The following is a 72,089-nucleotide window of genomic DNA, read 5'->3' as shown; positions in this document are numbered from 1 at the left end:
TTGTAAAGCTCCGGAAAGACAGGAAGATGTCTGACTTTATTAGGCACTGTCTTCATAATGCCCAGCACAGTGTGTGACATACCGCAGGTGATTAATAAACATCAGTCTAATGAGAGAAATGACTTGAGCACTTGTACAGGTCTAATTAATTGATGGTTGCCTATTGAATGCTCATATTAATGATTACACTTGTAAAGGGTTCTTTTGTTAAGAAAAAAGATATATATATAGTTTTGGGAATATATTTCTTCCATTATTAACATTTCTTATTATTAAATCCAAATACTTGATTTTTTAGTCTTATGTTTGTTTTAAAAAATCTTGAATGCATATTGACATTTAAATAAATGCTAAGATTTAGTACTTACTGATTTCTTAATTCAATATCTACATTTTTTCCCCCATAAAATAAAACAAAAAATCTTGCCTTCAAGGAATCTCAGATCTCATTGGTATTCTTAGCAAACAGCAAATACATTTATTATATGATATAAAAAAGAGAGATATGGGGATATATGTATATGTATAACTGATTCACTTTTTATAAAGCAGAAACTAACACACCATTGCAAAGCAATTATACTCCAATAAAGATGTTAAAAAAAAAAAGCAAGGGGGTGAGGGGCCGAGACTGAAGCCCATCTGAACTGTTTCTACTACTATTCTTTTTGCCCGTTCCCAGGACAGCAGGGGGGACAGCAGCCCAAGTAATTAATATTAAGTTTACTCTTTCCCCTTCTCTGTCCTTCCTGTCTGTGAGGTTTCCAAAGAGGTGCTGACCATGAAATAGTCTGGCCTCTCATCAGCCTGAGAGGAGTGGGAAGGAATGTATGCTGGCTTAAGAAAAACATCTGACAAAAACCCCAATTTTTGATTATGTAAGGCCTATAAACGTGTATTTAAATAAACACTTTATTTAATTTGAATATTAAAATGTATTGGTAAAGGTAGAGCATGTGTTCCCTTATACTGGATACTGATGTCTTTTATTGTTATGGTTCCCCAAAGATATATGATTTCCCCCAAATATAATCCAGTTTATATAATTCTGTATGGGATTCTGAGTCTTTCCTGTATGTTCCCTTTTCTTTTCCTCCCTCCAACAAGCCTGAGTACACATACATAATAAGGACATATGCAGCAGCATTAGACAATTTAAAAAATTAAGAGTTTTAAAAGCTCCTGCCCAGCTTTTCTCTGAAAAACTTGAAAACTTTATTTTGCTTTAAACTTGGCAAAGCTAAAGACGAAAGTGGCATCTATGATCAGGGGAAGTCTGACTAAGAATTGAAGACTGTTAGAAAGCTGGTAGCACGACACAGGCTTTTTGCTCGTCAAAGGGGATGAAAGATATGCAGATGGGCAAAAGCAAGTAGCATAATGAGGGCGCCATGGAAATGATTTGGTTTTGAGGATTTTGGTGAATTTTAAAGCAAAGTAACATATTTCAAGTTTTTCATAAAACATTGAATTGTAAAATGTAGATGCCATTTGCAAATGTTCAATTTTTAGTTCCTAAAATGTGCATTTATCTGACAAATAAATATAAACCTTAATAAGACATTTGGGAACTACACTTTCATTTATTCTAATTAGTCCTTACACTTCAAAATCGATTGCAAAGTCTTCATTAATGAAATATTAAAAAAAAAAGAAAAAGAAAGAAAACAAATTATTGAGTTCCAAATGTTTTTTTTCTAGAGAATAATTATTAAACACAATAAAAGCCTAGCTGAATCTCATTTCTATGCATCATTAAAGAGTTCTTGAACCACACAAACCATGGTCTTTTTCTGAAGAGATTGTAAGAATGACTAGAGTAGAAAAATGATCTCTTGTTCAGGGAGGATGGTGTCTCACCCTTACCTCCTCCCAACTCTCTGCTCACTTTTTTTCTTTGCAGAGTTGGGGAAAAGGACCATTTAAAAAGCCTCATTTCACCAGCAGAGGTCACAATTTCTCCTTTATCATTCCCAATAAATGGCTTCTTAGCTGTGATTCCTTAGTTCAAGGAAATGCAGGTGGAAATATATGCGTCATTCATACTGGCTGTATCTTCTTAGCTTCTTAGCTGTGATTCCTTAGTTCAAGGAAATGCAGGAGTTTTCAGCGGGAAGCACAGCCAGAGGGGCTGGTGGAAATATATGCGTCATTCATGCTGGCTGTATCTTCTTACGTATGCAACTTTTAAGTATGCGATCTACCTGTACTCTTAAATGGATAACTTGCATTCGTACGATAAGAACCTTTATGTTATATATAACAATAGTCTTTAGTTAATCCACGTCATTAAGTATTATTCAACGCTTACCAGTGCCATCTCAAATTCTGCCCAGTTCTCTGACTCATGGACCAAAGAGTAGCTTGTCATAAACCCCTAGAGGCGAACTGGCACGAACCCTCAGAAAGAAGCCCCTGGTGAGTTCCTTCGGCGGAAAGAGGAAGAATTAAATAGAATGAGGATGTATTGAACGTTGACCAAGCACGGAGCCCAGTGCCAGGTACTGGAAGGTGAGCTGGAGAGGAATAAATCCCAGTCCTGGCTTCTGATGTTGGCTCTGTTTTGGAAACAAAAGCACATGTTTGTAGTTCATTTGAAGACTAACGTTGGATGATAGAATGAAATTCTAAGTGAATTGCTCGTGAGTGTCCAGAGTATGGGTCAGTCAATAAGAATTATCTATAAAAGGTCAGGGGTAGGCGAGTGATGGGATTGGAATTCTCCCGTCCTGTTGCCTTGGGCTGGGGGTGGGGGTGAGGTGGAGGGGAGGTGGACATGGGAACACACTCGGCACACGTCTGGCCAAATCCAAAGATGGATTTCAGGAATTCCTTTTCTCTTCCTCCGTTTATGGAGGAAATAGGCATTTTCTTGGGGTCCCTGGGAAAGTTGGGCTTATTGGTTTCACAGTGTTGGTGAAGACCTTTCCTAAATTGTATTCCCTCCCTTCCTTCCTTTTATTTTCTTTCTTTCTGTAATGCCAACAAAAGTTCTTGTTGGCGTTTCGGAAGTTCCAAAATGCTGTGGGTTTGGGGGTTTCTCTGTGGCTTCTGCTCTTCCCTTGGGCTCTGGGTAGCACGTTTGCAGCGTCCAGGGGCTGAGGAGGTGCACTTGCTCCTTCTGAAAAGAAGCGTGGCCGAATGACCATGACAATGGACCTCCGTTAATGCGCGTGAGGTGACACATCCCAGAGAAAACTGGGCCTGTGTTCTTGACATCATCCTCTGGGTCCTCCTCTTCCTGTTCACTGGGCCTCTGGCCCTCCCAGCTGGTTCTGTGCCCGGTCACCCGCTACCTGCCCGCCCGGCATGCCTTGTAGTTGAAATATACTAGAGCCAACTGGTGCTGGCTTGCCGGAGACCGTGGATAAATAGGCAGGAATTCTGCAAGCTGATTTCTAAACCATTGGTAGCTTGAAGGCAGCCTTGGTGGGAGTATTTACAACACAGCAATTGGCAAACACTCCAAATGAAGCTCTACCTTCTACCAGCTCATCAGTACTCCACAACTTCTATGGATCTCTTAGTACCAACGGAAACACACATCACCTAATTTTGACAGTGACACACTTCGGAGTTTTTTGATGCAAATGTTTACTAGGAAAGAAAAGAAAAATAGACTGACTTCCTTCTCCTCCTTCAAAAACTTTGAAACAAAAGTTTTCTCTTTAATCAAGTACAGATTTCTGGTCTTAATTTTAGCCAGAGTTTGTTCAAAGGACAGGCAAGTTGTCCCAGCTTTCAGGCACAGTCTGATTCCTTTCTTTAAGCCCACACTAGACCAAATTTCCTTTTAAAATCCCCCACTTTCCTCTTTCTGCCCCCTGTGGCTTCCTGAGGGTCACTGTGCTGACGCTGGCCCTAGCCCAAGGCGTCAGATTCTTCACTGGTCCTTTTTGACTCAAGAAGCCGTTCCAGGTCTGCAGGCCCGTCTGGGCCGCCCGGCCTCTTCGGGTTTGTGAGGGACGATGGCTGTTTCCTATTTCTCCACAGCATCGCCCTTTTATTTCCTGACAGATCAGATCTGCACTCGATGGCATCGCACCTGCTGAGGCAACATGCGGGAGGGAGAGGAGAGTCATTCACTCTCTGCCACCCTCACCCAGATGACGAGCACCGCTTCTCCCTGCTCTGAGGAAGGCGCCACTGTGTAGGTCTGGGGGCGGCGTGTTAGGAAAAAGGATGTGGATTCTAAAACCTACCAACTAGAGGTATTGTGAGACGGTTGCCCCGCCCCTGCTGGGAACACTGTCATATTTACTGCCATAAACCCAGTGCCTGGAAAAGGAGTTAATCCCCATTTGTTGAATGATCCAGTTTGTCCCGATCCCTCAGGCAGAAACATATTAGTTACCTGAGCTGCCATAACCAGGGACGACAGACCAGGTGGCTTAAACAATTGACACATATTTTCTCACAGTTCTGGGAGTCTAGAAGTCTAAGATCAAAGTTCTGGAAAATTGGTTTCTGGTGAGACCTTTCTTCCTGGCTTGTAGAGGGCAGCCTTCTCACTGTGTCCTCACACGGCCTCTTTTCTGTGCATGCACAGAAAATCTCTGGTGTTTCCTCCTCTTATAAGGGCATCGTAAGATGGGGCCACGGGCTTCCCTGGTGGCGCAGTGGTTGAGAGTCCACCTGCCGATGCAGGGGACACGGGTTCGTGCCCCGGTCCGGGAAGATCCCACATGCAGCAGAGCGGCTGGGCCCGTGAGCCACGGCCGCTGAGCCTGCACGTCCAGAGCCTGTGCTCCGCAACGGGAGAGGCCACAACAGTGAGAGGCCCGTGTATTGCAAAAAAAAAAAAAAAAAAAAAAAAGATGGGGCCTTACCCTTACAACCTCATTTAACCTTAATTACCTCCTATCTCCAAATATAGTCACATTGAGGGATCAGGGCTTCAACCTATGAATTTTGGGAGGGACACAATTCAGTCCATAACAAGTGGGAATTGATTCTGTTTTAAGAATATTTACAGAAAAAAGAAGCATCCTCACAGTTTCCTTTAATCCCCTCTTTCAGATTTAACAACTCTCTCTTCAGGAAAGTCTTCCACAGGCCTAAATCCTGCTCGATGCAGGACGAGGGCAGTTTTTCTTCTGGCCTCTGTGGGGAGGGCAGAGAGTGAATCCTAATTTTTATATCTGTGGTTTCCATCTGTGTATCTACGCTTATCCCTCAAAACTTATCCACTCAAAATTATTATTTTTTCATTCAAATTTAAATAATAAACATGTGCAATAATCTAAGGAGAGGTACACGGGTCCAAGTCAAACAAACAGTGATGGGGCTTTACGACCCCTCTAAGTGAGAACTTTTATTTCTTAAAAACCCTAATAACATAGTGGTTTTGAAAATCACTCTTACGTGATCCCTTACCCTTTTCTTCTCCTCCAGCTAACTCCTTCTCCAATCCTGTTTCTTTTGCTAGTCGTGGAGGGCATAAAATAAATCAGTGTGGAAGTCAGGCAGAAGGCCTGTTTACTCCTCATTCCTATTTAGTTTTTCCTTCATAAATTTGCATTTCATGCCTCTCTCCTGGTGGGGGAAGTTCTTGTGAGGGCATGGGGAGTGGCAACAAAAGCCGCTGAATGTTAGCGGTGAGGAGGTGGCACTGGGAAAAGAAGCCCAAAGGCCGAGTACACGCTACCCTTTTGTGCATGTTTGCCTTTAACAGGAAACTTCTGGAATCAAGATGCTTGAATGCAAAGAAACAGAGTGCTTATGATGAGGACTTTAGGCAGGTCTGTAGACAAGCATCTGCTTCTCCCTGACTCACTGGAGAGTGTGGCCCAGAGACTGGGGGCTGGGGAGAGCGGAGGGCTGAGACTCAGCTGTGGTGAAGTGTTAGAAGTATGACTATGTTTGTCACACACACACACACACACACACACACACACACACACACACACACACACACACACACACACACACACACACACACACACACACACACGCTCCTTAGTCTCCCAGTGGGTTATAGCTGGATTGGAGGTTACCCTCCCCACGTGTAGCCCCAGGTGCACAGACTTGAAGGGAGTTGGACCCGGGCCATATCAGGGGTGGGGCTGGAAGTTGGCCACTCCAGGCTGGGGCCCCCCTTCCCCCAGTGGAATCCTGGATCTCAGGACTTCGGAGCTGGGAGGCACCTTAGAAGCCCAGCGAGCGTCGTAAGCCTTTCATTTCACAGATGAAGAGTCACTGAGACTCCAGAGGGCTCCACCCTCTTTCTGGGCTTGTCAGATGCACTTAGGAAATACATGTCGACTTGACTGACCCGCTGTGAAATAGGTGTGACAAAACTCCCCACATGGCAGCTGGATTAGGCTGCGGGCAGCTGGGAATGATTCTCCCTCTGCTGGTTAAACCTCAGTGGAGGGGGAGATGCCGAGGGGCATTGTGGGAAGTTGGGAGGGTACAGCCTGAGTAGAGGTCGAAAGCCTCCGTTCACCAAAAACTTCCAGTTTAACAGAACGTCAGAGCTGGAAGGGACCTCATATATAAATAATTAAGCTCAATGCTCTCAGGTCACAGGTGAATAAACTGAGGCCCAGAGAGGGGAAGCGTATTTGCTGGCAGAACTAGGCTTTGAACCCAGACCCCCAGCTTCCCAGTCGATGTTCTTCCTGCTGTGCCACGGAGCCTCTCTTGGCAGCAAGTTGCACAGCTGAGATTGACTTTATTGTCTGCCTTCAGAGACTGCATGAACTGCAGTGGAAGGGAGTCGCATGTAGGGAAGAGTGCAGGCAGAGACGCAGAGCTAGGTCTGGCGAGGCGCAGCCTGGCTTTCTTTTACACCGCTATTTTGTGACTTAAGATGGAGCCAGAGTTATTGCCCCACCAGTGAAACAGAGCCGTATAAATTAAATCTACAGTGAACTGTCTATTGAAGGTGTGAACAAGGCTGATAAATCTCTAGGAGCTTAGGAAACATCTGCTCTTTAACTCGAAGGCAGAAAGTTTGCCGTAAAGCAGCAAAAGCCAGAACTGGAATCTTTCACTTTCTCTGAAGGGATAAAGATTGGGCCCAACATTCAGATAAACTCCGTAGCTGAGGCAGGTTTTGCGAACCATAGGCTAGCTTCTCCCTTTCTCCTTTGCCGGTCTGGAATTCTCCCACTCTGCCATGCCTATCTCCGTTCCTCAGGGATTTTGTGCTGTTGTCATACAGTCGTAGAAGGGAATCTTGACCTGGTCAAGGTACTTTGTGCTGAGCCCCAGTGGGTAGATGGGTAAATTTGAGTCAGTGGAGGAACGATAAGAAGGTTGCCAGAAAGAACAGGAATCAGGAGTTGGGTCAGGTCACCAGGCCCTGGTTAGAATCCCTGATCAGAGGTCAGGGTCTGAGGGTAGGTATTGGGTACTGGGAAGAGGCGGATAGCGATGAAGAGCTGAGGTCGAGAATCCAGGAGATCAGAACTGGATTGCTGATCTGATATCAGGAATCTTGGAACCACAAAAGTATGAGGAAGCACCATGATTTAGTCCTAACATGAAACGTGATTTCCAGCAAGAGGAAATGGTTGTAAACTCAAGGAAAGCAAACAGGTGACACTTTGCTTGCTGATTACAACTGAATGATGGTAGCCACTTGAAGTGTGGTACCTAGGAGGGTTAGAATCACTGGCTGGGTCGGAGGGTGCTGTGTCCGTTGATGATATCTGCTGTGGACAGGTCAAAGAGACTGCCTGGTGCTACATATTTTCCATTCCTACCTTAATTGATGGACTCTTCTAACTTTCCTTATTCCATCTAACCTGGCCTGCAGCTTATACCTATGTGCCCTGTCCACCCATACCCTTTCACTCTTCTAAATAGGGGCTAGGCTGCTGGTCCGAGTCATGGAACTGCCTTAGAGATGAGCAGCCTCCTTCACTTCCCCCCCTGGGGTGTGGTACAAAAGTTGTCTTCTTTATACATTATTATGTGCAGTAGCAAAGGATATTGAATGTATAAAATCCTCCAGATAGAAAATAACAGGTAGTTTCAAAACTTAGAGGCTGTATTTGGATATAGGCCACTGTCTTCTTCCTTGTGGCCATGGATCCTGGTTCTTATGTTCTCTCAGAGGAGAGTCTAGAGCCCGAGAGTCTAGTGGATGTGATTAGTGAGGAAGCAAGGTGGTTCACACCATGCTCCTTGCTCTACCCCAGGATAAACTCTTACCTTTCCAGACTGATAAGGAGCGGACATTTAGTAAATATTTGGTAAGTGAAATGAATTCTACTAGGAAGACCATTCCAAGGCAAGTATGACCCAGTCCTTGCACGCCAGGGGCTTCTACTCTAGGGTGTAATGTGGCAGGGGGTGAGGGAGGATGAACAGCAAGAATTATTTAGTTCCTGGGCCTGTGATCCTCAAGCGGCTGCTGAGAAGGACCAGGGCATTGGGCTATGCTTTTGGTTGTGGTCATATGGACACAGTTGTGTTTGGCCGTGGTGGGGGGTGAGGACAGAGAGGGAAAAGTCACTATTTCTTCTCCTTCCATTTCATCTGCGCACATGAGATTGATCAGAGTTGCAAATTTGAACTTTCTGGTATTTCTCCAGGAACAAGTGTGGAGATCCATTCATCTAGGAAGTAGTGTGTAGAGGGAAGCACCTGGGATTGGACCTGGTGGTTCTCTAATTGCTTCATAGCTTGACTCTGGGCAAATTATTCCATCTCTTTGAGCTTCAGTTTCTTCTTTTTTAATCTGTAAGAGGGGGATAATAATGTCTCCCTTGTCACCTAATAAGATTAAAAAAATATTAACATGTGTGAAAGTATTTTATAAATTGTAAAGCCCTATAACAATGCAAGGGCTTATTATTATGACATTAAACGTGAATAATTGCTAGGTACAAGATGCATATTTATCACATTAAAATATGAAGGGTGGGACCCCTTTTGAATGGGATATTCTCTCTCTGTGTCTCTGTGTCTCTGTCTGTCTCTCTATAGATTTTAATTGAAGTATAGTTGATTTACAGTGTCGTGTTAGTTTCAGGTGTTCAGCACGGAATATATCTGTTCTTTTTCAGATTCTTTTCCCTTATGGGTTATTACAGAATACTGAGTAGAGTTCCCTGTGCTATACAGTAGGTCCTTGTTGATTATCTATTTTATATACAGTAGTGTGTATATGTTAATCCCAACCTCCTAATTTATCTCTCCCCAACCCCTTTCCCCTTTGGTAACCATAAGTTTGTTGTCTATGTCTGTGAGTCTATTTCTGTCTCGTAAATAAGTTCATTTGCATTGTTTTGGGTTTCACCCCATATGTATTTTTAAAATTTATTCGTTTTATTTATTTTTAAAATTTTTGACTGTGTTGGGTCTTCGTTGCTGCGTGCGGGCTTTCTCTAGTTGTGGCAAGCAGGGGCCACTATTTGTTGTGGTGCGTGGGCTTCTCATTGCGGTGGTTTCTCTTGCTGCGGAGCATGGGCTGTAGGCGTGCAGGCTTCAGCAGTTGCGGCACATGGGCTCAGTAGTTGTGGCGCACGGGCTTAGTTGCTCCGTGGCATGTGGGATCTTCCTGGACCAGGGCTCGAACCTGTGTCCCCTGCATTGGCAGGCAGATTCTTAACCACTGCACCACCAGGGAAGCCCCTCACTCCATATTTTACTCACCAATATAGAAGCCAAAGTAGCATTCTCTTCTTCCACTCTTAGATGATGCTGGGCTCCCAATCAATAGTGAAAACTTTGATTTGAGCTGTTTTAGCAAAGGCGGAGAGTTTTCCTCCTTCCCTCTGATGGGCTGGTTGCTCCATGAAGAGAAGAGGCTTGCATTTTAAGGAGGATGACCAAGTGAGAGGTGCAATCCTGGACTGAAAACTTGAGCAGAACTAGCTGGTCCACAGAGGCCTTGGTCTCTGTGTTAGTTGTTGTTAACTAACTGGGAAAACTGGACTAAGGAATGACAGGTGAAACTAGGACAAGAACTGAGGTTGGTTGTTGAGAGCTTACTTTACTCCGGCACCTGACCCCTTTCCCTGTAGCTTGGCCAGTACTCAGTTTTTGTTGCTACAGACAATAGATTAGGGAGTTTCACTGCAAATTCTGTTTAGTTAATTTGGGCAGAGGAAGGTATTGCCCCATTTGAGTTCAAGGCTCTGCAGTTTGGAACAAGGGCACTTTGAGCTCAGAAGATTAAATGCTGTGCCGGCAACTTGTTTTAACTTTCAATTCCTATAGTTAGGAAAAGAAAAAAGGTTTCAGATGTCATTTGTTGTAATGATTAGCTCCAGTGAGTGAGTCTATCTATGGTTATTTGCTTCAAAGCTTTAATGGGCTGAAGCCTGTGTATTCGATCATTAACAAAATGATCTCCTCGTTCTACCATGCTGATAATCTTGTTTAATAGAAATGCAGCTTTGATTTCTTCCTGGGCTAGGTTGCTAGTTTTCTGGCATTGAGAAGTGTTGGTTTAAGATGTTGCCACATATGAGACATGGCAAAATTCCATCTTGGAAATCTCTAAGCTAGGGACTGCTCAAAAAGATGAGAGTGGAAGGAATATTCTTGGCCCAGCTGTGGGAAGCAGTTTGTTTAGATCAGAACTAACCAAAAATGTTGGCTTATGTGGAAACTTTATACCTGTCCCACGTGTTTTAGACATTTCTGAAAAAACAAACAGGTCCATATTTGCAATTACAAGGTCAAAAATTCGCATGTCGGTCCCAGCGCCAATTTAGCTAACTGGGTCCTCAAGCAGTCGGCACTGATGTTGTTAAGTAAGAGTACGTTGTGGTCGCTTAACCAATCTCTGCACCTGGGAAAAATAAAAAAATACAACAAGAAATCAAAGTGAATTTGAAACCAGAGTGGGCTATCGTGACAGTGTTCAGATTCTGAGCTCCTATGCTGTCTCTGCATCCCAGACTTGGAGGGTTGTTTGTAAAGCATGCATCTGTACATGCAGAATCTCCTTAATCCATATCTTAGGGGCAGGATGAGCACTGTGCAGCACCCCGTACAGACCTGGATTTCTGGAACTACATTCTCATGAAAGGTGTCCCATTGACCATGTCATCTTGTTCTTCCTCCTCTGTCTTAAGCCAGCTGGTTCATCTCCTGAAATTCAATATGCTCCCCCTCTTTTTTTCAGATATGCCACTGCACAAAAGAGGCTCATGAAAAGAAACAGCTATGCCGATACCAGTAGGAGCTGCTGCAGCTACAGATTCAAATCTGTGCACCTGCATGGAGCTGGGTGACTGGAGATCTGTCAGGGGAGGGAATACCCTGGAACATCAGGACTCTAAAGCCAGAGGGATGGATGGCTCTGGGGGTGGCAAATTGGATACCCCACTGCTCACCTGGAGGTCACGGGATCACACTTGACTTGAATTAGTGAAAACGATTCCAGGATGGAGGGTTAGTTGGTTGTTTATGAATGAAATGATTAGCTGGTTGTAACAGTTCCTAATAAACAGATTGTCCATATCAATGACATCTATTCAGTGAGCCTCCAGCAAGTGGCATCTCTGTAGCATCATGGAAGGGGCACGATTGATGAGACTTAGGAGAATCCTTTAAGGTGGTGTCTTCATGTAGTAGTGAGTGAGCTGGGAGTCACTGGGCGGGGCGGGGTGTGGGGGGGAATTAAGCAGAGGAATCACGTGATCTGACGTATGGTTTAATAGACTCACTCTGATTGCTGTGTTGGGGCTGGGTAGTAAGGGGGCAGGAAAAGTAGCCAAGATAAAAAGTGTTGGTGGTTTGGAGGATGAGGGTCTTGCTGCAAGTGGTGAGAAGCCGGTGGATTCTTGGGTATATTTTGGAGGTAGAGTCATAGTGTGAAAGAAAGGGAGTCAAGGATGCCTCGGAGGTTTTTGGTCTGAACAACTGGAAGGGCTGAGTTTCCCAGCCACTGGGATGGGAAAGACTTTATGGAAGAACAGAGTTTGGGGTGGGAGCGTATCAGGATATCAGTGTTGGTGTGTCTATTAGACTTCCAGATGGGGAGGATGAGTAGGCATTTGGCTCCATGAGTCTGGAGTCCAGAGACAGGTTCTAGCTGGAGATAAAAACTTGGGAATCATCAGTGGAGGACTGAGATCAGCTGGGACTGAGTGAGATCGCCAGGGGAGTGGGGCACGTGGAGAAGAGAAGTGACACAAATGCTGGGCCCTGGGACCTCCAGCAGAAGAAGGTGGTGGAGATTGAGAGGAGCACATGAAGAAAAATGAGAAGGAATGGCGACAGGGTGGGAGGAGAACCGCAAGAGTGTGGTGCCCTGGAAACCAAGTGAGCCAAGTGTTCTAAGGAGAGGAAGAGAGCAGCCATGGCCGGGAATACGCAGGACGAGCGCTGAGCATTGACGATCGGATTCAGCTGCGTGGAGGTACTGGTGACTTGGAAAAGAGCAGTTTTGGTGGAGTGATGGGGTCATCCTTGGATTGGAAGGAGTATACGAGAGAAAGGAGAGAGGATTTGACAAAGGAGCACCGACAACTCTTACAAGTTTTGTTCAGTGGAGGGAAAGTAGAGTGAAGAAAGGTTTTTAAATTAAATTAAATTAAATTTATTTTTTATTTTTTTTGCAGTACGTGGGCCTCTCGATGCTGTGGCCTCTCCCGTTGCGGAGCACAGGCTCCGGACGCGCAGGCTCAGCAGCCATGGCTCACGGGCCCAGCCGCTCCGCGGCATGTGGGATCCTCCTGGACCGGGGCACGAACCTGTGTCCCTTGCATCAGCAGGCGGACTCTCAACCACTGCGCCACCAGGGAAGCCCCTAATTTAATTTTTTAATTAAAATTTATTTATTTATTTATTTTTTAAGATGGGAGAAATAACATGCCAGTGGGAATAAACCAGTAGAGAAGGCGACTTTTGATAACAAAGGAGAGAGAGGGGAGAGCTGGTGGAGCCATGTCCCTGAGTGGGATCCAGGGTACAGGTGGAGAAGCTGGTCTTCTACAGGGACAAGGATGGTCCATCCATAGAAAGGCAGGGAAGGCAGAGTCTATGGGAGCAGATGCCAGTGGGTGGGTAGAAGTGGAGGTGGGCAGCTGTGGCAGTTCTTTTCTGAGAGCTTCGGTTTTCTGAGGGAGGCAGGAGGCGAGGTTAGCAGCTGAGAGCAGAGATGGGAGAGGAGGTGCTGGAGGCTGAGGAGAGAGGATGGTCATCTCTAGAAGGGTGGCAGGGTGAGTGGCCAGGGAATGAAGTGCGATGGCCAGGTAGCAGGAGGACCCAGAGGAGGTAATGAAGATGAATTACATGAAGACTGTGAGTGTTGGTTGTATGCTTTTCTCTAGCTGAGGGGTACAGTACAGAGGTGGATTTCAGGGTTTGCTAATGGAGCTCTACAAAGCAGGTGAGGGGCACCCTGAGGATTTCTCTTTATTTTCATTAAAAAATATTACTGGTTACAGACTTGCTAAACTGACTTAACAAACTAGTAATGGGTTGTGACCCAGAGGTTGAAAAATCACTGATCTAAATGGCATACCATTTTTTTTCCTACTTGGCTTCTTAAGGAAGAGACACAACCGCGGCCGGGATTTCTCTGAAAGTCCACCAGGCGTTTGTTGAGTGTCCTCTCGGAGCTTAGCACACATTTCAGTGCTGTTGGGGAGACAGAAGAGAGATGAGACATAGTTCCTGCCTTCAGGGTGAAGAGTTGGTGAGGATGCAGGTCAGTGGCCCCTCCCTCACCAAGCACCTGGGTCAGGTTTTACTACTCAAAGATGGTGCCCCCCTGTGGCGCACCTACCACCTAAAGTGTTAGATGGATACCAAGCGACCAAACGTCACAGATGTCCATCATAATGTCAGTCTAAGAACACTTATTCTCCACATGTAGTCAGATCACCTGACTCCAAGACCGTCACCTCCTTTAACCCAAGCAGTAAACTCTATTAATGCATCCTAAGACACTATCAACCTTTCAGGCAACCTTGGAAAATTGTTGGCTCACACTGACCTTATGGTCAAACCTCACCCTCTGAGACTTAAAAAAAAATCTTAGTTCTCATCAAGTCTTTATTATCTATTTGATTTTTTAGGGGGGTGTGTGGTAAACGAAATGTTCTTTCTGTTGGAGATTGGGGGCTATGTGTTTTGGAGCTGTAGATACACACCTACTGAGTGGGGATAAAGTCTGGGTGGTGGTTCGCTCGAATTTTGGTTCGTCTTAGAACATATGGCCCTGCAGAAAACAGTCTGTGGGAGTCTTTGATACAAAGGGAAAAATAACTAATTTCTTCACCTTTTTATTCTATTTTTGGTCTTAGATTCAAAGGGAAAGTGAGTTAGGACCAAGGTGTTGTATTCAACCCCATCTTCCCATCATATTTTAATTCAATATAAAAGGAGTTCCCCTCTCTCTGTGGCGTTCCAGGTTTATGGTCCCAGACATGGCATTTGCATGCTATTTACAGTTTGGGTGCTTTGTGCTGACACACTTGCCACTGATGCAGTTGGGCTTGCCTTTCCAGGCAACAGTTAAACCAGCAGGAGACCACTTGTGTGTAATTTGTTGGAATGAAATCTACATTTGGGGATTAGATTACTTAGTAGTGTCATTTTGCATTGAGTGGACTTTGTGGGTGGTCTCCAATAAACCCTGCATGTAGAGCAAGTGTCAGCCCTGATTATCTCCAAGCAAGCTTGTAATGAGGGCACGGCTTGGTATTTACAAGAAAAAAACAGCTTCCCTTAACTTTTAATTCAGGGAATGTGGGGGTGTGGATGAACCCCCCCCAAACGGTGGCAAAAGGCCCAGTGGGGGCATTCTTGAAGGGGTGCAACTTAACTTTCTGTTCTTTCTGGAGATCCGGGTAATAGCCACAAATGTCACTTGGGGCTCACCAGTTGGGACATTTGTCTTTACTGATGCCTAAAGGAACCGTTTTATCTTGGAATATAGTAGGACTAAGAGATTAGTTGAGGAGAACAGATGAGGGGAGTGAACTATATGGTTGGCTGAAGCATGAATATATACAGTAAATAACAACGTTCCAGACCACCCTTGTGTCATCCTGGTGGTAAGAATTTTCTAGGGCAACGGTTCTCAACCAAGGGTGATTTGGCCCTCCAGGGGATGTTTGGCAATGTCTGGAGACATTTTTGTTGTCACAGCTGCGAGGGTGCCACTGCATCTCGTGGGTAAAGGCCAGGGATGCTCTTAACCATCCTACAATGCACAGACCACTCCCCCCTCCTCCTACAACAAAGAATTATTGTGCCCAAACATCAGTAGTGCTGAGTTGAGATCCTGCTACAGAGTGCCAGTGAATCCTTACCCCGGAGCAGTGGGGTCACACAGTTTTGCCCTTCCCATCTTCTTCTTTTTTACCCTACCCTCAACATCCTGTGGTCCACTTTGATTCCTTGTGCATCCCTGCTTCCTTGGAACCCTCGGGATACTGGAACTAAAATATTACAGATGTACGTCGTGGAGAATGTCAGCTTTGGAGCTAGGCAGGTCTGGATTAAATCCCAGCCTAACGCCTTCAATTTGGGTGGTTTTGGGGACAAATTACTTAATCTCTCTGAGCCTGAATTTAAAAAAATCTGAAACAGTGGGGACTGTAGTCCTTACCTTGCTGGATGGGAGTGAGGATTAAATTTATGTAAATTTATCGGTACTTGGTCTGCTACGTAGTAGATACTTCATAGCACTTTTATCATTGCACGTCCTTGCTCGCAATGACTAAAGTTCAGTTTCCCCCTCTTTAAACGTTATCCAGGCAATTTATTTTTATTGTGGAAAATGTATAAAAAGGGCAAGCAAGCCGGAAGAAAAAAGTAAATCACCTGTAATCTTATGCCTCAGAGATAATCACTGTTACTGCTTTTTGTATATGTATTTTAGACTCCCCCCCTCCCCTCTTTCTCTCCCTGTGTCTGTGTGTTCTTGCTGTGTATACTGTTTAGTGACTTGCTTTTCAGACCTAACGATGTATTAGGGACATCTCTTCATGTTGATAAATATAGATTTACATCATCTACATCATCATTTTAAAAAGCTGCCTAGTATTTTATTGTATTGATGAACCATGATTTAGTCAATCGGTCCCTTATATCCTTGGACATTTAGATCATTAGAGTTATTCTTCAAAGCCCGGAGAAGGTCTTGTCTAGGTTGTCCAAAGTTCATGGTTTGTAGTTCTAGAAAGCTAGCTCTTTCTGTGCCCACTTGCTGCCGTATAAACTTCTGCAGGTAGTTCATTCAGGAGGGCAGCTCTCTGCACAAGGTACATGTCCTCTGCTCCCACTCTTCCTGGGCTGCCCGCTCCCCTGTGTGTGTGGGGATAGCTGAGTCAGGGCTCTTTTCTTCTTATGACACAGCATAATATAGTGCTTCAGAGCTCAGGCTCTGGAGTCAGGCTGCCCAGGTTCAAATCCCAGCTCCCTTGCTTGGGTATGTACCCTCACCTCCCTGAGCCTCAGTTTCCACATCTGTAAAATGGTGATACCAACTGTTCCTGCACCACAGAGTTGTTCTTAGAAGTAAATGAGGTAGGATACATCAGGCATATATGCAAGATCTGATATATAATAAGCACTCAATACCTTTTAAGTCCCATCAGGCAGGAACGAATGCCTGACAAGCTGAGTGCTTCCTGGAAGTCTTTCTCCTGTTACTCTGTGTACATCACTGTTTAACACTATCAGGCGTCCCCCATCCCTCCACCCCAAGGAGCAGCAGCAGCTGGAGTTTAAAGATCTCTACTTGCTGCTTCTCTGGGGGCTTTTGATTTTAACCACTGTGTATTTGTTTCCTATTGCCGCTGTAACAAATAACCACAAGCAAAGTGGCTTAACATAACACAAACTTATCTTACAGTTCTGCAGGTTAGAAGTCCAAAATCCGTTTCACTGTGCTAAAGTCAATACGTTGATGGGGCTGCATTCCTTCTGGAATGGGAGAAGGAAGGTTCTATGACAGAACCCATTTCTTTGCCTTCTCCAGCTTATAGACGCTGCCCATGTTCCTTGGCTTGTGGCCTCGCAACACTCTGACGTATGCTTTTGCTGTCACGTTGCTTCTGCCCCTGACCCCTGTGCCTCACTCTTATAAGGACACCTGTGATGACATTGGGCCCACCAGATAATCCAGGATAATCTCCCCATTTCAATGTCCATAACTTTAATCACCTCTGTGAAGTCCCCCTGGCCAAGAAAGGTGGCATATTCACAGATTCCAGGGATTAGGGGGAGGACATCTTTGGGAGGCCATTAATTCAGCTTACCACATGCCTCATGTACCACGTTCATGGCTTGCCCTTTTGACCTCAGACACTGCTGGTAGCTCAGGCTCTGGGGATACCTCACAAGTATGCAGCACACCTGATAGGTATCTGAGTGCTGGGATCCTTGCCTTGGACCAAGTTTAGCATCTGAGCAGTGCCTCTGCTGCAGGCGGCGGGTGAGCACGAAAGAACACTGCCCAGCAAATGCTCAGATGTCTGGGTGTCCCTCAGCTTCTCTCCTTGACCCCTATGGTGCCTGGTTGCTCCAGAGTCTCGCCGTTTCGTGCTCTGCTGGCTGTCACACAATTCGTTTTCCTAGGGTCTGTCCCCCTGGCAGACTCCCACTGGCCTGAGACAAGCCCTCCTTCCTTTTCTTTCCCTTCACACTGCCTGGCTTGGAGCACGTCACACTCCCACTCCCCAGGATGGATTCCTGGCTGCGTTCCTTCAGGTGGTTTTGTTCTCCAGAGTGTAGTTAGAGGATCCCCGCTCACTGTCACAAGTTCGCCTCGCCTCCCCAACCGGAAGTGCCCTAAGAGTCATTCTTCCTCTACCTCGTCCAGCCTGTGCTGTCCTCTGCCCAGCTCCCAGAGGTCTCCATGCTCAGTGTGGCTCTAGGAGCTCCCTGTGCCTTTCTAGTCCACAGGAAGACCCAAGGCTCGGGCAGGGCCCTGTGGTACTCAGGCCACCACTGGACCACCAGAGGTGGGCACTCTGAGGGCAGGTGTACAAGTGTCCCCCAACACCAAGCTGGGGTGGTCAGCCGGTGAGATCCCCTGGGCCTGTGGCTGGTGCAGACCTTCTATCAGCATCTCCCTGCTAAATCCCTCTTAGATGACCTTCCGGGATGTGACCATGGGAAAGTGGGCTCCTTTCAGGGTCCTTCTTGCTTGCCTTTCTCCCCATTTCTCTCAGACTCCACCCACACCCAGCAGAAAGCTCTATTCTTTTCGTGTTGTTTTCCTGCCTCAATGACCTTCAAGACCCAATTAGGGAGGATGGAATCACCCTTTAGATGACAGCCCCAAATCATTAGTAACATAAAGCACGGCTTTCCCAAGCAGGGCCTGGTTAATTGCCTAGAAGCGTGAGGCTCTGTTTTTTAAGCAGCGAGAAAATAAGTTGCATTTTGATATAAAAACCAGGTCAACGATTCCTATCCTATAGAGATCCGACTTTCTCACCCTCAGGCAAATGAGAATGACTGAGTAGCCTCTCCCACTTCCACACATTCTTAAGTCTGTTTTTTCTTTTAGTTTTTCAAAATTTGCTCAGCGTTATAGAACCACTAGCTGAATATAAAGACAGGAAAAATGCACCCATGATGGGACTGTCATCCCCAACAAATTAAACTATTTTTATTTTTTTTCCATGTGCCCTTCCAGTTTTTGTCCCCATGGACATATAATTGAAATAGTCGTAATCATAGTGTAGCAATCATTTTGTGTTCTGCATTTTTCCACTTAGCATTAATTATATCATAAGCATTTTTTCCATGTTGCTGCAAAGTCATTGTAATTATCATTTTTAATGACTGTATAAGAATTCATCAAGAGGGGAGTAGATTACTTAACCCTTGTTCTGTTGTGGGACCTCCTGCCATGGTGTTCTGTTCCTCCTTCGGGGTTGCCCTTGGCATCCTGTCCCTCTGCCATCCTCTGGGTGAGGGAGGGAGTGCTGATGGAGTGGACAGGAGGAGAAGTGGAGTGAGTTATAAGAAGCCTACTTTACACACATTCACAGTTAAGGGTCATGAAGGCGAGAGCTGGAGGGAAACCTGGCCTCTACCTCCTTCAGACCTTCACTAATGGCTAGTTTCGAGAACGACTTTGTCACTTCCATTCTGGAATGCCTTTCAATGCCCAGAGGAAAGGTGGCTGTAGGAAACTGATTGAGAAAACAAACATAAGCTATCAGTTTTAACTTCACTAGTCATCAAAATCAACTCCCAAATGCTATTCTAAATTCTGAAAGTAGAGATAAAATTGTTATCAATCACATATTTAGTGCTGATTAGAGCTAACTTGATAACTTGAGAGGATTTCAACTATGATGGGGTTTCTTAAAGTTCCACGAGTTCTAGGTGCACAAGATGCTTTAAAAAACAAGGGAACCTCGAAAAAAATGTTTGGAAAACAGTGATGTTGCATGCTGCATCCCCTTCTAGGGTACAACGCCTATTAACATATTCAATGCTCTGAGAAAGCCTGGAGGGAGGAAAACTCCTTGACTTTTATTGGCCCAGTGTCCCCCAAGGCCATGGGACACTTTTGTCATATGGTACCTCCACCAGTCAGTGTCTCTGCTCAGGAAAATGAAATCAGCTAGGTAATCCAGAGAGCATTTGTTACTAAGACCTCATTGAAAAAGTGTTGGGAGAGCTGAAAGAGCCACAAGATGTTGTGACTCAAAGATTCCGAACTGCAGGGAACGGCTGCAATCCAAAGGGTGAGTGTGGTGTTCCCAGAACATGGGACACACTTGTTTCTGCAACACGAGAGGTAACCCAGAGGGTGCAGAGACCAGAAAGGGGGACACAGAACCTGGAGGCCCGCAGCAAGTGGTGAGACTACTGGGGAGATGAAAAGCCCTGTTTCTGGGAGGACAGAAGTGGCTTGAGCTGTGAGTGCTGGATCTGTGGAAGGACCCTGGAGTCCACAGCTATTTCCTGGAGAAAGTGTTGTCCTCTGTAATAAGCAGAATTCTGGTCCTGATGGTCTCTGCCACCTGGTGTCATGTCCACGAATATGGTGAAAGGGACTTTGCCTATGTAATTAAGGTTACTAATCAGCTGACCTTATGACAGGGAGCTTATCCTGGATTACCTGGTACGGACCCAATGTCACCTCATGAGCCTTTAAAAGTAGAAGAGGAAGCCAGAATGGGAAGTCAGAGAAATTCAAAGCATGAGAGCATTCAGCGTGCCATTGCTGGTTTTGAGCATGGAAGAGGCCACGAGGCAAGGAATGCAGGCAGCCTGTGGAAGCTGAGAACGACCGTCAGCCTACAGCCGGCACAGAACCCTCAGGGATCTCAGCCCTAAACCTCATAAAACTGAATTCTGCTAACAACCCAGATTTGCCTGGAAGTAGATTCTCCCACAGAGCCTCCAGAGAAGAGTTCAAGCTGGCCAGCACCCTGATCTTAGCCTTATGAGACCCTAAGCAGAGAACCCAGCCAAGTCCACTGGATTTCTGACCTACAGAACTGTGATATAATAAATGAGTGTTGCTTTAAACCACTAAATTTGTGGCAAATTGTTACGGCAGCAATAGAAAACTAATACACCCTCCCAACTTCAAATCACCTGCCATTCCCTCACATTGGCAGAATCTAACTGGAAGCCCCTTGGCAAGGAGGAAATGTACTTTGTATGGTCCCAGCTCCTCCGTAATTCAGCACAGAAGGACGGGAGTGAAAGCGAAAAGCACATGGGTGGGTAAGTCTCTGGCATCTGTTAATGTTTGGTGGGATGAATATTAGGAAAACCACTTTGGGGAATTCTGATTATGACACAGTAGAGTTGGACTTTTGAAATGGGTACTTCGAGACTTCCCCCAAAATGAATGAAGATGATATATTCACGCTAATTTTGTAAGTTTGCTAAAGGGGCACAGTGGGGTGTCGTGGAGAGAACCCCACAAGCTGGAGGTCAAGTCCCAGCTCTGCACTCACTCCTTGGTGACTGTGGGTGCCTCGCCTTCCCAGGGCCTCAGCTTCTGCTCTTGTGGAGTGAAGGAAATTGACGAAAGCACCAGTCAGGTCCTTGCAAGAATTTTATCTCTACCTGGAGAACGATTTTACTCTCGTTTAAATGATTGTGGATTCTCTATAAATGATTGTCATCATGATTTGATGCTGAACTCTTGATTAGCACCAGAACCCCCAATCGTGAGATTGTCACTCAGAGAAATTATGATCCAGCTTGTAGTTACCTGCTCACCAATATGGGACAAATGGGTTGATTCAATAATGATAATCCTTGGCCCCAAGTAAAGTAAGGGGCCTCCAATGTGGGCATAAAATTGATTTTCATTGTTATAACAAGTGGTGGCCATGCTGTATTACCTCTGCACTGTGAGGGGAAGTTAGAGCAATGAATCGTAGAACTACCTGGCTTCAGGGAGCTTTCTGATCTAGTTGAGGAGACAAGATGGACACGGGGAAATGATTGGATGGTGACAGGAATGAATAGAAGCGTGTCTTAAATCACATAGCAGGTTTATGTCAACTTGGTGTCATTGCACCGGGCGTTTTGGAAAGGAGGCGTTTCCCTTTATCTTTCTAGATTGTAGAGAGAGACACAAATCTCTGAGCAGCAGTGGCTCAGAGCTGGCTTTTGTTGGACGGTGCATTCTTCCCTGGCTCTCACTGGGAACTGCTCCATTAAGCCGTGAGCGTCTTTCGTGACAGTTTCTTGCAGGGTATGAAAGGTAGCTTGCCACCCACCTTGAGCAGGTTGTTTCTTGAGATATTTGAAAGTAAAACAAAGTACCCTGCCATTAATGGAAAGCTAGAATTTTCTGTCTGCTTGTACTTCTGACAGGTTGGTTGGTGCTTTCACTGGCTGTGTGTGCCTTTTAAAAATGCATGTTTTTAACCTGTTACCCCCGGGTGGATTAATTCCTAATGCTCCTCTTTGATATGCAATGATGTCATGCTCTTTATACAGTCCTCTTCTGTGGGGGTGTTGCCTACAGTGTGGAAGCAGCAGCCCTGCCTTCCAAGAACCTGCATATCTTCACAGGTAGCTGAAGTTTTCATTTTTCACCTGGATGTTCAGGGATCATGGAGATACAGCTTCTGAGCTTTCAGCCTCTTTGATATTAGAAGCAGCTTTATGTGTTGTATGTACAATGTTTCTTTTTCTTCCCTAGGGGACTGTGTGGTTTTGGAAACTTTCAAAGTGGGGCATGGAACCAACGTTGCCTTTTCAGTCATAGAGTCACTGTTTCTCTGTGATAGTAAGAAGCAAGAGTGCGGCACTGGGAGCGCTGCCTGGGATTGAGTTCTGATTCCAACATTTCTTTGGACAAGTTTCTTAACCTTTCCGAAACTCAGTTTTCTCATATGTGAAGTGAGGGAAAAACAACCTGATAGGGTTGCTTTGAGGATTAATAAGTGCTTAATACATGTTAGTTAACATTATCATCATCTTTATGATCATGACCATCATCACCATTGCATTAGTGCCATTGTAATCCTCACCATGACCATCAACAGCATCATCAAGATCATCATTGTTGTTTTTTTTTAACATCTTTATTGGAGTATAATTGCTTTACAATGGTGTGTTAGTTTCTGCTTTATAACAAAGTGAATCTGTTATGCATATACATATGTCCCCATATCTCTTCCCTCTCGCGGCTCCCTCCCTCCCGCCCTCCCTATCCCACCCCTCTAGGTGGTCACAAAGCACCGAGCTAAGATCATCATTATTATTATCACCATCACCACCACCATTGTCATTATCATCATCATCATCACCATCACCATCACCATCATCATCATTACCATCAGTAGCAGCAGCAACAGCAGCAGCATCCTGGCCTCCCAAAGACTCTCACTAGGTCCCTGATGTGTAGCAGTGCCTGTCAAGGAAGCAGGTCTCAGGTTCCTGCTCTGCCCTAGCCTTGGCTGTAGCTACTGTACCTCTGAGGAAGAGTGTGAGCCCCGCCTCCCCCCAACCATTATGCATAACCTCTTCTTTGCTTTCCTTCCTTGCCTAGTTCTCTACTTGGCTGGAGTCCTGAAGTCCAGCCTGGCATTGGACAGCCCTCTCTTAAGGGAGGTTGGAACTTCCCATGGTCCAGCCACCGGTAAGGATCTGGCTGTGGATTAGTTTTCTAAGCCTTGTGGCTGCTTCCTGATGGACTCTGGGAATTCTCTGCTTCCTAGACTCACGTCACTGTGAGGGTTTCAGTCATACCTGTACTGATTTCACTTCTTTAGCCACTAGGGATTGTAGGGATTTCAAGGGATCAAGGAAAAAGATACGACCACAAGGTGGCAGTAGTACACTCAGGCTTTAGTTGGGTGATGCTTTGACAGGTTTGCATGTGGGGGAAGTCCCTCTCAGCATGAGACAATCTGGAGGCTGTACCATGGGGGTCACTACTCAGAAAGGGTGGGGGGCAAAGGAGCTCCTGGGAGAGAGGTGGATTGAGAGGGGTTTAGGTGTCTAGATGTTGCTCAGCAGCGTGGCCTGGGTCAGAGAGCCCAAAGGCAGCAGTGGCAGGGGGTCTTATCATCTATGGCTAGCAAATGTTGGGTATGCAAAGCAGGCAGGCTCTAAATGGCTAAAAATCTGCTTATTTGGTCAAAATCAATTTGATGTGTTAAAATTGGAGTTTGGCACTAGTGGGCTTTTCAGCTATCACAGACTGGGTGGCTTAAACAACAAACATTAATTTCTTGCAGTTCTACTGTCTGGAAGTCCAAGATCAGGCTGTCAGCAAGGTCAAGCTCTTGGTAAGGGCTCTCTTCTTGGCTTGCAGATGGCTGCCTTCCTGCTGTATCCTCATGCGGTGGAGAGTGAGAGAGGAGAGGGAGAGAGAGAGGGAGAGGGAGAGGGAGAGAGAGAGGAAGAGGGAGGGAGAGAGGGAGAGCTCTGGTCTCTTCATGTAAGGGCAATAATCCCAGCATCAGGACCCCACCCTCATAACCTCATCTAAACCTAATCACCTCCCAAAGGCTGCACCTCTAAATATTGATATAACACCAACACATATATTTAACATATAAAGTTTGGGCGGGGGTAGGGGACACAAACATTCAGTCCATAACACTTCTAATATAGAACTTTCTTTTCCCCACCAAAGACAATAAATGGAAATAATACTTTGAAAAGTGAAGAGCATTATACCAATGGAAGAAATCTTTTTTTTTTTTTTTTTTTTACTTCTTGAAAGGTTAACTTCCAGCTAATCACAAATGGTATCTGATATTATGTTTCTGACAATGCAGCCAAATGATGACTTTACCCTGTCTTTCTTCCAGCCTCTCCACCGAACAATGTCAAAGAACACCAGTCGCCACAATAAAACCCACACCTTCTGTCCCCTCCCCTTCTGTCTGGCAAGAAGAAGGGTGAAATCACAGTGTGTCAAGCAGGCTGTAAACATTTGAGCTGCTTTCCCTCAGCTTTTGGGAGGGCTTCTTTAGGATGACCTGGGGACAAAGGGTTGCAGTGTAAATTACCATGCAAATTGCCACAGCGTTTGAACTTAAGACACCTTTGCCTGCCGCAGCTCAATGAACTTGAGCTTCTGCGACTCCCACGGAAGCGGAGATGTGTGGTACCTTCCAGAGCTGAGATACTGAACCACCTAAACAGCCCCATATGCTTGACTCCAACGAGCTCCTATAAATACACTTGAGCAGCTGCTAAAATATGACAACCAAACAGAGGTTGGTCTTAAGGTGTTTCCTTGTTGACCTTTGAGCAGGTTTCCTCTTTAAAGGCCAGTCCTCGTAGGACAACTCTGAACAGTTTTGTAGGGTGATGCTCTGAGTGTGTCTTGGAGATGCAAGGATTGCCAACCACATTTTAGGTAGGGAACACAGATGCTGTATTTTTCTTTCTTTTTCCTGGTCCCCCTCTTCCCTCCTTGTGCCTCATTCACTAGGTCAGTGAGGAAATAGCTTGCTCACGTGGGAGCTCTCCCTTCTCTCCGAGCCTGGCATGCTTGATACGTTAGTCCTGCCTGAGCCTGTGACCGAAAGGTGTGACTGGGCAGTCGCGGGCAGTCGTCTCTGACTTTGTTTGTTGGCTTCTTGCCTCCATTCCCATGGCTACATCCACAGTGATGAAGGATGAGGCCACATTCAGAGGCGGTGGTTTGTTCGAAGCTCTCAACTCATCTTTTATTTGTAGGAAACAACTCCATGTGGCACAACCCTCATTTAGGGCAAATAGGGGACCATAGGAAATGCCCTGAGGAATTTCTATAGCAGATTGTAGGGCAGTTTCTAAAGAGCCGGTAGAGCTGGTCTTGGTCCTACTCTTTCCCCCGGTCCATTGTGGTTTAATAATAACTCATATTCAGAGGCATATTTTTTTGTGTTCTAAAAACACAACCACCACAGTTAATGTCTATTAAATTTTTTTCTTTTATTTCAGGTGTACAACATAATGATTTGATATTTTTATACATCATGAAATAATCACCACAATAAGTCTAGTTACCACCTGTCACTGTACCAAGTTGTTACAATATTATTGACTATGTTCCTATGTGTACATTGCATCCTTGGGACATTTATTTTGCAGCTGGAAGTTTGTACCTCGTCATTACCTTTACCTATTTTGTCCATTCGCTCAATCTCCTCCCCTCTGCCAACCATCAGTTTGTTTTCTGTATCTATGAGTCTGTTTGTTTTGTTTTGTTTAGATTCCACATATAAATAACATACAGTATTTGACTTTCTCTGTCTGACTTATTTCACTTAGCATAATACCCTCTAGGTCCATCCATGTTGCTACAAATGGCAAGATTTCATTCTTTTTTTATGGTCAAAGAGTATCCCATTGTATATGGATACCACCTCTTCTTTATTCATCTTTCTGTGGGCACTTATGTTGCTTCCGTATCTTGTCTATTGTAAATAGAGCTACAATATCTTTTCAAATTAGTGTTTTCATTTTCTTCAGATGAGTACCCAGAAGTGGCACTGCTGGATTACATGGCCATCCTTTTTCTGGTTTTTTGAGGAACCTCCGTACCATTCTCCATAGTGGCTGCACCAATTTACTTCCGCACTAAAAGAACAGGAGGGTTCCCTTTTCTCCACATCCTTGCCAACACTTGTTTCTTGTCTTTTTGAGAATAGCCATTCTGACAGGTGTGAGGTGGTATCTCATTGTGGTTTTGATAATGTTTCTTAACCTTTATGTGCCGCACCTCATTGTGCTCGACACTGGGTATGTTTTATCTCATTTAAACTGCTTTAAAGGTAGGTATATTTGCCAGGGTTCTCCAGAGTAACAGAACCAATAGGATGTGTATACACACACACACACACACACACACACACACACACACACCCCTATATCTATCTATCTATATTTGGTAATATTTTATTTTTTAATTAAAAAATTTTAATTGGCTCATGTGATGGTAGGGCTAGTAAGTCCAGAATCTTCAGGACAGGCTGGAAGGCTAGAGACCCAGGGAATTATTGATGCTATGGTTAGAGTCCAAAGGTAACCTAGAAGCAGAATTCCTTCTTTCTCGGATGATGTCAGTCATTTTTCTCTCAGGCCTTTGACTGATTGGATGAGGCCCACCCACATTAGGGAGGGTAATCTGCTTTACTCAGAGTCTACTGATTCAAATGTTAATCTCATTGAAAAAAATACCTTCACAGTGACGTTTAGACTGGTATTTGACCAAATATCTGAGTACCATGGCCTAGGCAAGTTGACACACAAAAATAACCATCACAGTAGATATCATTTCCATTTTACAGGTGAAGAAAACAAGTCTCAGAGAAATTAATTCACTTGCAATGGGCTCCAAATATGTCCATGTCCCTAGAACCTGTGAATGTAACTTATGTGGCAGAAGAGACTTTGTAGATGTGATTGAATTAAGGGTCTTGAGCTGGGGGGGATCATCCTGGATCGTCCAGGTGGGCCCAACGTCATCACAAGGGTCCTTATAAGAGGGAGGCTGGAGGGTTGGAGCCAGAGAAGGTAATGTGATGACAGATGCAGAGATTGGAATGATGCTCTTGGAAGATGGTGGAAGGGGCCACAGCCAAGGAATACAGTTGACCACTAGAAGCTGGGAAAGATGAGGAAATGGCCCCCTAGAGCCTTCAGAGGGAACGACCCTGCTGACACCTTGATTTTGGCCAGTGACACTGAGTTTGGACTTCTTACTTCCAGAACTGTGAGAGAATACATTTCTGTTGTGTAAATCCACTGAGTTTGTGGTGATTTGCTATAGCAGTCACAGGAAACTAACACACTTGCCACACAGTAAGCATAGTAAACAGCAGAGGTGGGATTTGAAACCAGGTCAGGCTGAGCCTCAGACATTGAACTCCGTGATCATCATTGGTCCTCTTGATCTCTCCCAAACAATAGTTCTTGGGTCCCTCCTCCCGTCTCCCAAAATCCTTGTTCAGACGTTAACCACCCTGCCCTTGAACTTATAATAATAGGGGGAAATTAGTCATACAGGAGAGAGGGACTGTGGATAGGAGGAGGAAGTGTAGAAACACAAGACTCTGCATTATTACTATTATTATTACTATGTGGCAGGCACTTTATAAATATTAGGTGTTTGTTTCTCCCAACCTCCCTGGACAGCAGGTACTATTATTTTCCATATTTCAGAGTTAGGGAAACTGAGACCAAGAGAGGTTAAGTGACTTGGTTAAGTCACTTAACCAAGAGAGGTTAAGTGACTCGGGTCACACAGCCAGGAGGGGGCACAGCTGGGGTTGAAGCCTAGATCTGTCTGATGCCGTCGTTTTCCCACACTCTCTTCACCACATTTGCTTCCTGAGACTCTTCATCACAAGAGCAGCGGCAGCGGGAGAGGAAAATGTTGGCAAAAACTGTTGAAAACTGAAGACAGGCTCCCCGTGTTCTTGCTTTTCTTCCCAGAAACCTCCATCTCAGGCATACAGGCTGCAAATCCAGGGGTCCCAACCGTGTCCTCTGCACCCTAAGGCAGGTCATGCTCCTCCGGTCCTGGAGGAGCCGTCTGTCTGTCTGGATTTCCTTCCTCTCTGCCTTCTTGCCTTTTCCTTTTCCACCTTGGCTCTATGGTTGTCCATAGCATCTGCTAACGTAGCATTTGGGCACCCTTCCCCCCACTTCTTTTCCATTCCCATTGCTGCCCTTTCCCTTTTACTCTTTGATTTTGGCCACCCACAGAGGGAGGAAGAGAATAGCAGGAGGAAAGGGAGCAGAGGGTGAGCCCCATTTTCCAAAGCCATCTGACCAGACTTTCTTTGACAGATGAGGGTTAGTGTACAAGCTCCAGGGGGAGGCCAGACCAGGTCCCGCCACCCCATGAACTGGACATCCAGGGGCTGAAGATGACTCCTGGAAACCAGGGGTGACTGAGCAGGGATTCTGAGCAGCTGAGTCTATGACTTAACAAAACAGGTTATCAACAGCATTGGTCTAAAAATACCACGTTTATTTTTGAAATGACTTGTTTTGGCAGTTATAAATACTCTACGAAGCCCGCTTAGGAGGTAGTCTAGTAGCTCTCAGACAACTGAATAATATTTTAGATGCATACGTTATTTCTATGCAAAATCCAACATGCAATTTCCAGTCAGTTCTTTGCTCTCCTGAATGATGGGAGATTGGGTGTAGATAACACTGGTGAAGAATCAGTTTAGTGCAGGGTTATGGCCCAGGTTGCCAAGCTGAGACCCTTATTTTGGAATAGATGCTACTGGAAGGCATTTTCAAGGAAGTTTCTTTGCCTGCCAGGTAACACTTTGCCCTTGGGTAGCAGAGAACTGAAGTGAATTGTCATAACTCCCTCCTTCCTTCCCTCCCTCCCCCCTTCCCCCCCTTCCCCTCACTCCTCCCTCCCTCCCTTCCTTCTTTCTTCATCCATCCACCCTTCAAACAATCATTGAACACCGACTTTGTGCTTGACGAGCTGCTTGGTGCTGGGGATGATGATAAACAAAACCAACTTGATCTGTGAACCCCTCCTCCTCAACATGCAGCTTTAGATGCACTGCGATGGTAATTACAAATGGGCAATGGAATAAATAATTACAAAATGTGATCCCTGCTCTAAGCAATAACTAGGAGGGAGGGAGAGAGGTGGGGGTGGCACCTCCTTAGCTAGGACCGGATGGCTTCTTGGAGGGGGTGGCATTTTAGCTGAGCCTGAAGGATGAGGAGCCCACCTAAGTGTGGAGGTGGGGATGTTCTAAAGCAGAGGAACAACTGTACTGGGGAAGGTCTGAGAAAATGACTGGTCTGAGGAGCTGACTTGATACCTTTTTATTTATGAAATTTCTACGTAGAGCTGGAGGGAGGGCTGTTTGCCTGGTGCTCTTAAGAGCTTGGCACTGATTCTTTCACACTTTGCCTCTTTCCTTCCCTCCCCCACTCCCTTGTTGGGGGACTCTCTCCTCTGCTGAAAAATCCACTCCCATTGTCTCCTTCACTCATGACTGGCACCTCACTGTCCACAGCTCTGAGCCCACCAGCACCATTTCTGTTGCCTCCTCCAAGCCCTGGCCTCAGAGTTGCCCAGATGTGCTGATGAGAAAGTGGCTTCTGCTCCCCATCAAACCTTGTCACCCCCAACGTACTGGCCATCAAGCTCTTCACCACCAGCCTTGCAGCATCATCATCAGTACTCTGCCTGTCATCATGGCTACAGTGATGTTCAGTCACCCGGCCAGGCCACCAATAGCCATGGCCATTGTCTCTGTCCCTCCCGTACCCCTCCTGCCTGTTCTGGGTCCTCTGCCTCCCCTTTCCTGGCACAGGTGGCAACTCTTCTATCACCTTTCACTTATTGTTCTGATGGCATCCCCGGTCTGCTCAGCCCCAAACAGGGAAGAACCCGACTGTCTGCAACATGCTATGGTGGACTCTGGCATCAGACTTAGATTTTAGCTCCAATTTGACCAACTGTTAGCTGAATGGACTTGGGAAAGTCCTTGACCTTTGGGCTATAATGGTTGGTCCACAGTTATGATGAGGATTATGGACGTGATGGATGTGACTGTGCTTGGCACTTAGGAGGTACTTAGTAAAAGGGCGATTTCTTCTCTCTCTCCATCCCCCTGGATGCCGGGGACTCACAAAATTAATCAATACACAGTCACCGGCCCCCACGGGCAGCACCTTCTCTGCTGCAAAGAACTCGAGGACTCCCCAAATGCCATTCCGAATTTTTGGTTAATGATGCTTAATATTTCTTTGAATCACACAAGTTGTACATTAATATATTCTTATAAAAACACAAACAACAGAGAAAAGGGAGAGTTCTCCTCAATCATTACCATCTGCCCACTTCCCAGTCCCATTTTCTTCCTTAGTAGTAACTACTTTTAACAGTTTAGTCTTCAGTATAACCTTCTGAACTTTAAAACATACATTTTCATGGGTGTGTCTATATGGTTTTGTGCTTTTATTTCTTATATAACTGGCATCATAATGTAATATGCATCATAATGGAATATCATACTACAACTTGATAGTTTACTTAGTAAGTTCTTTCCTTGGCAGTACGCATACAACTATGTCTTTGCATGGAACTTTTATCTTTTGTTTAGGAGGTGATACTTTATTTTTAGTGTTTTATTGTGGAAAAACTTAAATACATGTAAAAGTAGACAGAATAATATAATGAACCCTTATATACCCACTACCCAGCTTCAACAATTATCAACTCGTTCAATCTGGAAAATCTAACTCCACTTACTTTCCTTTCCTTTATTATTTTAAAGCAAATCTCAACTACAGCATTCTAACTATAAATATTTCATTATGTATCTCTAAAAGATAAGGGCTATTAAAAATATAAACACAATACCATTGTCACAATGGTAAAAAATCAACAATTCCTTGATATCAGTCTTTGTCTAGTTTAAAAAATTAGTTATTTGAATCAGGATCCTAGTAAGATCCTGTATCTCTTAAGTCTCTCTTACACTATAAGTTCCCCCTCCATTTCTCTCTCTCTCTCTCTCCTTGCAATTGATCTGTTGAAAAGATCTACCTTTTTACTTGCTGCATACTGTTTCTAAGTAGGGATCCATCATGGTGTATTTTCCCATTCTTCTCTTAAAGGGCATTTAAGTGGTCCTCAAACTCCTACTGTCACATGTATGCTCCAGTGAACATCTTAGTGTAAGATCTTTGTGCAAATGTGCCAACATTTCTCTAGGGCAGCTACAAAGAAGTGGATCTGCAAAGCTGAAGGGTGTGTATTGTATTTGGCTGAAACATATAAAATTTTTATAGGTCAAAGGTAGTTGAATAAGGGCAATTTCATATGGTTCAGCCTGATAGATTTTAATTGAAATTACCAAATTGCCTTTAAACATATTGTATTAATTTCCCCTCTTCCTAAAAGTTTATAATTGTACCCATTTCCCTATGCCATCACCACATTTAAAAGAATCAGTGTTTTAAATATTCTGTGAATCTGATTGGCAAAGAGTGGCTTTTATTGTGCTTCAACGGTTCTCGAGAGCCACGTGGCATATGCATTTCTGGGATTCTTTTTCTCTGGGAGTCAGATCCCCTGGTATGGACCCACCCAAGATGGGCGGTACTGTTGCTGGGCTGTGCCCAGATAGAGTGAGTGATCCATTGGGTGAGCTGCAGGCAGAGAGAGTGGATTGGCTATGTTTTCAGGTGAATTCTTTTCACTCCCTGCCCTGAGCCGTGATCCCTAAGGGGGGCTTATGCCTGGTTGAAATGTGAAGCCATTCATCTGAAGCCCCTTGGCTCATAGCTTGTGGCTGCATAGGTAATCTTCACCCCCTGTTAAGGCACCCGCCTCTGTTGGTGAAGAGAGATGACAGCCAAAGGCTTGGAATGATACCTGGACTTTGCAATGACTGCATCCCTGCTGTACCACCAGCTTTGCCCATTCTGTGTCTAAGAGGTTTCTGGCACCTGTTTCCCTCGTTAACAGGTATAATGGGGAGAGAGGGACATGGGGGCTGCAGGCATGAGAAGGCAGGGAACTGTTCAAGCTGTCGGAAGGATCACCAGACTGAAAGTGAGGAGACATTGTTTTAGAGCCTGTTTTGCCCAGTAGAGCACTGTGACCCGCCCAGTGGGTCTATGCCATAGTTGTCCCATCTGGAAAGTGGGGACATGACGGCTTGCCATACCAACTCTTTCTGGTGTCATTGCAGTGACACGTCTGTTAAGGCATTCTGAAGGCTTCTGTGCGCTCTGCAAAAGCAAAACTCGGCGCAAAACCCACAGACTCTGCAAACTAGAGAAATGCCCCCTTTCCTGTTAATTTTCAGTAATTATTCACGTAAGAAGGATTTCATTGTTACGTTTCATATATTCGTTGCAGTTGATGGTCTTTTAATAGTGGCTTTGAGTTTGTGTACAGGAAGGTTATTCATTTTAAGATTTCTGGGCCTTAATTGTTATTTGTTTTGCTTGGTTCCAGTGCGCTATAAATTAGTGATATCCACAGAGCCTAATGTCTTGATCCCACGGCGTATTGTCTGCCGTGAGTGCTGTTTGGCCTGGCACCGTCCTGGATTTCCCCATCTGTTTCTGATGTTTACATTGTTAAAGATACGATAGACACAGAGGACATGACCACATGCAGAGAGGGAACTTTTTTCCACTCCAGTGCATCGAACAAGGTCTGAGCCTGTAATATGCACAGCTCTAAATTACACTTGAGCCTGCTAACGGCGGGTCTGGCCCCAGCAATGGGGGATTGATTGCTGAGGCCCGGGAGTATTCACTCCCAGGAATGCTTCTAGCGGGCGCAATGGCTCAATCTCGAGAAACTCTTTTGCGTCTTGTATTTGAAAAGGGAGAAACACACAAACGGCTCTCCAAATGGTACTCCTGACTGGGTGATGGCAAGGAGAAGGTCATTGGCCCCCCAAAGAATCCCAGTGCCGTGTCCTGGGGGTGAATAGTTCCCGGAGGCTGGGGACCCACAAGGAACAGATGCTTTTTGTCAGCTCTGTGGAATGGCTGGTCCTAAGCCCAGAGCGATTCTCCCACACGGTCGCCCCCAATCTGCTAAAGTAGGGCCCACATCTTTGTGTGAGGAGATCTTAAATTTTCCTCGTTGTGTGTGAGACCACAGGAAGGGGAGGAAGGAGAAGGGGGGTGAAGAGTTTGGGTGGGGAGGGGCATTTGGTGTCTGTTGAGAGCCAAGGCTTTGAGGAGAGAGGAGGTGGGGGCAGTGCCCTCTTAAACTCCCTAAATGAACGTGTGTGTGTGTGTGTGTGTGTGTGTGTGTGTGTGAGGGGATGGAGAGAGCGAGCTTGGGTGAAGGCTGTGTGTGGTGGGGACATTGTTGATGCTTCCCACCCTCTCATTTAGACTCCACATGGTAGCCAGAGTGATCCCCAAATTCAAATCTGACCCTGCCCCTCTTTTTCTTAAAATCCTTTGTTGGCTTCCCACTGTTCTTAGGAAAAGATAAAACTCCAGTCGTGGCTGACAGGACCCCGCCTGCCTCTTCAAACTCATCTCACACCATGTCCTGCCTCAGGCTTGTTTTTCCAGTCGCTCTAGCTCTCTGGTCCTTTCATTGCATGCTCCAGGATACCCTCTGTCACAGGGCCTTTGCATATGCTTATCACCTTTTATAGCTGAGCTTTTACATTTGCAAGTGTAATTATTTGATTAATATCTGTTTCATTTACACAGTTAGACTCAGGAAGGCAGGGCCATCTCAGTTTCTGTTCACTGTTGTGTCTCTACCCCTAGCATGGTACTTGGCACTCAATAAACTTTTGTTAAATAAATAAATGAAGGAAGGAAGGACAGCATACTCTGGTCAACATTTATACACTTATTTTACTGGAACATATCTGGTTTGTCATACTAACTGATAACTGCTAACATTCAGTAAGAGGAAATTTTATTTGGGCAACACTGTTCTCTGCGTTTTATTAATCAAAATCTTAACATATTAAAGAGAGTAAAGATTTGCTCCATTGTAAAAGGTTCCATATGGCCCTAAGAATTAGTTTTAATGAAATGATGAATGGTTCTTCACTCCATTAGCAAATGATCATTAATTTTAATTTATATGTCTGACATCTGTTCCTGATCTTTATCCTTTCAAGTGTAATTAAAATAATTGTAAATATGCAACCCATCACTGAGAGTTACAGGTGATTGTACCATACCGTGTCTATTCTCCAGCCGGTGAGACCGATTTCCTTGAGGATGGGGTCCATTCCAGCTGGGTGCTCAGTCAACACGGGGGAAATGGGACGTGTTATAAGGGAACAGAGATGGGGTTGGTCTGTGCGAGAGGCAACTGTTTAAAGAGATGGCTTGGAAATGGGTTTCTTTCTGATATAAACATGAAGCAGTTTTGCAAAGGATAACTCTGCTTCTGTGGTCTTTTTACTTTTGGGGCCATGTTTGTTTTAAGTATCCATCCAGAAAATGGTGACATTTCAAGGAGTTGGAAAAGTCCTTCTCACTCCCACTTGCAAAAGAGTCTAATCAAATGTGCTTGAGATTCCTCTAAGAAATAAAATAGTCTTTCTCACAATTAGAAGGGCTATAAATTAACATGTGTTTGGAAGAGGAGATATTTGAATTCTCACTAAAGTGTGAATGACTGACATGAGGTCATTTCCTGAGAAGAAGTTTTGATACAGAAAGGGTCCTGAGTGCCTAGCGTAAGATAAAGTACTCCCAGAGGGGAGGCTTAACAATACTCTGTTGCATGGGCGTTTCCAGAACTCTTAGGTTTCATAACTTACTGTGTCCTTCCAACCTCTGGTTCAGGCAGCGTGTGGAAGGGGTTAGCTCTGGGGTCAGAAATTTGTGCCAAGGGTGTCCCTAGTCTCAGTTCTAGGATGATTCATGGGAAACCCATGAAGGGTGACCTTCTCCATGAATGCAGGAGTCCCTGGTCCCAGGGTGCCAGAAAAAACTGGCCTCCATAAACCGAGTCAGAAACTATTGCAAAGCCACTCCCTTATTAAACCTCTCATATCTCTTTCTGGGAGAAAACAAGCTTCATCGTGGATGAAATAAAACTTTTAATACACGGGAAAAACTACGCAAGTGAAGTGTTTTCCATATACCTGGGTCTTAATTGTTCACGGGAAATTTTATTGTCATAGGGCCCATGATCTCAGAAACCAGATTTTTATCCGGAGGCTATTCTACTTTTATAACCACATCAAATCGGTGTAACATACGAGCTGATGACGATTCTGATTTTCAAATCTGCAGTGTTTGTGAGGCCAATTTCTGCTTTTGACACCGATTCAGCCATGATATTGTTGTCTCTGGGGAAAGAATGGATATCTTCTTCCTCCCTCCCCCTCTTCTTTCTTCCCTTTCTCTTTCTCAAGGCATCTAACCAGAAAAAGGCTTTGCGTTTTCTGGGAATCTTCTTGGAGATGCTGGTTCTGGGAACAAAGGGAAGAAAACACCTGCATTCCCTTCCCATCTTCCATTCTCCCTATGCTTTTATGGGGTGGTGATGAGAGTGGGTGGGAGAAATTGCTCCACTGGTTACAGCCCACTCGCAAGCAGAAGAGATGGCTGTGATGTTGTAATAACCGTGGTAGAGGAGCTGGTTTGGCTGATAAGAGGTACAAAGCTGAAACATCTTTTCTGTTTTCTCCTGGGCCTTTTCCTCTGTTGGATACAGTTAAGTTGTAACTTTCTTGACTTAAACTAGCTATTTCCAAGTTAGTGACTTAGCTGTTACAGTCTTCCAAAATGGGACTTGCTCCATCAATTACTTTGCAAATATTTAATCTAAATGTTTAAAATACCATCTTTGGCTGTCTCTAGGCATGCTGCATTCCACAGAAAGGGGCAATTATTTCTGGCCTTAAAATCGACTGAATCTGAGCCTGTATTTGAATCCTCCTATAACGTCAGCACTGTAATTGATGAAGCACATTTTTTAGAGTTGGTGGGAAGAAATAAAATTCTGTATGTGGAAAGTTGGATGGCTAGGTGGAGAAGTCACTGTATTTTTCTTTGCAAAAAATGTATTTCAGTGTATTTCTGAAATGTTTTATGTTCTGAAAAAAGAACATAGTTTCTATAAAAGTAAATAATTCCGTTAAGAGGTGGAGTTGGGGGAAAAATGCCACTGCCTGGGACTAACCACTGTCAATATTCTTCTAGACTTTTTCCTATACATTTATCTTTATATTTTTCAAAGGTCATCTCATATTACACACCCTACAGTCTTGTGAGCTGCTTTTTTTCACGTAACAATATCCTGTGGATATGTTTCTGTAACAACAGGTAAAAATCTACACCCTATGTTTGCACAGACTCCGAACGCGCAGGCTCAGCAGCCACGGCTCACGGGCCCAGCCACTCCGTGGCATGTGGGATCCTCCCGGACCGGGGTACGAACCCATGTCCCCTGCATCGGCAGGTGGACTCTCAACCACTATGCCACCAGGAAAGCCCTACACCCTATGTTTTAAATAGCTACATAGAATGCAGTTGTAAGGATACACATTAAGCTACTTACCCTGTCTTGTATTGATGCTCCTTGAAGTTGTTTCCTATTTTTCACTGTTATAAGTAACTGGGAGTGGGTGGGTGTTTTACATCATTTTTACATCTTTCTAGAATTTGCCTGATTATTTTCATAGAATGAATCTTAGAATCCCTGGGTCAAAGATATCCACCTCGAATACATGAATATTTTTCTGTTATACAAATTCAAGGAAGATGCTCCTCCCAGCCCAGCCCCTCTCCTCCACATAGTTAGTGTGGCATATTTGCATGAGTTTTTTAAGCTGAAGTTTTACTAAAGATCAATGAGACCCAGGAAGGATAACTTCCCATTAAAAAATAACAACATCACCAACCCCTATTAGCCATTTTCCTTCTGATTCCTCTTCTCTGGTTTCTCCATTCCTTCTCCCTTTAGTCTCCTTTACTTCCTTGATTATGCAGAGAATGTTTCCTCTTCCATTTGGAACCTGGGTGCCTACCTGTCCTTCAATCATTCAACAAGTACTCATGAAGTACTACCCAGATCCAGCCCTGTTCTAAGCTTTAGGTATTCAGAAGGGAGACAAAGAGATCTAATATTCCTACAGAACAATTTAGGGAGAGAGGGAGAGGGAGAGAAACCGTGTGCTAACAAGTGGATACTAAGATCTATTTGTTTATTCCTGAACCTCTGCCACATTGTTTTACTTACTGCAGCTTTACAGTACATTTTAATACTGAGCAGGGCAAGACCCTTAGAACTATTTTTAAGGGGACCAGTTATACAGAGATACAGGATAAAGATCAGAAGAAAGGGGTGGGAGGGGGACCGGGAGGGATTTACTGGAAGGGCTAAGAAACTCCCTGCTGATTGTAAAGATTTTGGCGCCCAGCGCATTTTCCCAACTTCTGGGGAGGGAGCCATGCTGACTGCACATACAGGAAACCTGGGGCATCCTAAAGTTCTGTCAAAGCAAGCTGCTTCCCTCTCTTGTCTAAAAAGAAATCGGTGACAACAGCAACATCCTTGTGACTGAAATGATAAGTCCCTGGAATGGAGCAAGGACTTTAGCCAGAGTAATAATCAACTGAATTGCAACATTCTCAGTGTAGTCCATTCATGCAAAGCTGATCATGATGAGAAGAAAAATCATCCAGTTACTCAGGCAAGGACTATACTGGTTCCCTGAATGTAACCCAAGTATGAAAGCTCAGATTGCTTAAGCAGCTTTTCCTTTTAGTTTGATTCCTAGCAAGTTCTATTTCCTCTTAAAATTCAAATAAATATTGACTTTTTATTGTTGTTGTTGATGTATAATTTGTGAGGTAGCATCTTCCCATTTTTGAGTTTTAACCTACTACTGTACTTCCTAGCCTAAGCAGAAATTGATTTTAGAAAGTCAAAGGATATAATTCTGTTGAATGGTTTTCATTTTACAATGATAGTGTAGTAGTAAATGAGGACATTAGAATAAACATCATGAGGTCCTGGCTGAGAGCATCAATAGTGCTTTTTTAATAGCTATTAGAGTTATTGAGTTTCCCATTTTGTACAACCATTTGTGATTATGCTGGAGTGAGCAGAAAAGAGGAAGATCTGGTAATATGGATTATTTTTTGATGCATTAAGGAGGCTCATTGGATTCAGAATTTAAGCATTTGGTGTTAGATACAGCCCTACTAGTTATGTTTCCTCAGTATGCAATTTCTCTTCTGTGAATCTCAGTTGTAGTGTCTATAAAAAAGGGAAAATAAGACCTGCTTTACCCATGTATTTTGGGTTGGACTTGAATGGACTCAAAAACATAATGCGGGCTTCCCTGGTGGTGCAGTGGTTAAGAATCCACTGCCAATGCAGGGAACACAGATTCGAACTGGTCCGGGAAGATCCCACATGCTGTGGAGCAACTAAGCCCATGCGCTACAACTACTGAGCCCATGTGCCACAACTACTGAGCCTGCGCTCTAGAGCCTGTGCTCCGCAACAAGAGAAGCCACTGCAATGAGAAGCCTGCGCACCGCACGGAAGAGTAGCCCCTGCTCTCCACAACTAGAGAAAGCCCACACGCAGCAACGAAGACCCAATGCAGCCAAAAATAAATAAATTTTAAAAAAAAGATAACGCATGGAAAGCCACTTTGTAAAAGGCAAAGCATGATCAATCTTAAAATATTGTTCAGGGATTATGCCCATAAAATGCCAAGCAATTATCCAGGGATACAGAACACTGGTCATATTCTTTCTGAGTGGAACTTTGTAAATAATTCATTTAACCCACTGATTAATTTTTGGACCTGATTAAAACAGTCTCAGTTCATCCTACTTTATCATTTGCAGTGATGCTCACATCACGAGCAAATGTAGGCTCTTCTCTGGGTTTGTTTGTTTTTCTACGAATAATCAATTGCCCTTTGGTGCCTGAGCATGGAGGTTCGGATGGTACAGATCAGTGATTCCTAAACCTGGATCTCCATCAGACTCCCAGGGAATTTTTAAAAATGTTGATTCCAAGCTCTCACTCCAAACCTACTGAATCAGAATCTTCAGAGCCCACATCTCTTTCTAAGCAGCCCTCCAGTGTTTCAGATGCACAGCAGGATTTAGGGCTATGTCTGGTGTGGAAACCAGGAGGTGAAGTTTCTAGTTCTTGCTCTGTCAGGTACTAGTTGAGTCTCTTTGGGCCTCACTTTTGTCATCAGTAAAATAACTGTGTTTTTAAGCTGTGATCAAAATCCACAAGCAGGGAGCTTCAGCTATTTCAGATCTGTGAACAATAAAACATTTAAAGGCAATCAGAAGATTTGAACTGTCCTGAGAAACCCTCATTGCTTTTGCTTAGTATTTTGGATTTTGAGAGCTTCTGTCTGCAATGAGTTCCATAGCTAAAGAAGTTTGGAACCCACTAAGCATCTATGACCTCTACATTACCTTCTAGCTCTGACAATCTTTGGTTATACTGCCACAGTTAAAATGCTCTCGGAGAAGGTGGTATAAAACTTCTTTCTTTTGTTTCATGTTCTGGTTATTAAAAGTCAGAACAAATCTCAGCAACGTTGAGACAAGCTTTGAGGATAATTTGGATCTGCAAAGAACACTCCTTTGCCTCCTTGAAAAAGTTATGTTAAAGCAATTAAGTGTTATTTGAAGGAAAGAAAAAGTTTGCACACTAACTACTGAATAACAGGAATGGTGTTAAAAGACAAAACAATCAAAGCCAGAGAGAAGCAGAGTGATCGTGAGCAAGGGATAAGGGGAGAGAGGAAGAAAGGGAGGCATTAGAATGGCTACGGCTCAATTAAAGATGTGAATGTGCACTCTGGGGATAGTCTTCTGAATTCAGAACAATAGCTGGCAACAGAAACATGAACGGCCCCATGAGAACTCCCAGTGCAAGAAACACTGGATTATGCATCTCTGCTCAGACAAGGGGCCACATAAAGGAACAAAACAAACAAGTGGACGTAATTGTTCGCCATTCAAGGGAGCCACAGACCACTCAGCATATGGTGTGGGGAGATTCTGGAATGCATGAGAGATCTCATTGGGAATGACTATTCTTGTTCCAGAGACCTGGGAGCCAGATGAGAAAGGACTCGACTGAAGGATGAGGTGAATTGTACTCCCCATTTTTGATTTAGAATATCATTTTTCAGCTTTGTTGCCCAAGTCATTCACTAAACTTGGCTCCAGTAGACACTTATTGTTTCCAAAACTCCAATCTCTCCCACAAAGGACAAAGATATGCCATTCCTGAAGGTATTTTTGAAAACATGCTACAGAGTCTGCAGAGAACCCCCCAGAAGGCGGTGCAAAACTCCTTTGAGTAACATTGGGACTACGTGCATTGGGAATCCCCCTGCACCAGTGGGGTGTGTGATGCCTGGTCCTTTGCTGCCCTGATTGTGGAGCTTTCAGAAGATGGTGAAAATTGAGTTGTAACATGTGGGGGGCCTGCGTGAGGTAACCGCATCATGGTCTGTGGGACTTTCGGGCTTAGATGGAAGAATCCACAGAGCATCATATTCTCTGGGTGCAGGGAGAAGAAACAGGACACATTTGTTAAAAAATCTAATTCTCCAAGTTTGTATGTACTGAAGGAGTTAGTTCATCAGTTCTGGGCCATGTTACAAGAGGCAGAAAGAGAAACTCTTAAGCTAAATACATCTGTGAAACAGATGAAGTAAAAATTTTTTAAGTTGTAGGACTTCTCATAACCTTTGGTATTCTAAGGAAGGGATACTGTATGCAGCATTTTCCAAGTGTATTTGCTCATGGACACATTTATTTGCATGGCATCTCTTGAGACTAATGTTCTGTGGAACACAGATCTCAAAGAAATCGGGTCAAAGAATTCTAGGGACTTTAGAATCTGTTTCCTCATCTTAGAAATCAGGTTATAGATCCTGAGAGAGGAAATGATTTTCCCAGGATCACACAGATGGTTTTTGGTTCACACTGGATGAGAAACCAGGGTATCATGTAGAAAGTAACAGGTCTAAGGGATCTAGGCATATCTGTTTTTACTACATCGCGTGGCTCTTGTCACTGCCCCTTTGTACAGGGGTTCAATGCTATTCTCCAGGAAAGCTGCGATGAGGAAAGACAGGTCCTCAGGGGTCAGATTTTGGAAGGGTTCCCATGCCAGATACCTTTGGACTTTACCCTGTTGTGTTATAGTTTCATCTTATCACAATGCATCATCATTGTCTCCAGTGACAGATTATATTATTTTGCTCACAGTTCTTGCATCTTTTCCCACCTATCCTATGGTGGTGGAGCCTATGTCCCTGTCCCATTGATGTTGGCTTGGCCACGTGTTATGGGCTGAACTATGTCCCCTCAAAATCCATGTGTTGGAGACCTAACCCCCAGTACCTCAGAATGTGACTATATTTGGAGAGAAGGTCTTTAACGAGGTTAATAAGTAAAATGAGGTCATTAGGGTGGGCACTAATACAATATGACTGGTGTTCTTATGAGAAGAGGCAATTAGGACACAGATATAAGCACAGGGGGAAGGCCATGTAAAGACGCAGAGAGCAGCCGGCTGTCTGCAAGCTAAGGAGAGAGGCCTCAGAAGAAGCCAACTCTGCTGATACTCTGATCTTGGACCTCTAGCCTCCAGAATTGTGAGACAATAAATTTCTGTTGTTTAAGCCACCCAGTTTGTGACACGTTGTCACAGCAGCCCTAGTCAACTGATACAATGTCTGAGGTAGGTGGTTGTCATGCGAGGAGTCATCAGGAGCCTAGAGATTTCCTATCCTGTGGCTCTGTCATCTTCAACACATTACTTCCAAGGTCAGTGTGTTTGTCTGCAAGAAGATAGTAGAGGGGGAAGAACATGGAGGAACACAGTGAATGGTTTTATCGGCTGTATCTGCAAGTGGCATATATCACTTCCACTCACTTCCCATTGGTTAGACCTCAGTCACATGGGCACACCTAACTCGAAGGATGCTGGGAAATGTAGTCTAGCCATGCACCTAGGAAGAAGAAGAAATGGATTTGGGGATTAGCCAAACAGGCTCGCCCTGTCTCTTAACTAGCCGTGGGGTACGTAGCATAGCATGAGGAAAAGGAAATAATTTGTCTCAGATCATATGGCTAGAAAGTAAATTATACCTTTATAAATGAAACTTGCACTTGTAAAAAAAAAAGCTGTATAGAAGTGCGTAATACAAAAAGTAACAGCCCTATTTGTTCTTCCTGTCCCAAAGCCAGGCTCCAGGGGAGACCAGAGCACTGGCCCCATGGCCTCACGTGCAACATCTTCCCATCTGCCAAGGTGGTTTGGCAGAGTTGAGGGGGGTAAGGATTCACTTGGAGCTCAGATCAACAACTGCACAAAGTGTGTGTCTCTTCCTTAAGACAAAACTCACCTTCCCCACATTGTGGGTGCCCTGATTGGAAAATCACTCTGGTTTCTACCACAGAGAACCTAATGGTTCTTCCATTTCTGACCAGTGTTTATTTGGTGGCCACGACTGAGACTCAGGGAAGGTCAGGAGGTCAGAAAAGCATCAGATCATTCTGACTGAGATGAGTTGACTATTAGCTGGAGGAATAACCTAGACACAAACTCAGAAACAGGCATCTCATTTTTAATGTTGGTGGCCTGCTCTAATTTTCTCTGCAAAATTAAAACAGAATCTTTGATAGGAACTCCAAATTTGATATGACAGTGGTGTTTTGACTCCCTTGCTTTTCTCCTTCTACTGTAACTCAGCCCTGTTTAAGCCTGGGGCAATTTAAGGTTTTCTTTTCTCACATTAGGCAAAGAGGTGAATTTAGTTGCATTATCGTCAAGTCATCTCTTATGAGGAGCATTTGTTCTATGCATAGGAATACCTCTCTGGCTTTGTTCCCTGACATTTGTCAGGAATGTCCCTGCAACACTCATCTTCGGTGTTTTGCTGCTCAGTTCTCCCGGGTGGCTCTTATCTCCCTGGAACACTTGCCTTGTTCAAGTGCTATTGCACTGTTAGGAAACAGGTTTTAATTCTTTTAAGGTGAAACATTTCCCTCATTTACTTTTCATTTGTTCAACAAACATTTATCAAACACCTTCTAGTGCCAGGTCCCCAGAGTACAAAAACGAATAAGACAGTCCCTGCCCTCCAAAACCCAGCGTCTAGTGGGGTTGGTCCCATTGTCACAGACACTTATACTGTGTATTGTGTGAAGCCTCATTATCTTATCCTGTGTTCTAGGGGCAGTTGAACACATCGAATGAAAAGACTGAACGTAATCTTAATTTTCTTAAAATTCTAAAAGGTGCTTTCCTAGACTTCTACATAAATATGAATAATTCCCCTTATTATTATAAAAGGTAGTTGAACAGGAAGTGAAGATGGTATTTCTGGAAAATTACTCAAAAGGGACATGGAGTGAATCATGGACTTTTACTGTATTAGCTAGCAGCTCTCTATTAAATAAATTATTGAATTCATTAGCAAAGAGCCTAATAGGAAATAGTCTCTATTCTGCCTTTTCCTTCTGTCCTTCCTCCCCTCCCTCCATCCTCCATCCCTATTCCCTCCCTCACTCCCTTCCTCCCTCCCTTCTTTCCTTCTTTCTTTGTTAATTTAACATTTTTGGAAAACCTGCATATTCATGGTGGTTCTATGTCCCGGATTTTCCAGTATAGACTCAATTTCATATAATTTTATTCTTTTAAAATAAGATTCTTTACGAATATTCAACTAAATGGGATTTGATTTCTATACCTTGTTAAACTTTTCAAATAAAAGGGCCCATCAGATGAAAAACAAATCCTTACCAGGCCTTGGGCTTCTCTTTCTGGCTTTGGACAATATGGTCCCTGGGTGTGTTTCAGGTTCAAGGAGAAGACCTAGTGGATGGTGTGGGGACACACAGATGAGTAGGGCTCAGCCCCTCTCTGACCTAACAGGAGACAGAGGTGGAAATCCAAGCCTCTGTCATAAAGGCAGGATTTGGTGAGTTCACCTTGCACCCTCATAGATTTTTCCCAGCCAGTCTTTCAGGAAGAGTGTGAAAAGTGAGGAATTACTTCATCCATTTGATTTTATCCCTGCACATTTATGTTCAAAACAATCCCTCTAGACAGTATGTTTCCTAAGAAGTGGCTTTTTGTTGATTTGATAAAATGTGAGTCCCTCACCTCCTTGGGAGAGTTTCTGACTTCCTCTGCGGCATATTGCAGGGGTCAGCAAACCATGGCTGTCTGTTTTTGCGGGGCCTGTGGGCTAAGAATGGATTTTACATGTTTAAGTGGTTGAAAGAAAAAAGAATATGTTGTGACTTGAGAAAATCATATGAAATTCAAATTTCTGTGTCCATAAATAAAGGTTTTTTGTTGTTGTTGTTACTGTTTTTTTTTGCGGTACGTGGGCCTCTCACTGTTGTGGCCTCTCCCGTTGCGGAGTACAGGCTCCGGACGCACAGGCTCAGCGGCCATGGCTCACGGGCCCAGCTGCTCCGCGGCATGTGGGATCTTCCCGGACCGGGGCACGAACCCGTGTCCCCTGCATTGGCAGGCGGACTCTCAACCACTGCGCCACCAGGGAAGCCCCATAAATAAAATTTTAATGGAACACAGCCATGCTTATTAATTGATGAATTTTCGTGGCTGCTTTTGCTATAATGGCAGAGTTGAGGAGTTGTGAGACAGGCCAAATGGCCCAGAAGTAAAGCTGGAAATATTTATTATCTGATCCTTTAAGAAGGCTTGCTAACCTCCTGATATATTGTTTTGTTTGCTAGTGGAGACAAGTTTCAAAAAAAAGCATCTTCACGCCTGGCCCCAGAGTCTCTTCTAGAGAAGGAATTGTCTTTGTTTAGAAAAATCCTCTGATGGACCATTTGGATGTGAAAGGAGAGACCCCAGTGTAGGTGGGGTTAGCACCCAGCTGCCCTGCACGAAAATGGAGGACCAGGCCCTAGTCCCTGTACCTCCTTGTCCAGATGGAAAGAAGACGGACCTTGGAGTAAAACATATTTAATTCTGAATCCCAGCTCTGTGTGACTTTGGGCCAGTCATTTAACCTTTCTGAGCTTCCGATTCTTGATTTGTAATATGGGAACAATAATCAAATTGGCCTCTCAGGTTTCTGTGAGAATAAAACAAATTAATGTATATAAAGCACTTAGCACAGAGCCTGGCAACCTCTTCCAGCTTTGAGTTATGATTATCATTATTATATTTATAGGATACGGGAGAATTGAATGAAATAATACCTGAGAAGTGCTTGGAATACCGGCTAGCAAAATCCCTTTTACAGTCCAGTGGGAGACCCACTGATGTGTAATCCTTGTCGGACCCAGGTCTGCGACCCGGTGCGCTCCACAGTATCAGAGGTGTTCAGATGCTCAGATGTGCATAGCAGCCAGGGCAGGTGACAGGGACCCCTGGAAGGACTGGGCAGTGTGGCCCTTGGGTGTGAAGGGTACCAACTACAAACTGGCACTTGCCATCTACCTCTACAAGGATTAAATCATGACCCTCTGCAGCTGCTGACCTTCAACACCCCCTGAAAGGAGTTCAGGGTGGAGATCAGGAAGGAGGTACTCTGTGCTCTGGGAAAAGCTGGCAGAACAGGCCTTCAGATAGATATTTTCAGGAGAATATTTTATTTTATTATTATTATTTTTAACATCTTTATTGGGGTATAATTGCTTTACAATGGTGTGTTAGTTTCTGCTTTATAACAAAGTGAATCAGTTCAGGAGAATATTTTATGAACCCAATTCTTGCATCTCCTCATATCTACAAAAGCACCAAATCATTAAGGGTGACGTCTGCTCAAACGTCTGCTCAAACGTTTGTGACTAGCAGCAAACCTCTGCCAAAGTGTGCGCTTGACTGCACGGAACCCCCTTCACTAAAATCGTATTTAACACTGACCTTCCCCCCTGCCTCTCTGGAGCAGTTTCTCAGAGTTGTCTGAAATGCTTTCTCCCCGGCTATAGTCCTCATTTTGCCCCAAATAAAACTTAACTCACAATTCTCATGTTGTGCATTTTTTTTCAGTTGACAAGGGTGAGTGTGATTAACAATGGATGTTAGCACAAGCAGTGTCCTTACATAGAGCTGACTGATTAGAGGGGCCCTGTCTCCTCAGACTTTTGAATAGGAAGAAATGTATTAGTGGTGCAGTGTGATGTACAATATTTAGAAAGAATATGGTGATAGTGAAGGCTGTCCTCTTGATTTTCCAAGAAAGTAAGGAATTCCCAGGAAATGGGAATATTTTCCCTCACACAACAGAGGCTGGGGACATGAAGGGGCATTTTTGGATGATACTGAGTAGTTTAGATCTTTCATCCTCAGCAAAAGTTCTCTATCACCTATTAATTTAGAACAAACACTACTGGCTGGCCTATAAGCTGCATTTGAACCATATGTTAAAAGGTTCACATATTTTGCATGTGAGTAGTTGTTCAGAGCTTGGATTCTGGAGACAGAATTCCAGCCAGATTCCAATCTTGGCTCTTCCATTTATTAACAGTGACCTTGGGCAAGTGACTTCATCTATTTTTGCCTCAACTGCCTCATCTAGAAATCAGCAATAATACTACTTACCTGTGGTAGCCATCAGGCCTCCAATGATCCCACTTACTGGTATTCACACTCTTGTGTAGGCCCTCCTACGTTGTACCAGAGTTGTCTGTGTGACCGAATACAGCAGAAGGGATGGTATATTGCTTCAATATTAGGTTATAAAAGATACTGTGGCTTCAAAGATACTATTCCCTGTATTTCTTCTCTGTCTCTGCTATCTCTCTCTCTCTTTCTGCCTCTCTTTCTCTTAGGCTTGCCTAGGGGAAGCCAGATGCCATGAAAAAAGGACACTCAGGCTGTCTGTTGAAAGGCTCACGAGGGGAGAAAGAGGCCTGCTAACAACCACATGAGTGAACTTGGAAGTGGATCCTCTAGCCCCAGGTGACTACAGCTCTGGCCGAGAGTTTGATCCTCATAAGAGACCATGAGGCAGACCACCCAGCTAAGCTTCTCCCCAAATCCTGATCCACAGAATCTGTGGGATAATAAATGTTTGTTGTTTTAAACCAATAAATAACTAACACAGTACCTTATAGGGTTGTTAATATTTATAAAGCTCTAGAACAATACCATATATGTGTTTGCCAAATACATACATTTACACATAAAACCCAGTCAAGTCTTGGCTGTTTTAAACTCAAAAGCTTCTGCTTGGGCTTCCCTGGTGGCGCAGTGGTTGGGAGTCCGCCTGCCGATGCAGGGGACACGGGTTCGTGCCCGGTCCGGGAGGATCCCACATGCCACGGAGCGGCTGGGCCCGTGAGCCATGGCCGCTGAGCCTGCGCGTCCGGAACCTGTGCTCCGCGGCAGGAGAGGCCACAACAGTGAGCGGCCTGCATACCACAAAAAAAAAAAAAAAAAGCTTCTGCTTTCTTTAAGGCAATCTTGCCTGTTTTTGCAACGATCTGAAATAAGGAAGAGACCCTGATTTATATTTCCCACAGAAGAGAGATTGAAATGGTAAGTACCAAAGAATTTAAAAGTCATTTTGGTTTTTCAGTTCATTACTTCTGGAAAAAAATTCGAGCCTAGATTCATTACTAGCGCTCCGTTTTAGTGCTGATGATAATTGCAAAGGCAGTATTTTAAATTAGAATGTATAAGACCACGTGTAATTAACCTGTACAGAGGGGCTGAGACTTCATATTAGACTCTTAAATCAATCCCAGCAGAATCACTAATGCTGAGCAATTGATGTGAAAATACTGTATGGTCAGAGTAAAGAAGCAGGATGCTAATTACCATCCAGGAGAATTTACCACACTCCTCGGGTATAGTTAGAGTGGCAGACTTTTTCCTCTGGCCCTTAACCCATGCAAAACTGAGAATGCAAATTAGTTCAGACTGAATACTTAAAACAACCTGGAGTTTAAGCAAGAGCGGGTTTTTCTGCCACTCTGTGAGTGTGATGTTCATAAGGGGACTATCAGACTGGCTGGGTGCCGTCACCATTGGAGGACCTGGTTGCATGCGTGTTTCAGGCTCCTGGCAGAAAGTACCTGGAAGAGTCTGGTTGCAGCATCTCCTGATGCAGTGGGCGTGAGCTGCTCCCTCTCCAGCTTGCATTTTGTGTACCATTCCTTGACACGTTCCTCTCTCAACTCATCTCTATTCTCATTTCTACCCTGCAGCATCCATTTTCTTCCTTCATTCTTCATTTTTACTGAATCATTCAAGCAAGCAGCAAACACCTACTGGCTTACCTAACAAAAAGAACAATAATGACAACAACAGCTTATGTTTATTGAGTTCTGGGGCAGAGAACGCAAACTGGTTATCAGGATTCAGTCCCTGCTTCTCCTACAGTAATATGGCTGTAACCAGACATGTGGCTTAAATTACACTTCCCAGACCTTCTTGCAGTGAAGTATAATCATGTCCCTCCATGGCACTGTGGGGGTAAGTGACACATGCTGCTTCCAGGCTGAGCCCTTTAAAAGAATGAGTATGCATCTTCATCACCCTCTCCCTTTGCTGCTGGATGCAGATGATAACGTGGCTCTAGAGCCACAAGATGGATGAGTCTGGGTTCCTGAATCACCATGTAAAATTAGATCAATGCCAACCAGGTTCACATTCCTAAGTCTACCATGTGAACAAGAAATATTTTGTATTTGAGGCATAAATTTCAATACAATACATTTGTATTCCTTTAGCTTACCCCTACTAATGTTTATATGCATTACCTCATTTAATCCTCATAACAACCCTATTAAGGGTACTATTATTATTCTATTTTACAAAAAGAACAAACAAAGGCTCAGAAGATTAAATAACTTGTCTGAGGGCACCCAAATAGTAAATGACAAATCTGGGATTAGTTTAACCTGGCACTGGGGAAGTGACAAAGAAGTTTAAAATGTTGTATTGGAGCTCTAATAGTCTACAGTTATAGAGAGCTATCTTCTTTATGACCAAGAGTTAGAGTTCTTGGTCTCTAACCAAGGGATACTGATTGTTTATAGCTGCCATCCATTCTAATTGGTTGGTACCTATGCCACGCTGTTGTTAAATATTTTGAAAATTACTCTTGCTTAAGGCAACTGGTGCCTCTCTCCTCTGTGGCTCTTGAGGTTCTATGGGGCTCCAGAGTGAAGAGAACACTAACTGTGAAAAGCCATTCTAGTTCTTTCAATGTGTCATGATTGGGGCCAATGCTTCTGGATGTTCTTGCTGCAGTGAGGTAGATGTGAGTCTTGCTTTTTTGAGGTATGGGGTGGGAGTGGAGGTAGGAGGGATAGTCAGTGTCAGCCTTATGCTGCTTTGGTTTGATGTTACTTAGGCCTAATTAGGTTAAAATCAAACCAGGAACCATCATTGGCACTTTCCTCAAATCTCAGGTTGGGTTCCTTCACATGTCTTCATGTGAAGTGACTATTAGGGATGTTCTCCCAGGGAAGACAAGTAAGGGAGTGGGGGGAAGCAGGACAGGGTGAGATTTCAGGTGCTGTTCTAGCCTCAGCCTAACCTGTAGTGAGACCTGGTGTAAAAATCACCCTGCAGAGTTTGCCCTGCCTCAGGGAAGAGTACAAACAGTGGAGTAGCTATACTCATATCAGACAAACTAGACTTTAAAACAAAGACTGTAATAAAAGACAAAGACGTGCATTACATAGTGATAACACGTAAATTATCATTTACATATGTATAAATGTATATGCACCCAACATAGGAGCATCAAGCTTTATAAAGCAAATATTAATGAATTTAAAGGGAGAAATTGAAAGCAATACAATAATAGTAGGGGACTTTAACACTCCCACTTTTACCAATTCCAACCAAACAGAAAATTAATAAAGAAACAGTGGACTTAAACAACATGTTATATTAGATGAACTTAATAGATATATCCAGAACATTCCATCCAAAAGCAGCAGAACATACATTCTTCTCAAGTGCATGTGGAACATTCTCCAGGATTGATCATATTTCAGGTCACAAGACAAGTCTCAATAAATTCAAGAAGACTGAAATCATATCAAACATTTTCCCTGATTACAATGGTATGAATCTAGAAATTAATCACAAGAAAACAATCAGGAAAACCCACAAAAATGTGGAGATTAAACAACATGATACTTAATAACCAATGGGTTATTGAAGAAATCAAAGGAGAAATAAAAAAATACCTAAATATAAATGAGAACAGAAACATGACATACCACAATCTACAGGATGCAGCAAAACCTGTTCTGTGAAGGAAGTTCACAGCAATATGGGGCCACTTCAAGAAACAAGAAAAATGCCAAATAAGAAATCTAACTTTATACCTAAAGGAACTAGAAAAAGAAGAACAAATAAAGTCCAAAATTAGAAGAAGGAAGAAATACTAAAGATCAGAGTGGAAATAAGAAATAGAGACTAAAAAGGAATAGAAAAGATCAGTGAAACTAAAAGCTGCTTCTATGAAAAGTTAAACAAAACTGACAACCCATTAGCTAGACTAAATAAGAAAAAAAGAGAAGGCTCAAATAAATAAAATCAGAAATGAAAGAGGAGAAATTACAATTGATATAACAGAAATACAAAGGATCATAAGAGACTACTATGAACAATTATATTCCAACAAATTGGACAACCTAGAGGAAATGGATAAATTCCTAGAAACATACAATCTTCCAAGACTGAATTATGAAGAGCTAGAAAATCTGTATAGACTAAGTACTAATAAGGAGATTGAAACAGTAATCAAAAAGCTCCCAACAAAAAAAAAGCCCAGGACCAGACAGCTTCACTGGTTAATTCTATAAAACATTCAAAGAAGATTTAATATCTATCTTTCTGAAATTCTTCCAAAAAATTGAAGAGGAGAGAAAACTCCCAAACGCATTTTACAAAGCCAGCATTACCTTGACACCAAAATTAGACAAGGACACAACAAAGAAAGAAAATTTCAGGCCAATATCCTTGATGATCATGAATGCAAAAATCCTCAACAAAATATTAGCAAACTGAATCCAACAATACATTAAAAGGATCATACATCACAATCAAGTGGGATTTATTCCAGGGATGCAAGGATGGTTCAACACCTTCAAATCAATCACAGTGATACATCACATTAACAAAATGAAGAATAAAAATCACATGATCATTTTAATAGAGGCACAAAAAAAATTTGACAAAATTCAACATCCATTTATGATAAAAACTCTCAATAAGTTTGCATAGAAGAAATGTACTTCAACATAGTAAAGGCCGTATATGACAAACCCATAGCTAATATCATGCTCAATGGCAAAAAGCTGAAAGCCTTTCCTCTACGATCAGGGACAAGGCAAAGGTGCTAACTCTCACCACTTTTATTCAACATACTATTGGAAGTCCCAGCCACGGTAATTAGGCAAAAAAAGGCACCCAAGTCAGAAAGGAAGAAATAAAACTGTCACTATTTGCAGATGACATGATACATATAGAAAATCCTGAAGTCTTCACCAAAAACTGTTACAGCGAATAAATTCTGTAAACTTGCAGAATACAAAATCAATATATGGAAATTGGTGGTGTTTTTACACACTAATAATGCATTATTAAAAAGAGAAATTAAGAAAATAATCCCATTTACAATTGCATCAAAAAGAATAAAACATGTAGGAATAACTGTAACCAAGGAAGTGAAAGACCTGTACACTGAAAACTATAAGACACTGATGAAAGAAATTGAAGAAGGTAACAAAAAATGGGAAGATATTCTGTGCTCATAGATTGGAAGAATTAATATTGTTAAAATATCCATACTACACAAAGCAATCTACAGATTCAATCCATATCAAAATGCCAATGGTATATTTCACATAACTAGAACAAAAAATTCTAAAATTTGTATGAAACCACAAAAGACCCTGAATAGCTAAAACAATCTTGAGAAAGAAGAACAAAGCTGGAGGTATCACACTCCTTGATTTCAAACTATACTACAAAGTTATAGTAATCAAAATATTATGGTACTGGCACAAAAACAGACACATAGACAATGGAAAAGAATTGAGAGCCCAGAAATATGGACAATTAATCTATGACAAAGGAGCAAAGAACATACAATGGAGAAAGGATAGTCTCTTCAATAAATGGTGTTGGGAAAACTAGATAGCCACATGCAAAAGAATAAATCTAGACCGCTACCTTATACCATACACAAAGATTAACTCAAAATAGATGAAAGATTTGAATGTAAGACCTAAAAACATAAAATTCCTGGAGGAAAACATAGGCAGTAACTTCACTGACATCAATCTTAGTGATGATTTTGTGGATCTGCCTCCAAAGGCAAGGGAAATAAAAGCAAAAATAAACAAATGGGACTACTTCAGATGAACAAGCTTCTGCACAGCAAAGGAAACTATCATCAAATGAAAAGGCAACCTACTGAATGGGAGAAGATATCTGCAAATCATATATCTGATAAGGGGTTAATATCGAAAATATGTAAATATTCATACAACTCAACAACAAAAAAACAAACAACCTGATTAGAAAATAGGCAGAGGATCTGAATAGACATTTTTCCAAAGAAGACATATAGATGACCAAAAAGCACATGAAAAGATGTTTAACATCACTAGTTATCAGGGAAATGCAAATCAAAACCATAATGAGGTATCATCTCACACCTGTTAGAAGGGCTATTGAAAAGATAAGGAATAACAAATGGAGAGGATGTGGAGACAAGGGAACTCTTGTACACTGTTGGTGGGAATGTAAACTGGTGCTGCCACAGTATGGAGATTCCTCAAAAAATTAAGAACAGAACTACCATATGACCTAGCTATTCCAATTCTGGGTATTTATCCAAAGAAAATGAAAACACTAATTTGAAAAGATATATGCACCCCTGTCTTCATTGCAGCATTATTTATGATAACCAAGATACAGAAACAGCCTAAGTGTTCATCAGTGGATGAATGGGTAAAGAAGATGTGGTACATATATACAATGAATACTACTCAGCCATAAAAAGAATGAAATCCTACCATTTTGTGACAACACGAATGGACCTTGAGCGTATTATACTAAGTGAAAGTCAGATGGAGAAAGACAAATATCATATGATTTCACTTATACATGGAATCTTTAAAAAAAAAAAAAACCAACACCAAAAAAATCCCCAAACCAAGAATAAACAAAATAAAACAAAAACAAACTCATAGATAAAGAGGACAGTTTAGTGGTTACCAGAGGGAAGGGAGTTGTGGGGTGGGTGAAATGGGGAAGGGGGTCGACCGCATGGTGATGGATGGTAACTAAACTTGTGGTGGAGATCACTCTTTAGTGTATACAGATGTTGAACAATAATGCTGTATACCTGAAACTTACATAATAAAAAAATAAATTTCAAGTAAAAAAAAATTTTAAATCTGAGCCTTGGTTGAAGATTGTATAGGGAGACAGAGAGAATCAGCCTTATTCTGCTTTGATTGGAAGTTACTTAGGTCTAATCAGTTCAGGAAAATAGTGCACTCCACATGTGGAATTTATGGTCAAAGTCTCAGTAATAATAAAATGTTACTTTACTTTGTCAAAAGGCTTTTGTGTTGAGGTCTGGGTGAAGAGAATACAGATTTTCCACAAAACTCCCTGGAGTTGCCTCACTGGTTTCCCTGTGTTTTTGCCTAGATGTTTTCCTGTTTATAATTTCTGTGACATTTCATACACATTTGAAGCTGGAATGGCTCAGATGTTAATGGGTTAAATTTGGAGGCCACTGTTACTCGCTGTATTGTCAGTAAGACAGGCAGCTTTATTAATAAGGTTTAAAATGCCTTTTAGTTGTTTGCAGTTGCTTAGATCCAGCTGAGGAATGTTGCATACAAGTGCCACATTAAGGAAAAAAAGTAGGAGAAGAAAAGAAAAAAAAAAATCCTTAAATTCTTTAAAAGAGTCTGATGTTACTGTTTTTAAAACTTGGCCAAGACCCCACTGAGTTGTGCTCCATGGAGTTTGTACCATATTAGTTGATCATCCGGAAACCTTCCATGGAACTTGGAGATTTGGAGGAAGACAAAGGAGAATCCCATCTGAAACTTTCAGTTAGCCCAAAGTTGCAAAGACGTCTGGGGATCAAAGTTGAGTAATTTAGTTTTCTTCCTTTGTCTGTCCAAGATTGAACACGAAAAGTGGGGTTTAGGGATTCAAAGAGATTATCACCCAAACAGAATTTATGTTCAGTTTGTATAAACAAGTACACTTCAGGAAATTAATGAAGCCTGTTGAGCTTTAATATTTGATAGGCCCAAACTTAATATACTTCAAGATTTATTTGGAATAGTTCTCACTTTGGAGGCATGGTTATTACTGTGTTCTAACTGCCTGCTAAATTAAGAAGCCTGTTTGTGTTTGGCTGATTTAACATGTCCTCTGAGGGGGAAGGGCCACTGCAGATCGAGTATTTGGACTCAGTTAGGTACATGAGTCATGACTCAGGGGTTGTCTCAGAGTGATTTACTGAGCTCTGTTCTTCAATTTCTAGGTTACACTGTGGTTTTACACATGTTTTAGAAGATGGGGCTTCCTGCTGATTAATCCAAGTGGAGGACAAAAGCAAGACACAGGAAACTGGAGCAGCGCAGTGAAATGGGGGTGGGATGGAGAATTCCAGTTATTTTTGCCCCTTAGCTCCTCAGGCAGCAGGGGGTAGAGGCCCCATCCAAGGTAACAGGCAAATTCAGTCAAGTTTGTCGTCTAACCTTTTCAAGAACCTATCGGTGCTGTTTCTCTTTAATCTTTCCTATTTTCTTTCCTTCTTCCCTTCCCTCTGGGTTAGTTTAACCGAGGTCTGTCTTTAAGCATGGACACTTAGATGTGTCTGGTGTGAATTACACTTTACAGCCTTGCACTTAGAGGAGAGAGGTCTCAGCAAAAGATACGAGCTGATATCAGCTTGGGCCCCAACATTAGAGAGGCACTCAGATGTTGATGCTGGTTACCAGCCTGTTCAAGTGGAGATCCTACAAGTTGGAAGAAGCCCTAAAACTGGGCTTTTGCAGATTCCTGGGCTCCTATCCATACTCTATAGAATTTAAAGAATTTCCTCTGAAATTGTAGCCTTATTATTTGGTTGCAACAACTGCCTTTAGCAAACCACATTACCTGGGATTTATTATGGCTTTGGGTACAAGGTCATACCATGCTAAGAGTGCCATATTCTTGCATTAGCCACAGGAAAAATCATGAGTGAGTATCACACGTGTGGTTTGTGGGCATGGTCATTTACCTTCTGGGGCATGAAACAGGAGGATTGATCCTGGCATGGGTGGTGTTAACATACCACACTGTCCTAGCTCCTTCTACCCAGTGGTCAACACCTTCTCTGGAGAAGAATCTTTATTGGTTAATGAATGAATGAATGAATGAATTTAACAATATTCATGAAGAGCCTGTTATGCCCCAGGCACTTTGCTGGGCATGGTCACAGTTCAGGTGAGCAAGATGGGCATGATCTCCTTTCTCAGGGAGCTTAGAGTTGAATGGGGTGATACTCACACCAGAGTCTTGACCCCAGCACAGAGGGGGGTCATGAAGGGCATGCACAGCAAGCCACCATCACATTCGCAGGAGGGGCTTAGAGTGGACAAGGAAGGCCTCTCGGAGGGGTGGCATTTAACCTCTGGCCTGAAGGATCGTTGAGAAAGGGAGGTCAAGGGGTGAGGGAAAGGGGCCAATGACCTCAGAGAGGAGTGGTTTGTACTTTACAGAGAATTTTTTTTTTATGCGGTACTTGGGCCTCTCATTGCTGTGGCCTCTCCCGCTGCGGAGCACAGGCTCCGGGCGCGGAGGCCCAGCGGCCATGGCTCACGGGCCCAGCCACTCCGCGGCATGTGGGATCTTTCCGGACCGGGTCATGAACCCGTATCCCCTGCATCGGCAGGCGGACTCTCAACCACTGCGCCACCAGGGAAGCCCTACAGAGAATGTTTTGACAGTGATTTATCACATCCCCCTGGTGTACTGACTGAGCCTTAGCTCGCATGGGGGATTTCCAGACTCAGTGGACTGTGGGGAGGTATTTAATTGGGGGCTGAGGGCCCTTGGGGACCACACGTCCTCTTACCATTACATGCAGGTTGAACTTAAGGGGGTCTCTTGGGAATTCTTGGACACAACCCAGATCCCAGCCCCTCTAACTCCCACTTTCCAAATGAAGGCTGTTTTCAGCTCTACTGGAGAAAGGACCCAAGGAGCTTTGGGGCTGAAAGGTCTGTGCAGGACACTTTTGCCAGGCCAGAGTGGCAGGGGGCTGGCCCTGGGCTATTCAGCTGCCAAAGAACTTAACGCAAGGGGGCGGAGGCCTCCAAGTGTGCAGAGGGCAGTCGCGGAAGCGCAAGTCGTGAAACTCACCACCGGTTCTGGTCCCCCTGAATCCCTCCGCTCCTCGTCCTGGAGTTCTCAACACAAAGGCGGGGCAACCCAGTGAACCACTGAGGAAGGGGTGAGGTCCATGTGCGCGTGCGCGTGCGCGTGCGCGTGCACGTCCGCACGCACGTCCGCACGCACGTCCGCACGCACGTCCGCACGCACGTCCGCACGCACGTCCGCACGCATGCGCACTCCTTAATCCAGCGAGGGTGGAGCAGAGAGCCTTTCTACGGAGTCTCCAAGCTCCTTTAAAAGTCTTAAGAAAATTCCTTAAAGGCTCCATATATCTGTTAGAAGGTCAGTTTCTTTCAGAGGTTTTTTTTTTTTTTTTTTTTTTTTCCCAGTACGCGGGCTTCTCACTGCTGTGGCCTCTCCCGTTGCAGAGCACAGGCTCCGGAAGCGCAGGCCCAGAGGCCATGGCTCATGGGCCCAGCCGCTCCACGGCATGTGGGATCTTCCCAGGCCGGGGCACGAAGCCGTGTCCCGTGCGTCGGCAAGGCAGACTCCCAACCACTGCGCCACCAGGGAAGCCCCTCAGAGGTGTTTTATATCAAGGTTATTTACGTAGATTTTGCTGGAGGGAAGGGTATTGCTTATCCAACAGAAAGTAAATCCACGTTTCTCGTGCCTTTTTCTTTTTTCCTCAGGAGCATTTGAGACAACTCAGCATCTATACTTTTGGAATCTGACTCTGTGTTCCAGTGCCTCACGTCCCTGACTACAGTGGCTTCTAACTCAAGGCTCATCCGAATCCCTCACGTCCCAGGGTAAGCACGATTTTACTTCTTGGTCTATCCTTTGGGGACTTACAGGACATCTTATTGTAAGTAATGTCAGATGAGATTTAGGGAAAATGTCGCCAACCATAAATCAATGCCTTGGACCTTTGGGAATATTCCTTCCTGCGTTTTCTCTTGGAATTATGCAGTTTAGTCCCCATGGGTGTGGTTTAGCAAGCTCTCACACTAGAAATTTATTGAAAGTAATCCCCAACACGACACCAAACTTTCTTGAACATCTCTGTCAGCAAAAAGAATAAAGTTTAGTTTATTTTCCCCCCACTAATAAATGCACATACCGTCCAGTTCTCCTTCCTACCCCAACTTAGGAGAGAATAAAGTGTTACAGCCCTAGGTTGGGGTCATTGCTATTTGTATCTGTAAGGTCCTGGGATCCACTAAGCCATCGCTGAACTCCGTAGGACTTGATGGGCATCTGCTGTGTGCCGTGCCCTATGCTAGGTGCTGGGGATATAACGCCATTTAGGATACAGCCTCTGCCTTGGGGAAACTGAGGTCTGCCAGAGGAGAGAGACAGGTAGAGAATTAACTACAGAATGAAATGACAAAGACAAAGGGAGATATCATATATATATATAAATACAGGAATATAGGTATATATTTATATAATATAACATATAATGTATATTAGGTATAGGTATATATTATATATAGGCATATATACATAATAGGAATATACAGATGGAAGAGGAGATCCTTCTGCAGTGGGGTAGAGGAGGCAGTGGAGTGGTTTGTCCCTTGGGAGACATGTGGCAACGTCTGGAGACATTTTTGATTGTCAGAATTGGATGGGGAGGGGCTCCTGGCAACTAGTAGGTAGAGGCCAGGGATGTTGCTAAGCATCCTGTGATGCTCAGGACAGTGCACTCCAAGAAAGAATGATCTGGCCCCAAATGTCAGGAGGGTCAAGGTTGAGAAACACTGCTATAGGGTGATGTTTACGTTGGTCCTTAAAGATGACTGGAGTGTGCTAGGCAGCAACCAGGGAAGGTCTTTTCTGCTCAAAGGCTTCACTCCATCACTAGCTTTGGGGACCCTGGAGGGGGCAAGACAGAGAAGAGATGAGGTTCTGGGTTTGGGGGTGGTGGTCAGCTTAGAGTGGTGGTGTTCTTGGGTGGCTTCAGAGACAGCCCCAGGTGGTTCCTGTACCCACTGTGGTGCAAGTCAGGGGTAGCTGGGCAGGAAAATGATATTTTCTCCTTTTGCTGGCAACTCAAAAGGGAGAATTGAGGAGTTTGTCATTCTCTTGGCCCTGAATAGGGTAGGTGGCCAGAGTGCCAGGAAAGGTACCCTGGAGATAACAAGAGCCGGGAAGATACCTCCCACAAGAAGTGACTTAACTTGGGCTTGTGATTTGCAACACAAATGTGAGATGCTGGACCATTGAATTCTTAGCTACAGACTTTTAGGTGCCAGCCATTAAACCTGTTCTACCCCCAAATCTGGAACGAAAGGATGGTACTATCGACTCTGCAAAATGTCTTTGGATTGATGCCAGGAAAATGTTCTTAAATGAAATGAAACAGCATTATCTGAATGGTCCTGCCAGTAACCAAAACGTTGGCCCAAATAGGTAGTGTAATTAAGGAAGCTGAGACACAGAGCAATTCAGTGCTGCTCTGTCCAGAGTGCTGCTGGTTGTGAGAGTGGAGAGTTGACCAAGGCTGAGCTATTCACTGAAGTTGTCCATAGTCCTTGATTGGCTCTGCCCTTTATCCCTCTGACTGCTGTTCTCACCTGTGCTGGCCTTTGCTTGTTCTGTTCTCTCATTTATCACCACTGTGAGAACACTCCAAGGTATATGGAGAATGAGATCTCCCACGATACCTCACCCTAAGACAGTCGTTTGGTTTTGTTTCCTGCTGTTATCCATATAGATTGATTGATGCAAAAATAATATAACTGGCCGTTGAGTTCTTTTTCACAGATGATGTGTTTGTCCGTGTTCTCCCATAGACCCTGTGAATCATGTTAGTAAGCCCATGTTATTCCATCAAGGTGATGTGCTATCATTTACCTATCAGTTTCCCTCTTTGAACATTTCAGAGGCTTCCAGAATTTCAGTATCATAAATGACATTGTAGTGAGTATCTTTGTGTAAATAGATCTTTTGCTCCCTTTCAAAGATTTCTTTAGGATACATTCTCAGCAGTGGGATTAATGTGTCAAAGGCATGAATCTTCATGGATCTCGATATATATTGTTAAATTGCTTTCTAAGAGTGTAGCAATTTATACACTTAACATGAATAAATGAGTGTAGCAGCTTGGCAAAATATTGCCAGCATTGAATATTATTATTTTATTTTCAAGCTTATTTTGCTGACTTAATACATGTAAAAAGATCCCATTAAAGGTATGTAATCTGCCTAGCATGATGCTTGACACATGGTAGTTGTTTTTGCTGGTGTTTTCTCTTGCCACTCATAATACCTTTCCTGATCCTTGGACTACAGCCTAGACCTTCTGTCTGTCCTACCTCCCAGCTCCTACCCCCTGACCTTGACTGCCATCAGTCTCCAGTGAGTGCCTGGCCTTGGCTTGGCCCAGCTTCATGTAAATGTTAGCCATTCATGAGAATATTGAGCATCTGGGTTGAGCCCGCACGTAACACAGTTAAAAGACGGGTCATGTTCATCTCTTGTCTCCTTAGTTTATCCGCTGTGTGATCTTCGATAAGGTACTGAGTTTTTCTAAACCTGGGGTTGAGATAATGTACGTTAAGCAAGTAATATCATGCCTGGATACAGAGTAAGTAATGTTAGTGTTAATAATAATGATCTATTTTAATAAGTCACGTCAATCTTCGAGATAGGTGACATTACTATCCTCATTTTAAAGATGAGATGTTGAGGCTCTGAGGAGTTGAAGTACCTTGGCCAATATGAGGACCCTAATGCAGAGTGACCTCTAGCCCCTCCCCTCTGTGGCATGGGTGAGAGGGCCCCATGGGTGGTAGGAATATTCATGAAAACCCTTTCCACAGCATGACAGCCAGCACTAACTTACCTTTACATGGAAATGCCTTCAAACTACATATATACAGCCCTCTAAACCCAGAGTAAATGCATTTCAAGTTGCCCCTTATCCAGATTCCAGACATGCCAGCAGCCACTCCAGTGCTACCCAATCTGTAGTATGGTGGAGGAAGAATTAGAATGGAAAGAGAGATGAATCTTAACCAACTGTGGTTCCCATGTCTTCCGAAAAATTTACAAAAACATGACCACGTGCACTGACTGCCTGGGGCCTTGGAAGGAGTCCGGCAACGTGACGAACCTTGAAGCTGAAGCCTCATTAGCTTCACGGTACATTAGCCACTGGCCTGATCGCTTGGCTGGCAGTTAACCAGGAATCTTACGGGCTGGTTACTTTTGATCGCTTGTCGCTTTTCTCTGAATCAAAACTTTTGTCCTTAGCATAGTTTCAGTCTGAGAGTTACTGCCAGGGTGGAATTACTCTAATTAAGAGGAAAAGGAAAATATGTTGCTAGTCATTAATTGTTCTTGATTAGAGGGTGACCCAGTTTGAGGTTAAGCAAAGAGGACTGAGGTAGTAATTTAGCACTCTGGGAGGTTTGCGGAGGTTTCTGTGAGCTAGAGAAGTAGCAGCTGGATCCCAAAGTTGCCGTCTGATCTGAATTCTTAGCTACTTCCAAATAGATGTGTAAGAGATCTTCAGGAATGGCATGCTAATTTCTAGAATGAACGCAAGCAAGGAGAGGGTTGGAGGTCTATGAATTGAATGCGATTTACACTGCATTCAAGTGCCAATAGAGAAAGCCTTTCCTATCTTAAATGTGAAAATATTATATTTTTATGTTTTCTTGATTTGAGGATCCAGGCCTTGACTTTTCAAATTCTGAGAGAGCCAGAAATTGCCACAGCAATTTCCTAGCACCCCGCATCCCCCCTCCTTCATGTGGACCCTTTTTAATTCGCATGAGGAGAAATGGGGCAGTAAAAAGTTTTGGTAGAAGAGAAGGAATTGGTTTCTAATCTGGTCTTATTGCTTCCCTAAAATCCATCCACATTATACTCCATCAGAAATGCCCTAAGAGGCCACAGAGTAATGAAGGGAGTGTAGTTTTAAACAAGCTCTTCATGTGATGATCCATTCAGTAAACGTTTACTGAGCGCCTACATTCTAATTCCTGGAGTTAACGGCAGTGAAGAAAATGGACAAACATCCCTGGCTTTGGGAGCTTACAGCTGGGAGTAGAGTGGAGAAAATAAACAAAAGAAATAACTGAATCATTTGTTTTAGATGGTGATAATTGCTATGGAGAGAAAATGAAGTGGGAAAGGGAGATGCGGAATGTTGGGGTATGGGTGGCCGTGGGGTTGGAGGGTCGCAGTTTTAAATGGGGTGATCATTTCAGGGAAAGCCTTGCCCAGGAGGTGACATTTGTGTAACGCCTTACAGGAGATGAGAAAGTGACCCCGCTGGTATCTGGGAAAGAGCGTGTGGAGGGGACAGCCGGTGCCAGGGCCCCGCAGCAGCCATGTGCTGGTGTGCTGCCGAGATGAGGTCAGGGGTCAGCCGTGGGGCTGAGGGGGCAGGGCCTCGGGGCCCATGGTGAAGACTTGGGCTTGGATGCCGAGTGAAGTGGGGAGCCCGTGGTGGCTGCTGAGCGGAGCTTTTGTGAAGGAAGCCCACGGCCCTCTTCAGCCTCTGCTGATCTGAGCTGCACCCGGCACGGATCGTGGGGGTGTGTGAAATGGGCCAAGGTATGGAGAGTTCCCCGCGTGGATGGGCCCGACGCAGAGTAAGGACTAACAGAATGGAAGCCGTTATTCCGACCGACAGTCTGACGCTTTATACTGAGGTGTAAATCATTGACATCAGGTACTCTCTTTAAAGCAGATTTGAAGGGGACAGAGAGAGAGAGAGAGAGAGAGTTTGAGTCGTTGAAGAGAGGGAGGGAGACGGAGGAAGAAGCAGCCCCAAAGAGGGGGGCAAAGGGAAATTGGGCTGCTCCCCACCCGCTCTGTTCTTACCACACATTTTCCAAGGGCGGATCCCAAGCGCCAGTTTGGATACTCATGCTATTCAGAAGTCCTTATACTACATGCAGTATTGTATAGACCTTGATATCAAGTATAACCTTAATAAATCAGTGTTAAAAGAATGAATAAATGCCATCCAGTTTACAGCATCTTTACGGAGCTAGTCACACCAGGTGCCCCCCTCCCCTCCCCTGAGCCACTGAGTCACTGCTGACTGGAGGGCAGCTGGAAAAGGATTGACGGCTCCAAGACTGCGGCCCAGCACTAGGTGCTCGTGATAATGGTTATTCCATCTTGGTTCTCTTTGAGTCTGAATACCTGTTGGTATCTGTCAGCTTCTAAGTTTCATTTTAAGGGCGAAGCTGCAGGAGTTACAAGATGTGGAGGCACCTCTGGGCTGCAGGGAAGGGCTGCCCAGGCCCCCAGGGACCGCACACCTTCCTTTTTCATCTGTGAAGGCTCCCTTGGCCCCGGAGACCATGCACATTTTGGAGAGATGTAACTTGATAATTTTTTTATGGTCCATGGCTGAGTTTAAGGAAGAGGTGATGGCTTGTAAAATTTTTATTTATGGCATGATTTTCAGAATACAGTGTTTGCAAATACTGGCAAGGTTGGATTTATGAAAGTGGAGGCTATTTTAATACGTTCTCCACACAGTTTAATATGTTGCCCCGATGAAGGTCTTAGAATTTGGCTGCAGCGAACGGCATCCTGGGAGCTGCGTGTCCTCAGTGAGCACTTTCCAGAAACCGTTAGGCCTTGCAGTTGAAAGGCTAAATGGCATGCATTCAACTTGTAACTCACATAGAGATTTCGCTGAAGAAAGTTTTGTTTTCCTGGGTCTATTCTTAGTTAGTAATTCGATTCGGGTTTAATTAGCATCGCCTAGTGATTGTTTTTGCCTCCTTAGCATTCTGTAACCTATTAGCTTTGAAATTTGAAGTAGTTATCTCAAGTGGATAAAGAATAATCTTTTTTCTTAAAGACAGTTTCTTACATGGGCAAGATGATAATTCACAGTTATTTGCAGTTGGTATCAACGGGTGGAACAGAGGCCAGGGGTTGGAGCAGAAGCTGTAAGGGTGGGTGCTGCACCGGTCCCGCGAGGCCCCTGCAAATGCAGGGTTGGGCTGACTCATTAAACCGAAGTCTTGATCCAGTGTGTGAACATAAAAACCTTCCTGGTGTATTTTTGAAACTTGAGCTGCCCTTTGCAAAAGAGGTCTTGCATTTATATTTTTAAGAGAAAGGCTGAGTATCTATGAGGCATAGATATGGTGGATCATCTTAGAGAGATTCTGTGTGACAGGAGAAGAAGACTGTCGTACATTCAAGCTTTTCAGAAACGTGTAGAGAAACCCAGTGATAGAAATTATCAGTAGCTCCGAGGTCGGGAACTGGTGTTCTTTAAAATGGGGCGTATTCGAAAACAGGAACCTAGGAAAAAAATTCATTGGCCTGATGATGGATTTCCCCAATGTGAGCCCCAGTGTAGCAGAAGTGTTGGAAGAAAAGCAACTCCTAAGAGGAAACAGGCTGTCCCAGTTGTCCAGGGCCTCTTAGGAGACATTCTCAGAGGCCTTCCTTCAGGAAGCAGAGGTCAGTGATATACACTTGAGCTTGGGCCCAAGCAGCTGCGTCACAGATGATCTCCTTGCTCTGGCAGGTCTTAATGATTTAGTGAGGAGCTCAGATGTGGGTCGGAATCCTGGCTTCAGCACTGACTGATCATATCACCTTGGACAAGTCATTCAGTCTCTCTAAATCTGTGAAATGGGGATAACGGCCACGCATGGCTCTCAAGTGCTTGTTGGGATGAAATGAGACCGTGTGTGTTAAGTGCCCCAGGTGGTGGCTCTTGGTTCCCTCCTAGCTTCAGCCACTCGGAGCACAGCCCGTCAGCCTCTCATTCAGAAGGAGAAGAAGGGTCATTTTCAAGAGAGATAGGGTAAGTCAGCCTGCCTTGGAGACCCTCATTCTTAACTTAGAGTTGTTTGTCCTGGAAAGGCCCCTCTGTCTTCCCTCTGGCAGAACTGGGCATCTTATGATTACAAGGAGAGCCTTGGGCTTGGGCTTTGTGGAGCATCCTGGCACTCAGCTACCTCCTCTGTGTCCAGCAGACAAGTCTTCATGTTTCCCTAGGGCCTGGGAGACGAACTGGGAAAGGTGAACCATTCTAAGACCAGAAGTGCACGGGAGATTACTGAGACCCTGGGCAGCTCTGTAGGGTGTGGGTGGAACGTGGCTGAATCCAGGTGCTGCTTCTGCATGAGCCAGACAGAGAATACTCCCCCACCTCTCACTGAGCGGTGCCTCTTGTCTCCTCAGTTCTGGTTGAGGGATTAGGAGCTGCCTTTAAAGGCATCATTAACTCTCCCTGGTGGAGGTGTGATCATCTGTCATATCCTACTGGTGCTTTAGCATCACCCCCGCTCCCCCACCTGCAAGGGGGTCGTGGGCTGCATCTTGCTTAGTAGTGAGTGACATGACAGCGCAGTGAGGAGTGGAAGTGTGAGCAGCAAAGAAGTAACCAAGAGGCAAATATTTAAAGGTTTAATTTTAAATTATTGCTAAAGGCAGGGAGTAGATGATGAGATGTATACTGTTGAGTTCTGGGTTGATTTTCCTTCTGTGCCCTTTGTTCTTCACTCCTGTTGGTAAGAAGAGGCAAACCACTTATTGGGTCCTTTCCATTTTTTTCTGATTTCATCTCCCCATGCATTTAGCTTTTTATTTCCAAAAGCAAACAGTGAGTCTGAGGTGGGGTACAGATTGTGTTTAGTAGTTCTGTGTGTGTCTCTCCTTTCCCACAAAATGGGTGAAAACGGGAGTCCCCAAACCAGGTTCTATTCATGTAAAGTCTACCAAGAAGGGCAAAAAGAAGGCAGGACCAAGAGTAGTGTCTTCATTGCTCTTCCCTTTCCACCTTTGCTCTCAAAGGTCCCACTTTCCAAGATGTGCTCAGGGCACAGCAAATCACAGCCGTCTCCATCCTATTCCACACAAACGTAAGGAAAAGGGCAAAGAACAGGGGAGCAGAACAAGAGCTGATGGTGAGTGATTGGCTCATGTCCCTCTGCCCACCAGATCCCGCTTCTCTGCATCTAGGAGGGCCTGCTTGAGGCCTGGGCAGTGGGGAGCACGGGGTCTATGGCACTTGAAGCCCGTCATGTTCAGAAGCTTGGTTTTGTCTTCTGAAAGTGGGGAAATGGTTTCAAAAGAAGTCACACTTTTGTCAGGGTCAGACTGGAGAGCTTACAACCTTAACAGAACTTTAGACTTTCAGAGCCAAATGGATTTGTCCAATTTCATTTTTCCAAGGGGGAATGGAAGGCCCAGGGAGGTGCAGTGACTTCCTGTGTGTCCTACAGCACCCACCTTATGCTAAATCTGGAGATAACAGTGAGGATCCCAAGTGTGGGCTGTAGAGAAACAAAAGTGGGCAGACCCAGAACCAGAACTTTTTGTTCCTTTTGCAAGGAGGGGATTGCTGTTGTTTCACTTACGCATCATCTTGTATGTGGGAAAAAGTCTTTAAAAACCAAATTTGATCATTCATAGCTGAATCTCCATTGCCTACTTAGTGGAGGAAATCAATGCAGTATGATAGAAAAAGTTCTGAGGCTGGGAGTGGGATGGGGATGGGTCAAAAGACCTAGGTCAAGCCCCAGATATGTGATGAGGCAGTCATTCTCTCTTCTTGGTCACTAAATCCTCATTTGTACTATGAACGGTTGGACTGGATACTTTCTAAATCAGATGGTACGACTAAAGTTCTGGAACTTTATGATTGTACAAGCAGCATTAGTTAGGACATAGTTTCTGCTGTGTGTGATAGAAGTAAAAAAATGACGGTGGTTTAAACAGGGTAGACCTGTATATATTTCTTACATAAAAGGTCAAGCTGTTATGGTGGCTCTGCTCTCTGACATCATCAGGGGCCCAGGCACCTTCTGTATTGTTGCTCTGCCAACCTTATACTGTTCCCTCATCCTCATAGGCCAAGACGCCTGGCCACCATGTCCACGTCCACATTCTAAGCAGCAGAATGAAGGATGGAGGAAGAGGAGAGGGAGAACCCCTTCCCTTTACGAGCATGGCTCAAGAGTTGCATTTACCACTTTTGCTCAAACCCTGTTGGCCAGAATGTAGTCCCATGGCCGTACCTAGATGCAAGGGAGGCTAAGAAGTGTCACCTTTATTCTGGCTGGCCATCTTCCTAACGACAAGTTCTAGTTTTATAGAAGAAGAGGTAGATTTTGGGGAGAACTATCAGTCTTGGTCATGCATCATGCTCGAGACAGTATAGAACACAGGATCCTCTATTGCCTCCATCAGTGCTCCGTGAGGTGTGGGAGGACTCAGGTGGGAATGTCCCTGATATCCATGACAACAGTCCAACTTGGAGGAATAATTGTGGGTCTCAGAGACCTTGCTGCTGAAACTCTGTTATTCACATAAATGGGCAATGGTTGGAAACTCCTTTTGGGAGAATCTGCCCAGTTCCTCATGCTCACCTTTCTCTGAGCTTTACCTCTTGTTGTCCAACATGGCAGGTGATGGCAGCCATGTTTGTACTTAATGTTCTACCCATCAGTGGCTACAAACTGAAACAGGTATGGACACCTGACCTATGCCAGGCCCTCATATCCCTTCTCCTGGGTATACAGAGCTGTGACTGAGAGAGTCATGTTAATTGGGGGCCATTTGCTTGAACTTGAGTGTTATAAACTGAGAAGTTGGGGGGGGCATCATCTTTTCCACACGTGTGGGGAATCAGAGGAAGCCGGTCCTCGGACAGAGAAGGATGAAGCAGGTATTTGAAGAGAGCAGCTCCTGAGCACTGTGGGGCCTGAGAGGGAACCTGGGAGTGGGCTGCTGATTTCTGGTGGCTCCACAGATAGTGATTCAGTTTCACATAAGGCTAGAGGCATTCACTCCTATTATATTTATTGAACGTACATCATGTATATGTATATATAGAGAGAGCTTTTTTTTTAAAAAAAGAAAGAACTCCTAACCTGACCAGTTTTCTTTTTCTCTCTCTCTCTTTTTTTAAAACAAATCTTAAAATCTTATGTACCATCTTAACAGCTAATGGCTTGCAAATTGCAATTTTCTGCTTGTCACTAAGAGTGACACTCAGAAGGGACTATATAAATTGATTCACCTAGCCAAACTAATCCAAAGAAGGGGCGCTAAATAGGTCGGTCAGTGGAAACCAAAAACCACAGTGTCTTTTCCCAGATAAAACAGCAAGAAATGCACACAGGAAGGGATGAAATGCAATGCAGTTGTTCAGAAGGGAGACTGAAAACAACTCCTCCTCATTGTAAAATATCTCCCTCTAACTTCAGTGAACATGTGGATTTGAAAAAAGATCATACATTTGGCATTAGAGGACAGAACTCACTATACATTTATAACTTGACTTCAGAGGAAAAAAAAATAGATAGGCAGGTCATCAACTTGCTTAAATAAAATTTAAGAGTGGAGATTCTGATGAGGAATAGAGTCCATGCTATGAAACTCCCATGTGAAATATGAAATCCACTAAAAAGAATATGCTAGAGTAGGACTTCAATTAACTGGAACCTAATTAATCAGAGCTTTCGATGATTATTGTACTTAAACCTACTTAATTCAGGGATATAATAAAGCAAATCCAGTCCTTGGGAGTGTCCTAGCTTTAGGCTTAAGAATTGTTTTTCCCTCTAGTGCTTATCTCGAGCCATAGAATTGACCAAATACTTGGATTTTAGAGCAAGTAAAGACCTTAAAGGCGGCCAAGTGCATGGGTTTTCATCCTTGGCTGCATATTACAGCCACGTGGGGAACTTTTAAAGATGTCCAGGCTATACCCCATACCAATTAAATTTGAATCTCTGGCGGGTGGGACCTGGGCATCCATAGTTAAAAAAAAATTTCCAGTTGATGCCAATGGGCAGTCAACTTGGAAAACCAGGGATCTTCTTCTATAGCTGTCCCCAGAAGTGAAGTGGCCGCGTCAGATTGCCAGCTGGTACAGAACCAGGACTGTAATCTAGGACTTTCCAGACCGGTGTGACCTCTTCCCCATTGAGCCACACAGGCTCCCATCTACACAGCGTCAGCATGCGGCACCCCGCTCTGACCCCTAAGGCAGTGCTTCTGCGACTTTGATGTGTCTCCCAGTCACCGGAGATCTTATTAAATCCAGGTGATGCTGATGCTGCTGGTCTGGGTACCACACTTGGAGAACCACTGCTCTAAGCTATTGTAGGGCTCTCCCTTTACCCACAAGCACACCTGCTCAGCACCCAGGGCAGAGATTTGGACTCTTGTCATCTTCACTGAAGGACACAATTGCTGTGTGTTGCAGTATCTTTGTGTTTCTCCAAAAGCCTGTGAAGCTACTGTGTTCACATAGAACCTAAGAACCATCTGCAGATGAAGTGTCCTTTCACGCTGAAGGATTCCGTAGCTGTTGTACTTTGCTGAATTGCAACATTTGGCTGCATCATTCCAGAGCAGGGTTTTTTCCTTTTTTTAGCTTATCCCTGAGAGAGTGAAAGATATGCTTCATAATGGGCAGCACCAAGGAGGTTAAAGTTCATTGACAAGGACCATTCGTTAGGCAGGATGCGTGTCTGAGCGCCGCTCATCAGCCTACACATGTGGCCCGTGACGGAAAAACTGACAGGCAGTAGAATGAAACCTGGGTACCTGCGGAAACCAGGCCTAATCCCAGCCCATAAAACAAAGTGGAAGATTAGTGAAAATGGTTGAAACCTGAAAGCAGATGGCCGAGTTCCTTCACATTGGGCTGTAAAGGGGAACCTTTGTGACAGTGTATTTATGGATTTGGGGAAACCTGACAAGGTGTTGCTGTAAATGCCAAGAAATACACAGAATGGTGATTTTGTTATTTGAACACATCTCGTGATGACTGCAGCTTTGGGAAGATGGAGAAAGATAGCTGGTGTGTGTGTGTGTGTGTGTGTGTGTGTGTGTGTGTGTGTGTGTGTGTGTGTGTGTGTGTGTGTGTGTGTGTGTGTGTGTGTGTGTGTGTGTGTGTGTGTATGTTAGTTTAGCTCACACTACTATAAGCAAGACTGACTTGGTGGATGGGCGAAAGGGCTGCTGAGGGAAGTTTCCTGCAAATGCTCTAGCAGGGACAAGCTGACCATTTGGTCACTGAGGGACTCGATGTTGGGGTTTGGGAATGGGGGCTGGGGAGTTTGGGCTTCAGTGTTCTCCTTAAAGAGCTGCCCAAACCAAAAATGGGTCCAAAAGCCACCGACTAAAGCAAGTGTATCTTTGGCCATCCCTGTTCCAGGCCATTCCCCTGCTCTATGAGACCATGATCTGTTTGCATTATGCATTTTAGCATCAGTACCTAGAGCAACGCTGCCTTCTTTATATAGGTATCAAGCAGTGATTAACATCTTTCACTGGTCAACCGATAATTCCTCATCTTTTAAGGTTCTATCCTTGCTCCTGGCCTGACCCAGAGAATCCTTTTGATAGATAAAAAGAATTTCTTGATATGCAAAGGAGTAGCTAACTGGACCTTTGAAAGCTCTTCTCTCTGAAAAAAAAAAGTCCCATATGTATTATTTAGAAATCCTAAGAGCTCTTTCTAATTGTAGTTCTGAAACAAGCCTGCAGGACTGTGTGGCTGGGGGGAAGGGCGGCCCTTTTTGTCTCCCATCCGAAGAACACGTGCTCTCCGTTTCAAAGTGGGTGCATCAAGCAGGAAGATTTTCAATTGTAGTTAAACTGAGTGGACCCCTCAGATTTTCCTGGAGCTTTTCGGAATTCTATTTCTGGGAAGCTGCATTGTGATAGAGAAAGACAGGGGAGCGGGGAGAGAGGAATCAGAATGAGAAACATGCAAAGGGAAAACAGATGTCTCAAAGTCACATGCCGGGCACCTCATCCTCAGTGTTCGGGGAAGCAGGGCCGAGTCTGGAGAAGCAGCTTTGGATGTGAATAGTCAGTGTGAAAGCGAAGGACGCAGTGGCCCTGGAGCCCCACTGTAGGGCTGCTCCACCTGCCAGGTCCCAGACTTCAGACAGCAACCAGAGCTGCCCTCCGGCCTGGGGATGGTGGCAGGGCTAGCAGTATGCCCTCCGGAAGGAAGGGAGTGAAGGACCCCTCACTTCCCACCCGATTCCCCGTGGAGTTCTTCCAGGCCCCAGGATTTGCTGGCACTGGCAGGTCCGCCAAAGGGACTCGGCTCACTGCTGGGCACTGCCCCTCCCCCCGGGCTACCTTTCCTGCTTCCACTGTCGAAATTCACAGCTCCAGTGTCTTGTCCCTTCAGTAGCTGCTCCCTGCCAGACGACAGATGCCAGTGTCAGTGAAGCCAGAGGTGGCTCTCCGTGCAGGTCCGTGGTTCTCAACAAGTGGTCCCTGGGAACTTGCAGAAATGTAAATTCTCAGGCCCTGGCCCAGATCTACTCAGGGGGTGGGACCAACGCCTCGTGATTTTGCAAGCCCTTCAGGTAACCTGTTATTTCAGGGGCTCTGCTGAGGTTTGAGAGCCACCTATGCAGACTTTTAGGAGCCATACTGGTTTGGAGCAGAGAAGGTCATTTGTGGACAGAGGCGAATTTCTTGGTGGGAATTTGGGGGCACGGTGGCAAGTCAGTGGAGGGGGTAAAAGGGAAGCAGCTGGGCGTCTTTTCGGGCCTCTGGGGACTCCCTGTTTTGCCTGTGTGGGAAACCCACTCTTGGCCATGTTTAGTGGAGTTGGCCTTGGGTAGGTGATGTCACTGCTGATAACACGGTTATTCTAGCCTTAAGAGGGTTTCCCAGGGAGCAGGTGGCACAGCCCACCCCATTGCCAACACCCCCTGCCCATCACTCTTTATTTTCCAGCAGGGTTTGGATGCATCTCCTCTTGGGGCTGTCTTCTTTGGAGTGGCTCACACACACACACACACACCCGCAAGTCAAGGACACAGAGGGCATCCCTACATGCTTTCTTCTCTCCTGGGAAATGAGCCCAAGAGAGGCAGGCAGCAGAGTTTCTTTGATGAAAACTGTGTAAAATGTTGCTCACGGAGTTGCTTTCCACATGTTTTGGCTGTAGAATTTCCAGTTGCAGATTAAATAGCGCATGTGTCTACTTAACTCCTCCTTGCCTCAGTCCTGAGTCAACTGTGCCGTATCGCTGACGCTCGCCTGCTGCCTGGATGCCGATGCTGATCTAAGAAGGCATATTTAGCTGAGTCTTTGGCTGGACCCGCTGGCCCACGGTGATCTCTCCCTCTTTGGGACTTGGGATTGGGGTTTGGCTTTTGGGTTGTAAGGGCCAAACTTCCCGTGGGTCACCCACACGTTCTGGGCCTTCTTGTAAGTGTAACTAGAGGAAGCTGACTACACCCTCTTCATGCCACATCCCTCTCCCTGGCAGGAGAACAACAATTTAATCCTGACCTTTCTAGAATGATCTATCCCAGTAACCAAGGGGCAGCCTTTAAAAGATAAGAAGGCTCCTTTGCTCTTGAATTTGGCTCCCAGGATGGAGCTGAGGAGAAACCATACTGCATTTTTTGGCGGGGGGTGGGGTGGATCGTGCTGGGGAAAGATTAAGTTACTAAGAACTTTAACTAGCCTTCTTTGTTATCATTCCCTGTTGCAATTTGTCCCATCTCTTCAATAAAGCGCTTTCTAAATACCTGCCCAGCCGAGGTCAAAGTTTTGGGGAGACTGAATGGACAGAGTATAAAGGGGTAGGGGCTGCCCCACCCCAAATCCTTGGTGACTTCAGTGGGGCCGGGCCATCCTAACTGTTGAGTGACCTACATTCAAGCTCAGTGGTGGCCCACTGAGTCCCTGGGAGGAGCTGGGGAAAGACCACAGGTGGGGAGGAGAGCTTCTCGGTGGGAAGTCAAGAGAAGCAGGCCAGGTGGCCTGTGTGTCACAGACATCTTGTACCTAAGGGAACAGTTGTCTGGGAATCCAGGCAGAGCCAGAGAGCCAGCCTCAAGAAGGGCAGAATTGGAGGTTGGACCTAGAGCCCCAAGGGTGGCTTTGGGGATCACAAGAG

Source organism: Lagenorhynchus albirostris, chromosome 6, assembly GCF_949774975.1.
Source record: "Lagenorhynchus albirostris chromosome 6, mLagAlb1.1, whole genome shotgun sequence".
In the NCBI taxonomy this organism is placed as follows: Eukaryota; Metazoa; Chordata; class Mammalia; order Artiodactyla; family Delphinidae; genus Lagenorhynchus; species Lagenorhynchus albirostris.
Note: the sequence above shows the minus strand (reverse complement) of the source record.